The sequence below is a fragment of the Vipera berus genome (genome assembly GCF_964194415.1).
Source record: "Vipera berus genome assembly, chromosome: 3".
Classification (NCBI taxonomy): domain Eukaryota; kingdom Metazoa; phylum Chordata; class Lepidosauria; order Squamata; family Viperidae; genus Vipera; species Vipera berus.
In genome coordinates this window covers 142,833,302-142,886,991 of record NC_138204.1, presented here as the reverse complement: position 1 = coordinate 142,886,991, position 53,690 = coordinate 142,833,302, and the positions used below count along the sequence as shown (strand labels likewise).

At 39.8% G+C, this 53,690-nt stretch overlaps 1 protein-coding gene across 1 annotated transcript; it reads right to left on the bottom strand.

The window, feature by feature from the left end:
- Positions 1-2,508: 2,508 nt before the first annotated feature.
- MYLK4 (myosin light chain kinase family member 4) lies at positions 2,509-48,142 on the bottom strand (the record flags this gene model as incomplete). The annotated part of the gene is made up of 14 exons (XM_081325581.1): positions 2,509-2,662; positions 7,838-7,904; positions 9,023-9,101; positions 10,347-10,499; positions 17,085-17,213; positions 18,291-18,361; positions 21,420-21,561; positions 22,975-23,084; positions 24,958-25,051; positions 25,868-25,973; positions 28,709-28,983; positions 32,062-32,482; positions 35,741-35,936; positions 47,885-48,142. 13 exons carry the CDS (start codon positions 48,140-48,142, stop codon positions 7,875-7,877), a joined length of 2,064 nt encoding a protein of 687 aa, XP_081181707.1. The 3' UTR covers positions 2,509-2,662; positions 7,838-7,874.
- Between the last annotated feature and the right edge of the window lie 5,548 nt (positions 48,143-53,690).

The window sequence follows — 53,690 nt, the reverse complement described above, 5'->3', positions numbered from 1 at the left end:
GGGCAACCCTACGCCAGGCAAGAAACCAGCAGTAGAAACAGGGAAACTCCAAACCCCAACGAAGGAAGGGCTCAACAATACTATCAAAGCGGCCAACTAAACCCCAGCATTACACAAGCCCCTGGAACAACACACACACACACACACAACAATCCACCACCTCCACAGCAACCAGGGGGAACAGGTGACAGCACACCACCACCAGTCGGAACAGTCCTAAGACGGTCAAGCAGGGCCCACAAGGCTCCAAGCTATCTCTCGGACTATGTGCATTCCTAAGGGGGGAGGAAGTGGAAATGTCAAAGAAACTAATTGAAGGTAACAAATTGTATATAGTTAATAAATTGTATATAGTTGGAGAGAGGGGATAACCCCTCACTATGGGGGAAGGGGTGTAATGTATGCGACTAAAAGCATACACAGGATGTCAGCACAGCAGGGGGCTGGACAGCTCCAGGCTATAACCGCTTTTGGCGGGAAAGCCTGCTTGCAAACAAAAGCCTGACAGCCCGAAGCATGATCAGCTCTGGCGGGAAGCCAGGGTTTAAATCTATTGGTCACCTGCACTGGCGGGAAGCCCAGGTTTGAATCCATTGGATGGTATTCACCTGGGCAGGTATAAAGAGATGCCAGGTAACCCCTTTTCCCCAGCCTTGTTCCTGACCCCAATAAAGAAGTTAATACCCAGTTGAGTGTCCGTCCCGGTGTGCGACCACGCGACTTAACACCAAGCATCCCTCTATTGGGGTAATGCCATATCTTTCCATTTTTATCAATACAGTAATCTTACTGCAATTTCACTGTACAGAAATAACATTCCATAACTTTTGTCCATCAATCCCCCTCAAAAAAAACCCCTCTGGTTTCAATTGTATATTAATCTTGAAAATCCTCTGAATCAATGTATGGGTTTGGATCCAGAATTTTCTAGCTTTTTTACACGCCCACTAAACATGATAAAATGTCCCCTCCTGTTCATGCTTCCAACATAAATTTGAAGGATAGATAGATAGATAGATAGATAGATAGATAGATAGATAGATAGATAGATAGATAGATAGATGTGTGTGTGAGAGAGAAAAAAAATTAGAAATATATCTCAATGGTACATACACATGGCACATCACTTTATAAACATTCTTTTTAAGATTATAACATAAGGTAAATTTCAGCTACATATTTCCCCATTATTCCATCTGGGTATTATACCCAACATTTTTGCCCACTTTGTCATAAGTCTCTCATTTCTTTACTTCTGTTTCAAATTTTCATAAACACTTCTATGTTTTAACAATTGTTTTACTAAACTAATTTGGGTGAAATTCTGTTTCAGACTCAGTCTTACAATGTCCCAAACTATTAATTCTTTTATCTCCTTGAAATCTTTCTTGATCACTGTAAAGAAAAGAACCACTGACAATTGCAGCATATCCCTGTGCCACCAGTTCTTCACTTGATTTAGTTTACAGCTTCCCTGACAAAATTCTAGTATCTCACAATAAGTTAGCCTTATTGTGTTCGCCTATTATTTCTTGTCTTTGTTGAGAGCCACAAAGCCGTTGGCAGGCACAATCTGGGTTTGTAAGCTAGTATAATTATTGAGATGATGGGCTGAGCAGAGACATCCAGTATATGCAACAATACGTCATATGCAGCACGATGTCATTTCACGAAGGATGCTGATCATGTTCCTTCACTTGCATGATGATATCATGAAGCACATGTCATATTTAGTTCCTTTTGCCCGTCCCACTCCACCCGACTCCTCCACCTCATGCCCCATCCTACCTTTGCAAACAAAGCTAAAGCTGAGATGCAGCTTGTTGCCTAAGGTCACGAGGGGAGTTTCTAGCTATTCACAACTCCTATTTGTAAACTCTCAACCCTTCACTGCACCAAATTTCAGAAGCTAGGAGACTCCATTTGTTTTTAACCTACGGCAATTTTAAATAGGAACATTCAAAGGCTCCGAAAAAGATTCACAAGCTAGCAAATTCAAACAAAATGAAAGAAAAACCTGCATGCGAGACCCATCCTTGCCAAATGCACCATTTTTAAAGTTCCTACTTTAAACAATATTACAGTACTACTATATGTTAGCAACCGGCGTGAAGAAGACATTCCAGGGAACATCTTATTATGACAACAGCAGAGTCAGTCTGTGTTTGCAGGGAAAAGAGATGCCATGTCTTAACCATTACACATCACACATAATTTTACCCCAATTTTTTCACCTAACAGCTTTTTTTTCAATGCAGTAGTTTTGAAAGCAGCCATCACAAAATCAAGGTCAACCTCTGTTGCTGAGCTGAGCAGGAATCTGATCATCTCGCCGTACTTTCAACAACTGACTCTGGGAACACCAGAAATATCATGCTGACTGTAAGCAAAGATACCAATCTCAAGCACAAATTAGTACTGTCTTCAAATGGCGCTCTTTCCTGGAAACGCCAATTGCCACTGAAGACTGAAAGAAAGCAGGGGAAGAAGAAGAGAGTAGCTCAGCATTACTGGGATGTAAATCCTGCAGCTCAAGTGGTTGTTGGTCCACTTAGTAAAAACCTCAAGTCATCTCGGGGAGTAGGAGAGGAAGGTGAAGCCTCAGAACCACTCATCTGGGTTTCCAAACATCACAAAAGCAGTGATTACACAGCAACTTCTCCTGCAAAAGAAACAGAATTAAGCCACAGGTTAAATCCACAATATATACTTCCAAAAGCATTACAGATGCATCAAAAGGTTACACTGAATCATAGCTTAGTGTTGAATATTCATAGGGTGTTTACAAGGTGTGGTTAAAAAAAAAAGGCAAGATAGCAGCCATAACTATGATCGTTGTTAAGTCCAGTGCAAAGTGTTTTGCAAATCATAATAAAATAATGCAATGATATTTTGGGCATTCCCTGAACAGAGCTGATTCGTCTGATAGGTGACCATTTACTACTATACTTCACCTTCTACCATACTTGAGAGCAGCAGACTAATTTAAGATGTAGCACAGAGGTCCCCAACCTTTTGGGCACCAGGGACCGGTTCTGTGGAGAGAGGTTTTTCCATGGACCAGAGGGGTGGGTGGTTTTGTATTCTGCCTGCATCTTGCGGATGGGGGCTTGCTTGTTTGTGCCGACCAGTTGCTGGCATGCCACGGCCTGGTACTGGTCCACAGACTGGGGGTTGGGGACTCCTGACGTAGCACAAACACTGCTGTACACTTAATCTTGTCTTTCAATATCTTTTCTTGCTCTCTGCTTCTCAGCATTTTCCATCTGAGAGAATCACCGCTCCCTTCTTTACAGCTGGAGACTTCTGCCTTGATATAAACACCATCATTCTATTATTGGGAAGTGGAGCATGGGGAATGAGATATTGGAGCTCTAGTGGAAAACGTTATGTGACAACTAGGAGCCACCTCAGTGGTGGAAGAAAGACCAGTCAAAGTCTAAACTGTAAGAAAGGAAAAATATGTTTCATGAATGTCTATGAAGATTCTCAGTCATCCAGGTCATAGTTATCCCAAAGATGCTTTTTCACGAGGCAACTGGACTTTCTTGTTTTTCTTTCCTTTGCTATTGAGTCAGTGTGACTGCTTACCTAGACAAGTCTCTGGAGTTCAGATGGTGAATTCACCATCTTTCAGTGCCTAGCCTGATGCCTTAATCACAACACCAAGTTGGCTCTATAATAATCCATTTGGTGGACTGTATCATTGTAAAAAGCAAGGAGAGTTTGCTTTTTGTATGAAACCCTTTGTGTACATTGCAAGTTAGCTTAGGAGTAAAGCAAACTACATGGTTTCTTCCTGTCTGGGATATTTTCCTTCCTCTTTTTAATAAAAGGTAAAGGTTCCCCCACACATGCGTGCTAGTCGTTTCCAACTCTAGGGGCCGGTGCTCATCTCCGTTTCAAATTTTTTCCCCCTACCAGTTGCTCTTCCTTATAGTTGAGCAATGCTATGGAGTGAGGGATACAGACTATCTACACTGTCCCTGCCATCACATTTTTCCTAGTCCTTGACCTGTGTATATGTTGGAGGAAAAGCTGGAAGGGAGCCGGGGCTTCTGCCTAGTTTAGAATCTGAATGGTCAGAATCCAAAATTGCATATGGAAACTCTCAGTCTTACAGCGGTCAAAATGTTTGTGTGGTTTTTCATAAACAGGCAGCCAGACCGTTCACTTTTGCTAGAAGCTGATCACTTTCCTCAAGCTCATCAATGTTTCAATATGAAAGGATTGTGCGGGAAGGACGTATCCTCTGTCTTATCCCATTGAGGCCAGCAGTTTCATCAGCCAGAAAAACTGCATTCGATTTTACCCTATATATTCTTTTTTTTTTTTTTACAAAGAAAGCCTAGTTCTAAAACGTCCTCTGATGTGATGGTCTTTTAAAAACCATGAATGAATTAGCAGTCAACATCACCAAGCAAAACAAAGGAGACATTGAGTGCATATTATATTACAACATTTCTGTTTAATTTTGCTCTCGGCCTGCCAAGAGACCTGTGTGTTCTGCCTAATGCTGGAATCAGATCTGAGGAACTGCTAGGTTTTGGGGGTTTTTTTTGCATTTTTCCCCTAAAACACATGCAAGCGAGTTACTATTGTTTCTTTGTTCCAATACTTCTGTGCGTGATTTGAAATCTCTTTTGCACTCTTTACAATCTAATCTAAACTAGATTATATCTAATTAAATCAGAGTAATTTGCTTTGGCCAATTCATCATGGACTCAGCAGTTAAGAACAATAAGAAGCTTGAGTATTTTACTTGTCCCAGGAGATACTTTAACCTCTGGCGTCACTTGGCTTTTCTTCCCCAGTACAAGAAAATGCCTTTACATGATACTGACAGTTGTTTCGGTTGTAATTCATTGTGGGATCAGGATTTAAATAGGCTACTTCACTAAGCTAAGTCGCATTTACACAAAACAGCACTGTATGGCTCAAGACTATTGCCGCAGCTCTCCAGCCCCAATATGGATTTGCAAAGATGATATTCTCTCTGCAGGAACCTAGACCCATGATTCCCATATACCCCAAAGAAAATCTGGCATAGTGTCCAAATAGGAGGGCAATAGGAAGGGGGAAAAGTCAACAACGTAGCAATCCTCAACAGCAGCTAAGAAGGAAAGTCCCACCAACCAACCACCTTCTACTTCAGCTACAGCATCTGGCAGGACTTAGGTAAACCGTGGATTCTTCTTCCTTTCAGTTAGTTCCATTCAAGCAGCACCAAAGATCAAGGTCCGGTAAAAATAAGAATCCTTTGCCTTATCCCTGTCTGGATCAAGCAATCGTGGTTCCTCCCACCAATTTGACTCAATGCATGTCTGAAGCGGTTAGGAACAATGTGGTTTCGGTGGCTTAGACATAGAAACATGCAGTGCAACTTACAGGAACCCACTGTGAACGAGGAGCCTTGAAACTCTGCAGAGGCGTCTTTACAAAGAAATACTTGAATGACAAACCATTCAATTACATTTGTAGTCCCACAAGGCGGACTCATATTACCGCATGGCCTGTTCAGAATTAGCCTCTGAATGAAAAAGTGGCTTGCATTCTTCTTCTTCTTATTTTTCCTCCCTGTCTCATAGTTAATATTCAAGGTGTTTAAAAACAATAAGCAGTTCTGAAAAAGTGGGAATTCTCAGCCTTGGCAGAACCGTGCCTTTGAACTAGTTCCGAGGTGCTTTAAAAGAATATATACTGCTCAAAAAAATAAAGGGAACACTTAAAGAACACAATGTACTGTATTTAATAGTAGGATGTCTTATTTTGTGTTCCCTTTATTTTTTTGAGCAGTATATATTTTTTGTATTAATTTATCAAACATTTGTTTTTAAAAAAACACACAGACATTTTGCCTCTCTGCTGTCCTTCGACTGTACTGGAGCTGCAGTTCCCCGGATTTCCAGCCAGAGGTCCATCAACCACGCTGGCTGGGAATTCTGGGAGTTATGGTCCCAAGGCTTCTTGGCAGTGTAGAGCCACTCATGGGATCTCTCTTTTAACGGAAAGGGGAAAAGTTCTCATGGGGAAGTCATTCAAATTGAAGCTCCTGATTTTAGACACGGACTGATTGGCATTATAGCTATGAGTCTGGGGGTGATCTTTTTGAGGGAAATCCCATCACAATCACATAGAGAGAGAGGCGAGGCAATTTTTAAAGCTTACACGACAAATATTAGATACGTCTGCTGTTTCAAAGTTTTTTTTTAAAAAAATCCAAGCTACTAGTTATAGAGACTATTTGGCTTAATATACAGTGTTGCAGGGTAATACAAAAAGGAGAAAGCAATCTGTGATAATGCAGATTCCAAAGAATTTAAACTTTTCTTGAACAGTAAGATTTGAGACCTTAGGACAGACATGTCAAACACAAGGCCCGGGGGCCAGATCCGGCCCGTGAAGTGGTTTCATGCGGCCTGCAAAGCCATCCTGGAAACAGTGAGGGAACGGCCCCCACTGCCTTGGCCCTGGCCCAGAGACCCTCCTCCTGCCAGAGACCCTCAGATCTGTCCCACTCCTGCCCAGGCCCCCATAGGCACCCTTGATGCAAACGATGTAGAGCTGGCCATGCCCACTCAGTAGGCCATATGCACTTTAGCCATGCCCACCCAGTAGGCCACACCCACCCAGGCCACACCCACCCAGCCCCTTGAGGGCAACCGCAATGCTGATGCGGCCCTCAATGAAATTGAGTTTGACACCCCTGCCTTAGGATTTCCATAGCGTTCCTGGAAATAGGTGTGCAGTATCTACTGAGATCTCAAATTGCTAAGCAGGATTTCCTGCTTAGGTTTTTCAACATCCAGCCCAACCCCCAAGTAGCTAGGGGCACACGAAAAAAAATAAAATGATGGGCATAAAAGTCCCACAGATTTGTAATATGCTTATATATTATATAATTCAACTTGTGGCAGTATTTGGGACAAATTTCACCCACCCACCCCTTCCCTTATGCAGAGTATGTGTGCCTTTTCTTGTGAGTAAGCCTCCCTGTCTTCCATCAGTCTTTCTTTTTAAAAGGATTTTATTGAATTTTATAGGGTTAGGGATAAAATAGCATCGGGTTAGGGATTAGGGTTTAGGGTGGGGTTGGGATCAGGATTGGGGTTGGGATTAGAACAGGGTTGGGATCAACATTGGGGTTATCCCCCAATAACACTTTCATTCTTTAGCAAACAGGCTATTGTCCGGGTACATATGTTCAATTAACAATAGTGAATATAGTAATAGATAACTGTAGAGAATGTAAAAAACGATAATCAAAAACAGTATCAGTTAATCAATACATGTCATTCTTCTTACTAATATAATTCAAAATATATATTACTAATTACTAATATATATTCAAAATAACATATCACATTCATTTCTCACTAGTTCGTTTGTTTTCCTAACCATTGCTAAAAATTATCCCATGTTCTATAATAAACTGAATCTTCTTTCTCTTTAATCTCTAACGTGTTCCATCAGAATTGTTTGTAAACATACATGTTCATATGAACAACTCTAACCTGAGCATCACGAATCATTTAGCAATGTTAAGAGAAGGCTGATCTAATGCTGTGTCCTTCTGGTATTTACGGAAAGCCAGTGCACACGCGGGAGCGTGAGAAAATGACGCTAGATAATTGCAGTTAGTGGATTCAGTTTGCAACTGTTCATTACATAGTTCCAATGTTTCTTTTGGCCACTGTGATGGCAGGAAGGAATAGCTTAGATTTACCATGCTGCCATAACTGGCAGTGGGAGTATCTGAGACGACCTCCACGTGGTGGCCACAAAATATGTGCTTGCCAGTAATACATAGATAGATACATATAAACTTAATACCAACCTTTCAGTTCTGAGAGATGTTATGGAACACCAGGTGCTTAAGATGGAGAAGAACATTTGTTCTTCTTCTACGAGAGCAAAAAAAAAGATAAAATAAATCACAAGACCTGTCATATAATAATGCGTTTCAAACTGCAATTGCCAGTGTGTTCTTATTGCTTTCAGTTGAGCTGGGGAAAATGCAAATCCTATAACAGAGTGGGTGTATTTATTGAGGCACTGGCTATCTTTATATAGCGAGAAATCGACACATTTGCGCCTTCCTAGGGGAAGAGCGTTCTCTGTGGGCGCACCTGCCCTCTGGCATGATTTACCCGTGGAACTTAGGACCACCCCCGATCTGCGTTCGTTTCGCCGGGACCTGAAAACCTGGTTTTTCGATCTATCAGGCCTGGACTGAAGGGGTTTTAGCTTTTTAAATGTTGTTTTAATTGGGCTTAATTAATTTAATGTATTTTAATTCTATATTATTTTTATATTGTATTTTATGCTGCCCTGTAAACCGCCCTGAGTCCTTCGGGAATAGGGTGGTATAGAAATTTAATTAAATAAATAAAATAAATAAATAAAATCCACTATACAAATAGTATCTTGAATCAGGAGATCAGATGGTTGTGACATTTTACAAGTGCACAATTACCTCAGTCCTTCCTCTTGAAAAAAAGAAAAGTGATCAGGTAGGCAAGGAATTTGCATGCAAATGGCCTTTCTAAAGAAGTACAGGCAAGTTTAAGAAGTACATAAAAAGTCTAAAATTGTATAGGGTTTATTGCTTGTCCAAGGGGTTGGACTAGAAGACCTCCAAGGTCCCTTCTAACTCTGTTATTCTGTTACAGGCAAGATAACTAACCAGATTATCTGACCGTATGACCAGGGCTGCATTCATATTTCAAATTACATACCTGCATGTACCTGCAAGTACTCTATCAACATTTTTTGCAAGAAATTGCTCACAATTATAATTTACAGGGCCAAAGATAATAACACCATTTTAGTGACAATGAATATCTTCAATAGTGTCCCCCACCCATCCCCCAACACCCCCCCCCCTGCAATAATCTGGTCATCAAATAGTAGAAATGAATAGGAGATTCATTTATAATGACCAGCCTAATTAATAATCACTTCTTCCTACAAAGAGCTTAAGAGATAAATGCAAATAACAATTTTGATCAGATCTACAGACCTTAGCTTCCAGTTTGCAATGGAGTGTTTGGTTGGACAACCAAGGATGTTTTAAAGCTGCACCTGCACTAATTCTCCAGCTAAATAGGAAAGAACAAGGTTATTGGGTGATATGTATACAGGAACTTTTAATATCAGAAAGATTTAAGTCTGATATTTGCTTGTATGTTTGTGTTTTAAGATGAGGGTCTGATGCAGCAACAGACAGCTTTAGCCTGAGATTTGAATTTGGGGGGGGAAAAAGCAAAACATACTTTCAGAAACGGTGTTCTTAAGCTTATCATTTATGGCAAAAATTTAGGTTCATTATTCAAGTTCTTCATTAGTAAGCTGGCCAATTTCATTCTGAATAAAAACTAAACATACAAGTCTTCATTTCAGGATATGTATGTAATTTAAAGTGTCCATCTAGACCAGGGGTCTTCAAATATGGCCCTTTTATGACTTGTGGACTTCAACTCCCAGAATTCCTCAGCCAGGCACCCTGGATAAGGAATTCTGGGAGTTGAAGTCCATAAGTCATAAAGAGCCAAGTTTGAAGACCCCTAATCTAGGCTAATTTTCATTCATACAAATTTTCATCCATCTTCTGGTTCCTATACAATCCCATTTGGCTCCAGAATTTCCACTGCTAAGTAAGACAATTGTTAAATGAGACATGCCTAATTTCACAACCTTTTTGCTAAGTGAATCACAGAGTCATTAAGCAAATCCTGGTTCCCCCATTGACTTTGCTTGTCAGAAGTCAGCTGGGAAGATTGCAACTTGTGATCACATGACCTCAAGATGCTGTAACCATTGTAAATACATGGCAAATGCCTGAATTTTGATCCTTGACTCTGGGAATGCCGCGATAGTTGCAAGTCTAAGGATCAGTTGTAAGTCACTTTTTTCAGTGCCGTTATATCTTCAAATGGACACTAAGGAACTGATTGTAAGTTAAGGACCACTTGTACATCCCTAATGAGTGATTTGTGCAATTTCTTTTCCCTAGAACTTTGCAGATTTTATGGTGTTCCTATTGGGCCAATTCAGTCACCATCATGACTAACATCAGTCACCACCAAGCCTTCAGGATTATTAATTTTAAAAAAAACTGAGTAATACTATGTAACTAGTATCTAACTATTAATATGCACCTTATACTAACCTGTTAATAAAATGCAGTTTTCATTTTTGGCATATCATGAATTTGTTTTAGTTCTTGTACATTTAGTAGTAATGTAATTCTGTCAAACATGATTATTATTTTTGTGTATCAGTGTGTAGCAATGGAATTGAGCAGACAACGTATTAAAAGCAAAACATTATAGGTGTGTAATTACCATTTTTCTTTGATAAGAAGCTTAGAGATGAAATCTTTGGCTTCTTCAGACACATTTTCAAATTCTCCGTCTTCAAAGTCCCACCTACAAGCCAGGATGTTATTCAAAGTCTCATTATCATCATCACCCAGAAAAGGAGATAATCCAGTAACCCTATAGGAAGGGAAAAAAACAAACAAACCATGGTCATTAAGCATAACATAACATTTTTGAACAGAGAAGGACCCTGGACGGTATACAATAAAAACATTAAAATATAAAAACAGCATATAAGAATTATTTTTTTAAAAAGGAATAGAATCTAAAAGGAGGCAAGGTTGATTGAACTCTGCTTAAGAAAAGTAGATAAAAGGTGAAGGGTTAGGGTTCTTAGAGTGCCAATCAGCCCCACAGCTGCCGTGCCTTTCTGGGTTCCCCACGTGAAGCTTCAGAGCCATGTTTTAACTCCTTTTCAGAAGGCCAGGATAGGGGGAGGCCTGCCTCACTACACTCTCTCTCTCTCTCTCTCTCTCTCTCTCTCTCTCTCTCTCTCTCTCTCTCTCTGAGAGAGAGAGAGAGAGAGAGAGAGAGAGAGAGAGAGAGAGAGAGAGAGAGAGAGAGAGAGAGAGAGAGAGAGAGAGAGAGAAAGAGAAGTCCTTACCACCCCCTGGCTCCAACAGAAAACAAGTAGTAGAGTTCACAGGTGGCTGGCTTTAATAATGGAATGTTCTGGCATGCGTTTATTCACAGGAACAACAAACAAAGTTAGCCTGGGAGCAATCTCCTCCCAGTGCCTTACATATACGTTTCCCAACTGGCTCCACCCCCCACCCACCTAACCAACATCCGGTGTGTGAAGTAATATGAGCAGCAATGCAGAATGCCCTACAGGCTTCCATCTCTTTGCTCTGCTAAGCTGTTCGTCGGGACACGCTGCAGGCACCTGGCTCCCTGGTATGTCACTGCACCAATCAGCTGCTCGTTGGGATGCGCGGCAGGCTTCCAGCTCCTTGATGCCTCCCTGCACCGAACAGCGGTCCGGCCGGCTGGTCGTGGATCCGCTCAACTGTTTAGCAACCGCGTGTTCTACCAGTCCAGGTAAGGGGAGGAGGGCAAGGCCGTCGCTGGCCTCCTCCCAGGCATTGTCTGTGTCCCCCTCCCCCTCCCTTCAATGTCGAGCCCACAGGGCTGGACAGTGTGTGGGAATATTCCACAAGGAGGGGGCGACAGCAGAGAAAGTTGTCTTCCTGGACCCTGTCAGTCAGAATAATTTAACTGATGGGGTCTGCAACATGCTTTCCCTATGTGACAGGGTTTCAGGAATCTTCTCCAACACCAACATTCAAAAGCATAATTTTGTACTGCTTCTACTTCTAACTTTTTGCTTCTTAGAAAGCAGGGGGTGTCAAATTGCCGGCCTGTGGGCCAGTTTAGACCTGTACCAATCGGGTTTCAGGCCCGGCATTGGTCGCTCTGGTGAATGATCTCTGGAGATATTCCTCTGTCCTAGTCCTATTAGACCTCTCTGCGGCTTTCGATACCATCGACCATGGTATCCTGCTGCGGTGTCTCAGGGGATTGGGAGTGGGAGGCACAGTTTTTCAGTGGTTCTCCTCCTATCTCCTGGGACGTTCGCAGTCGGTGTTGGCAGGGGGGCAGAGGTCGACCTCAAGGTCTCTTGTTTGTGGAGTTCCTCAGGGGTCGGTCCTCTCACCTCTCCTGTTCAACATCTACATGAAACCGCTGGGTGAGATCATGCGTGGTTTTGGAGTTGGGTATCATCAGTATGCTGATAATATCCAGCTTTTCATTTCGACCCCAAACCACCCCAGTGATGCCCTCGACGTGATGTCCCATTGCCTGGAAGCGGTTCGGGTCTGGATGGGGAGGAAAAGACTTCAACTCAACCCCGACAAGACTGAGTGGCTGTGCATACCGGTATCCCATGATATTCAGAATATTCCATCTCTTTCCATGGGGGGTGAGCTATTACCCCCCGTAGATAGGGCTCGCAACTTGGGAGTCCTCCTAGATTCGCGGCTTACTTTGGAAGACCATATAGTGGCTGTGACTAGGGGGGCCTTCGCCCAGGTTCGCCTGGTGCACCAGTTGCAGCCCTATCTAGACCGGGATGCCCTGTGTATGGTCACTCATGTGCTCGTGACCTCTCGTTTGGACTACTGCAACGCTCTCTACATGGGGCTTCCCTTGAGGACCACTCGGAGGCTCCAACTGGTACAGAATGCAGCCGCGAGAGTTGTGTTGGGAGTCTCCCGATACTCCCATGTCACACCTCTGCTCCGCGAGCTGCATTGGCTGCCAGTTGTCTTCCGAGTGAGATTCAAGGTTTTGGTAATGGTTTTCAAGGCCCTACATGGCATGGGTCCGGAGTACCTCGGGGATCACCTGCTGCCGTCGTCAACTTCCCTCTGCCCTGTGCGTTCCCACAGAGAGGGTCTCCTCAGGGTGCCACTGATCAGAGAATGTTGTCTGGTGGCCCCCAGGGGGAGGGCCTTCTCTCTGGGCGCCCCGGACTTATGGAATCGGTTGCCGGTTGAGCTCCGGACGGCGCCCGACCTTCGCTCCTTCCGACGTGATCTGAAGACCTATTTATTTGAACAAGCCGGCCTGGCCTGATGGGGGATGTGTTGGGGTTTTTATTGTGGTTTTTTACATTATTATTTATTGTTTTAGCTTGGGCTTTGTATTTAATTCTTTTTTTTTAACTTTTGTACCTTGTATTTTATATGTGCCCTGTTCACCGCCCTGAGTCCTTCGGGAGAAGGGCGGTATACAAATATAGTAAACTATAACTATAACTAGTTGCATCATGCGGAGACCGCGTCCATCCCAGCTCTGGCAATGTGAAAAAAAAGTCTCGATACATCACAACACGTCACGTGACATGGCGAGTTTGACACCCATGTTATCAAGTGTCACAGGGAATGTGATAGCTTGCGTGACTATGATGGTTGTAAGTATAGATATATCATGGCATCTGAACATGTTTTCCAGGGTCTTCATTCCTATTCCATCAAATGCTAGTTTGCAGTGTATTTCTTGAGTGTTGATTTATTTTACGGTTGATAGTAGATGCTTAAAAGTCATAAACTATCACCGTATCTTCGTTTCAATTCTAACCCTCTGCGGTCTCTGCTGTCATTAGTTTGTTCTTCTTTCTATTTAATCTTAGTCACATTTTTTTCACCCTGCTCCTTGCCTTTCATTACTAGAGGCTCGAGATCTTTGCATTTTCAGCTGTTACTGTAAGGTCATCAACACAGCACTAAAGGCTGTGATTTTAGGATTTCTGCCTTCAACATCGCCATTTTTCCCCTCTCTTCTGCTCTTTATTTAATTTATTTAATTTATTTATTTAATTGAATTTCTATACCGCCCTTCTCCCGAAGGACTCAGGGCGGTGTACAGGGCAATAAAAGCACTACATACAAAAGTTAAAAGTAATATTAAATTAAGTTAAGCCCTAACAATAAATAATTAAAAATACCCCAAACCCTTAAACCAGGCCGGCCTTTTCAAATAAATAGATTTTCAGATCACGGCGGAAAGAGCAAAGGTCGGGAGCCATCCGGAGCTCAACCGGTAATTAATTCCAAAGGGCTGGTGCGCCCACAGAGAATGCTCTCCCCCTGGGGGCCGCAAGCCAACACTCTCTGATCGAGGGCACCCTGAGGAGGCCCTCTCTGTGGGAGCGCACAGGACAAAGGGAAGATGACGCCAGCAGCAGGTGCTCCTGTAAGTAATCCGGACCCATGCCATTTAGGGCTTTATAGGTCATCACCAGCACCTTGAATCTCACCCGGAGGGCAACTGGAAGCCAATGCAGCTTGCGGAGAAGAGGTGTTACATGGGAGTATCGGGAGACCCCCATCACAACTCATGCGGCCGCATTATGCACCAGCTGTAGCCTTCGAGTGGTCCTCAAGGGCAGCCCCATGTACAGAGCATTGCAGTAGTCTATACGAGAGGTCACGAGCGCATGAGTGACTGTACGCAGGGCATCCGGGTCCAGATAGGGTCTCAACTGGCGCACCAGGTGAACCTGGGCAAAAGCCCCCCTGGTCACAGCTCCTACATGGTCTTCCAAACTGAGCTGTGAGTCCAGGAGGACACCCAAGTTGCGAGCCCTATCTACGGGGGGTAACATCTCACCCCCCATGGTTAAAGATGGAATGGACCGAATTTCCCGAGATGCCGAAATGTACAACCACTCGGTCTTGTCGGGATTGAGCCGAAGCCTGTTCCTTCCCATCCAGACCGAACCGCCTCTAGGCAACGGGACATCACATCAAGGGCATCACTGGGGTGGTTTGGGGTAGAGATGAAAAGCTGGGTATCATCAGCGTACTGATGATACCCCACCCCGAAACCACGAATGATGTCACCCAGCGGCTTCATATAGATGTTGAACAGGAGAGGCGAGAGGACCGACCCCTGAGGAACTCCACAAATGAGAGGCCTCGAGGCCGACCACTGCCCTCCTGTCAGCACCGACTGCGAACATCCTAGGAGGTAGGAGGAGAATCACTGGAGAACAGTGCCCCCCACTCCCAACCCCCTGAGATGCCGCAGTAAGATACCATGGTCAATGGTATCGAAAGCCGCTGAGAGGTCTAATAGGACTAGGACAGAGGAACAACCCCTGTCCCGAGCCCGCCAGAGATCATTCACCAGCGCGACTAATGCCGTCTCTGTGCTGTACCCAGGCCTAAAGCCCGATTGGTACAGGTCCAGATAATCAGCTTCCTCCAGGAACAGAGGGAGCTGATGCGCCACCACGCTCTCAACAACCTTCGCAAGAAAGTGAAGGTTGGAGACCAGACGATAGTTATTCAAAATAGCCGGGTCCAGGGCAGGCTTCTTGAGGAGGGACCTCACCACCGCCTCCTTCAGGGCAGCAGGAAAGCTACCCTCACTCAAAGAAGCAGTTATCACTGCCTGGAGCCAGCCTCGTGTCCCCTCCCGAGCCGCATAGACCAGCCAGGAGGGGCACGGGTCCAATAAACACGTGGTGGAGCTCAGCTTCCCCATGATCCTGTCCACATCTTCCAGAGTCACAGGGTCGAACTCTTCCCAGATAACATCACCAAGACCGCTCGTGTCACCTCCGTCAGACTCTGCCCAGTCGGAGTCCAGACCGGCCTGAATCCGAGCGATTTTGTCCGCCAGATGTTGGCTAAACTCCTTGGCACGACCCAGCAAGGGCTCCTCCCTCACCTCCTGATTGAGGAGGGAGCGGGTCACCGTGAACAGGGCGACCGGGCGATTAGCTGCGGACGCGGTGAGGGCAGCAAAGTTATTAGACTTTGCCGCCCTCATCGCCGCGAGATAAGACCTTGTAGAGGACCTTAGTTGCAATCGGTCGGATTCAGACCGGCTGGATCTCCAATAGCTCTCTAGGCCCCATCTCCAACGCTTCATCTCCGGGAGCTCCACGGAAAACCATGGAGCCCACTGGGATCTGCGCCGGGTCAGGGGCTGCATGGGTACAACAGTCAAGCTTCATAAGCTAACATCTTTGTATACTGTTTTGTGATATTTGAGTTAGTCAAAGAAGTTCACCATGATTTTTGGAACTTGACACAAAAAGAAACCTAAGGATATTCCAGATGAGAATTAGATAGATAGATTAGTTAGATAACCTTTATTGTCATTTTTTTTTACTGCGGGCACAATGGCACACATTAAAAATCAAATTTAGTTGCTTGCTCTCAATGTGTAAACATGCATAACACACATTTAAACATACTATATACAGCATATGTCTAGACCTACACCTATACATATAAGTAACATATAAATATTAATCACTATCCAACTTGAATACATAACGGAAGGAGGAAGCATTAGAGTTCACAAGGTTAATACTGTATGGAACAAAGCTGTGACTGAACCTTGATGTTCTGCCTCGGATACAAAGGAAGCATCCTCCCAGAAGGTAACAAGGAAAACAGGTCATGAAGAGGATGTGTAGTGTCCCAGACAATCTTACAGACCCTGCTCAAGCAACACTTATATGCTATGTCCTGGATGGAAGGGAGGGAACTGCCAATAATCTGTTCAACCATCCTCACCACACTCTGCACCGCCTTCCTATCTGAAGCGGTGATGCTTCCAAACCAGACTGTAATGCAATATGACAGGAAGCTTTCAATCTTCCCTCTGTAGAAAGTGGTAAGGACAGGGGAAGGAAGATGTGTTTTTCTCATCAGTCACAAAGTATTATGCCATCAATCTTTTCTACCTAACAGATTCTCTAGCATGGGGAATAATGGAAGGTGTTCTCAGAACATCTTACCCTCCTTGCTGGAGTAAGGTCATCTCCAACCCTAGTTACTTTCCATAAGGGCTTAAAGTCCTGGCTCTTCCAGTTGACTTGAGGCTCCAACGGAGGGGTTTCACAGTGATTGATTAACAACAGATCCCACCCCTTCTCTTCTCTTCATACTTCCCTCTGTCCCCATCTTTTTAGCTAGCTTGATTTTTTTTATATAGTATTGTACTTATATTATTTGATTTTATACAGTTTTATATTTTAATATTGTAAGCTGCCTAGAGTTACAGTGTGTTAAGATGGGCGGCCAATAAATTTTAAAAATAAATAAAGAAAATTGCCATTATCGTTATCTGTCCTCATCCAATAAAATTCCATGTCCCAATAAAATTATGTGACTGCACAATAAAAATTTCATCTGGAAGCACTCGCAATCCTAATATTTAGAATTTAGTTCAACTTACAACATGTAGGCAATGACACCAATGCTCCACATATCAGTAGGAAAAGATACAAAATCATAGTTCACAACTTCAGGAGCAAGAAATTCTGGAGTGCCAAAGTTGACCTTAAGTTTTTCCCTTGGTTTGTATCTATAGAAACAAAACAGACAAAAATCCATGGAAAACAGTAGCAGCAAATAAGACTTTTATAGCACATAATAATACTTCAACAATTTTTCTAGCTAGGAATTATAACTTTCCTAGTAGTCACCATCAGGGGGTATTAAGGTGGGGAAGATTTCTTTAGGATTTCAAGTATCTAAGAGGGAGAATTTGATCAGGTTATTTAGCAGATGTTTTTATTGATGGGAGAAGTTGGAGGGAAGGATAACTTGGTTGATAATACCAAAGGCTGCTGAGAAGTCCAGGAGGCTCAGAATGGTTGCACCATCCTGATCCTCCCATAAGTCATAAACCAATGTTGTTTCAGTGCTGTGCTATGTTCTGAACCCAGATTGAAAAGGTCTAGAAAATTCGCTTCATCCAGGGTTCTTTGTAACTGCGAGCGAAACATGTTCTCAACAACCTTCCCTCAAAGAGAAGGTTGGAGACTGGACAAAAGTTCTCCAATACTGTTGGGCAGTGCTTTTTTTGTAAAAGAAAAAGGTGCCGGAACTCACACATGTCATACAACCTGCCTTGCCTACCCTACAAGGTTCCATCCAAAAAAGGTGCCGGAACCCCGTTCTGAGCGTTCTATGAGGAAAAAAGCCCTGCTGTTGGGTCTAAGGATGGCCTCTTGAGAAGGGCTTATGATTTAAGTTATGATGTTAAATAAGTGCCATTCGAAAGTGGTGAAGGCTTTCAGAATGAAAGGCTCACTTTGATGACTTTTACCCATGATTTTGGCCTCATTTGAACATGTCACTGTTTATTCTACCAGCCTCCTTCCCCCTCCAATAAGAACAAAAATTCACTGGCTAATTCTTTTGTTGTTTAAAAAAATGACAGAAGAAACATACAGAACTTTTCTGTGAAGATTTCAGGTCCACGTTCTGCAGTATCTAAACTAGAGCAATGTTATCCAAGGTCAGCCCTCTTCTCTTTAAACTAAAGACACTTCCCTTCTTATTTAACCTGGTTTGTCCCAAAAACATGGCATCCAACTGAAATAGATTTCAATTTGAGAAAATGAGAGCTGCTGACTATTTGATTAAAACAACATACCTTCTTGCCAGCCCAAAGTCAATAATCTTTATTTGAAATGCCGCTCGATTCACACACATGATATTCTCAGGCTGTCAGAAGAAATAAAAGTGCACATTTATGAGAAACGGTGAATGAAATGCTCTAGGATCTGGTGTTAAAAATACACCAGAGCTTAAAAATACGCATCTGGATGCTGTTGTTTTATAGCAGGTTAGGCTTTGTGGATAAATCAAACTATAATCATGTGGTATTTGAGGCTGGGAACACTCCACCAGAGCAGCAATTCCCTTGTGGTGGAATTTCTGTTTGACAGAATGCAGAAATTTGAGATAAAGAATTCATTAGTGAACTTTCAGAAAGGAAATGAAAGCACTTTGGCTGGTTTCAGGACATCAGGGAGTGTAATTTGCAGCCCATTGTGTGCTGATATTGGGGTATTTCAGAAAACATTGCTTTAATACTTTTCTGCGCAGTTGAACTTCTTAGTTTATTCTTCAACAAACCAAATATGACGGATTAACACCAGGTAAACTTGTGAACTGCGCAGAAATTAATTATTAACTAATATTAGCTATTATAGGCGATAAGAACTATTGTAGATAAAGAGCTAACTTATTCAAATACTGGTTCCATTGGTTCTGCTTCATAAATTAATGTTGGACTCAAACTTTGAAATGTTACTTACAAGTTTAGCTAGACAACAGTTTCCTTTGTGATGCCAGCCTTCAAACAATAACCCCTCCCTTGGAGTTCCTTCCCCTCCCCCCAAATTTACAAATATTTACAGAAAAATAAGTCATGAACATCTATATCACAGAAATACTCCAAAGTAAATTCTGGGCTGAATCCCCAAACCAGATAAGATACAGATTTAACCAGATTTTCACTCAGTTACACTCATAGAACTAAATATTCCAACATCTGATAAAAATACATAACTAGATAATGTAGCAAATTGGTATTTCAATTAAGCAATTTGGTAATTAAAAACGACTTTATCCAATGAAATAAGAATCAACAAAAAGGAAAAATTGATATTGTCCCTCTTTAAATCCAGACTTGGTGATTTTTGCAGAGAGGTTTGGCAGGAACAAAAATTAGATTTTTCTTTGGCCACAGGCAACTGAGTTTTTCCTAATGGTTTTAGTGTTGTAGAAGTGAAAATAGAGTGACGTTCAAGTAACATAATATGCATTTACTCTCACCAAGTTATTCAATTATTTGGGATCACATTCAGCAAGCTAAGTAGCCAAATACATGGCTCTGATTTAGAGACAACCAAGGCACTGGATGCCTAAATAAATAAATGTTTACAATGCAACAAGGCCCAATAGCTTCTCTTCCTAGAGGAAGATAACTTCAGGGACAGTTCTTGATTCAATGGAGAATATGGTTTGACATCTGCTACGGCCTCACCATCAAATGTATGCCTCGTAAATTCCCATTGTTTATAGAAAGTTGATAGAACTTTTGTCTGATACTACCACCAGCAGCAGAGTTCTTCAGGTTTTGGGGTTCTATAATTCCCCCAAAAGGGGATGCGGTGGCTCAGTGGGTTAGGAAGCTGAGCCTGTCGATCAGAAGGTCGGCAGTTTGGCGGGTCGAATCCCGAGTGCCGCGTAGCAGAGTGAGTGCCTGTTACTTGTCCCAGCTTCTGCCAACCTAGCAGTTCGAAAGCACGTAAAAATGCAAGTAGAAAAATAGGGACCACTATGGTAACAGCGTTCCATGCGCCTCTGGCATCTAGTCATGCCAGCCACATGACCACGGAGACGTCCTCGGACAAGCGCTGACTCTTCGGCTTTGAAACGGAGATGAGCACTGGCCCCTAGAAACGACTAGCACGCATGTGCGGGGGAACCTTTACCTTTACCTTTAATCTCCCAAAGGATTCGAAATGTCATTAGAACATCATTAAAAAGGCGCGCAACAAAGAATGTTCTTCCTGAATCAACTCAGGAAGTTCTAGTTCAGACTGCCCCAGGAAATGTTGATACAGTTCTACAGAGAAATTATTGGGTCCGTCATTTGTATTTCTATAACTGTCTGACTTGGTACAGCAACCAAACAGGACAAGTACAGATACCAACAAATAGTTAGGAGTGTGGAAAAAAAACAGTTGCAACCAGCCTGACTTCCATACAAAATCTGCATATACTGTGGGTCAGAAGGAGGGTTGAGAAAATATCTACAGATCCCCTCACATCCTGGACATAAATTGTTTCAACTCCTCAGGATGCCGCTGTAGGGCATTGCATGCCAAAACAACTAGACGCAGGATAGTTTATTCCCTCAGTGCCATCACTCTACTGAACACCTAATTCTCACAGAACTGTCTTACATCTAAGTATAATACCCATGTTGCATGGCTATCGTATTATGGTTGCCCTTATCATCTTCAATACTACCCGTCTTACTGGTATCATTGTTACGATTATTATTACTCTGTTGCTTTGCATGTACACTGAGAGCTTCTGCACTGGAGACAGGTCCCTTGTGGATCTAATCACATGGCCAAATAAAATATTCTGTCCTATCATTCATCTATCCATCCACTTAATCTCTTGCCTTAAGAATTTAGGCCACGATAGGAATAGTTATTTTCTTAGTATTAGCAACTATCCTTTTCCGCTGTCCGGAGAGCTACCACACCAAGAAAAGGAAGGAATACTGCAGAGCAGAGAGAAGATTCAAGTTGCCTAACATTTGAACTTCACTTTGCTTTTCAGCACTATGGCACGCTGAAAGACAGTGTAGTACAATCACAGCAAACAGGAGACAGAAAAGTTGTTCCCCAGTGCAATTGATCTTACGGCAGGATGGATCATTTTAACTGCTTTCTTGTGGCCCTTGGACCTTCTTCTAATTCACTGAAATGTGGTGGATTACTGCTAAAACAATAGTCCTCAGCCTGAGTAGATGTTCTAACCATTGCCTACAAGTTCTAAGGATAAAGGACAATCTGGGTTCTAAAATTCTATCCCCACTCCTAATATGCTTTTATTATCTGAAATTTGAGTCTATTCATGATACTCAGTGCTCCAAATCAAAAAGGGTCATCAACTGGTATCATAATACTGAATTCTAAGATGTTCAGTCTAGTATATACTTTTTTTTTGCATAGGAAGTACAACAAATGCACCGCACCTTCAGGTCCAAATGGAGAATATACATTTGATGCATGTACTGAATCCCTTCACAGATTTGTTTTATGAATAAGATGGCTTCCATCTCTGTCAAGTTGGAGTTCTCATCAAGAATCCGATCAAACAGTTCCCCTCCTTCCACACTGAAAAGAGAGACAGATAGACTTAATTCGTAATTCAGTCTGCTGAAAATTTCACATTCAAGAACAATATTCTCCAACCTGGCATGCTCCACATGTCCATACTATCTAGGATTATAAGAAAACACTGGAATTGGGAAGGCTGGTCAGAAATGTTTGTTTCCCATGTGACTATGTACATGCAGACATAGACTCTCATAAATTGGCTACGTACAAAACAAACTGCAATGAATCTTTCAGGATTTGGTTATTACCTGATGTAGAATATACTTTTTGATCGTAATTCCAAAACAAACTGTCAACAGCTTTATTTTTATTGAAGGTGGAGTATTTCAAGGAGTGAATGTCAAGAGATTTGCAATAAGCTAAATGTACAGTTTTCAGTGAGTAAACAATTACTGGAGATCATAGATGTGCAGAAATCTAAGTATGGCATTTATTCTCCAAATGGTGAGGTCTACCTTAGAACTCTTCAGGCAGAGAGAGAGAGAGAGAGAGTTTAAGAACAGTATGATCCTCTAGTGCACTATATACTGATAGTGCACTAGAGGATCATACTACTGATATACTTCAGTAGTAAAGCACATGCTTTACATGCAAAAGTTGAATCCCTGATATATCTAAGCACCTTTCACTGAAAATGTTGCCAATCTAGTTCATACTTCCAACATCACCCTCCCCTTGTCAGGTTGCATGTAAAAATTCAAACACCCCAATCAAATTGTAGTGTTTCAAAACATCCATATTCAAACAGAAGTGGATCCAACCTCTACATGGTTTCCAATTTTGAATCTGTAAATACCTGCACTGAATAGCAATAAGCAATAGCACTTAAACTTATATACCGCTTCACACTGCTTTATAGCCCGCTGTGAGCAGTTTATAGAGTCAGCATATTGCCCCCAACAGTCTGGGCCCTCATTTTACCGACCTCAGAAGGATGGAAGGCTGAGTCAACCTTGAGCTGGTGAGACTCAGACTGCTGAATTGCTGGCAGCCAGCAATCAGCAGAAGTAGCCTGCAGTTCTGCATTCTAATCACTGCACCACCGCGACTCAGAAGTAGTAAGTATGGATAATATTGATCCTAATAAAAAAATTGCCTAAGTGTGAATGTAGAATATTTTTTTTTCTTTCCAAAACTTAACTTCTGTTCTGTCACTATGTAATCTCTATAAACCTGTTCCAGGTTAAGTATATTAGAGGAAAGTGGAAGATATACTGTAGGATGGAACTGAATAAGCTGTGTAAACTATAGATGTTGTCTACATTCTCTATACACCCATAAAAGATAACAACAGTTGCTGTGTTTAGCACATTGTTGACTGAATGGAGAATGAGGAGAATCTCATTAATTGCTTTGGCTGCAGACATAGTTAAGAAAGAAAAGCAGAACAAACATCTAATTGATACATACTATTCCATAATAAGGACAAGATCATTTTTTGATTCAAAAGCATCATACAGCTTAATGATGTTCATGTGGGTCAATTGATTCATTATAGTAATCTCATTTTTCACTTCATCCTGCAAAGAAAAAAAAGAAAGAATATTGTTACATTTGAGGAGAATGTAGCAAAAATCTTAATGCCATCTTTAGTATTGTTGATTTTCCTGTCTCCATATATTAGTTAAACTCTTAAAGCTCCCTTTTCCAATGTAATGACATCCCAAAGTGCTGAACCTCAGCTGGTGGAAATATGCACCCCCGATATTCGAGTGGCAACAAAATTTATACTTTGCCCAAGTCTAAGAATTCAAGAGCAACTGCATTTGAAGAAGAAGCCATGACTATCATTCTTTAGGTCTCTATTCAGATAGGCATTGCCTCTGCTTTGTCTGCTAAGCTAGATGGACTTTGAACTACTAAGGCATCTTTCTAAAAAAAAGAAAGAAAGAAACCTGCTTTATATTGTTGATCAAGTGAACTGTCTATAATGGTTAAACTAGCAAGCTGAACACTGATGCTGTTCCAGAACAAGATCAGAGAAAGCAGTTGAGGTGTGGAAGGATGAGGAAAAAAATATCTTAAGGTCTTTACATGAAAGAGTAGGAGAGAAAGGTATAAGAATTAAATCCTGGGTCTTGCTTGCTTAAAGAGATTGTTATGTACTGGGCTTGTGGTACCTTACCACGTGCGTTGCTGGAGAACTAACGGTTCTCCAGCAACCCAGACAGGACGTCTCCGGTCCTGCAATTGGTCAACTTTGGGAGGCAAGCATGGGTTTAATCCGATTGGTTGCTACCAGAGGGTCTGGCTATATATTGTGGTGGGGTGCACCCAAGTTCTTAGTACAGTTCCAGCTTAATAAAATAATGAGTTTCTCTGTACTCAACCGCGTGTCTTCATTCCTGCTCATCAGAGCCCATGACATAATAGAGATGATGATGATGAGGGAGAGAGAGAGAGAGAGAGAGAGAGAGAGAGAGAGAGAGAGAGAGAGAGAGAGAGAGAGAGAGAGAGAGAGAGAGAGAGAGAGAGAGAGAGAGAGAGAGAGAGAGAGAGAGAGAGAGAGAGAGAGAGAGAGAGAGAGAGAGATATTCTGTGTTTTGCAGCAGGCTGATCTCCAGAGCATATGCAGTTTCTTTTTTGTCTAAAATGCGATGACATATCTAGGAGAAGAATCAATCTTTTGGGCTTCTGTTATTCCCTAGTTCCTAAGAATAGGATTAAGTTTCCAGAATAATGGAGAATTACAATTTGGGCTGACCTAAGTTCTGATAGTCTCTTTCAGCTTGAATTAACTCCTAGAAATCTCATGGGGACATTTGTTTTTGTTTTTTTCTTGACAACAATGTAGATTTGGCTTGCCATTGCTGCTAAGTTTTTGTTTTTTACTACTTAAATCTAGTTTATAGCATGGTATTCCTATGTGGTTTCCCACCCAAGTACACAATATGTTTGACTTTCTATTCCAAAGCAGAGCATTGAGGCACTTTGCAATGAACCTTTGCAAGAGCTGAGAAAGTGGAATAAGATTTTCTTCCTAAAATAATAATGTGAAAGAAATTACAACACTCTCCCTTGATTTGTGGCCTCTGCTTTATAGATCACCTAAATTGATGTTGGGAGGCAGGGGGGGGGGGAGAGATTAAAGTGAAGATTTCAAAGGCTGCTCTTCATACAAATAGCTAAGATCTTTATATCACACAAAAAGCATATGAGTCCATCTGCAAAAGTTTGTCCAGGTGAAGCCAACTCAGTAGATAACAAAGCCTACACATTGCTATAAGGCAGGGGTCTTCAAACCCAGCCCTTTTATGACTCATGGACTTCAACTCCCAGAATTCCTAGGCCAGCGTGCCTGCCTGAGGAATTCTGGGCATTGAAGTCCATGAGTCATAATAGGGCCGAGTTTGAAAACCCCCTGCAATAAGATGTTATTCAAAGCCCACTTACCTTTTCCTTTACACTCCTGGCTTTTATAATTTTGGCTGCTAATTTGAGACCTGTCTCTTTTTCTTCACATTTATGTACCTGGCCAAACCGTCCACTAGAGAAAGAAAAAGAAAAAAAGCATAATTGAATTCAGCCCTCAGGTGACTTTTCATTTCATTTCTTTTGAAGTTAGGACAGTCCTAGGATTAGGAGAATCACTTGCCCTGATCCTACAAGGCTGATCTTATATACTTGTTAAAAGATTACAATAAAAGTTTTAGGACAGGGGTCTTCAAACTTGGGCCTTTTATGACTTGTGGACTTCAGCTCCCAGAATTCCTCATCCAGTGTGCCTAGCTGAGGAATTCTGGGAGTTGAAGTCCACAAATCATAGAAAGGCCAAGTTTGAAGACCCCTGATTTAGGAGATCAACATGATTGGTCCTATTTCCAGAAGAGAAACAAAAAAAATGACAATATCCAGGCTTTTGGCTGGTCCCTGCAGTAAACAGGGCATTGGACAAAATAGAGCTTTAAGACTAGCAGACTTTTTGATGTTCTCAGCCTTACTTCTCGTGAAAGTGTCATGCTTTGAGGTAGAATTTAGAACACTCATTCATTTTTAGGACAGGTTAGGATAGACTATTTATTTGTATTGGGAATCAATTTGTTTGATTGGTAATAGCAAGGATTTCTTGAACTGGAAGACACCAAAATAACTCAGCTCCAGAAACCATCAACTCTCTGTTCAGTCTTCCATTTAAAATACGTAAGCCATTGCTATTCTGGACTAGGGTGGTTAGCTTATTGCTTCATCCAAATAAAACTACTACTTGATCTGTACTGTAGTAATCTAGGACAGTATCGAGGGGTTGGTCTGATTCCTTTAAGAGATTCTGCACTGAATGAACTATAATTGTGGCTCAACTTACCCTCCCAAAACTTCATTCTTGAAGATGTGATAGAAGCTACTAATCCCAGCTCCTTTTGCTCTGATGATCCTGTGATCAAAAGGAGCAGGCATTGATGGTACTTTATCTGTAAATGATAAACACAAAATGCCACATTCAATGTGAACTAATGAAATGAGAGACATATATAGTTATGTGGGTATGCATGCCTTTGAGTTAGATTTTGTCTGCTGGCAACTGCCTGGACAAATCCCTGCAGTTTTATTAACAAGATTTCAGAAGTAGTTTGCTATTGCCTACGTCCTAGAGCTGAGAGAGAGTGACTGGCCCAAGGTTTCTGCCTAAGTTGGGTTTCTGCCTAAAGTGGGATTAGAACTCACAGTCTGTTGGATTCTGTCCTGCTGTCTCAAATTATTTTTCAGTTTTTGTTCAGGTGTTAAATGTAACGAGCAACTTCAAACCACTATTTCCCCTTGTTTGGGTTCTTAGTCCTGTGCACTGTTGCAGGATGGCAGCTTTTGCTTTGAGTGTGCAAAAGATTTTTGTGAACATTGTTTTCTGGAAATCTCAAGATCTGGCTTGGGACAGGATTCCACAAATTCTAACATGGGTTGATTCTGATTTGGTAGGTCCTAAAAGAACTTTGGAACAGTTTGAAAATTTGAAAAACATTATGCTGGTGACATAGAAATGCAGGCTTTTAAATACAGGCTACCTATTCAGCTTAATAAAGTCAACCTTAATTGTATCCAAGAAGCACGAACAAAGAAGTGAAATTATAAACTGACATCTTAGGCACCAGAAGAGAAGTCAAAAGGGATTGGATACTTTCAGTCAGTAAAATCATACTTTTTATTCCTAAGGACATGAAAAACAAGATGAAACAGCTTTGCTTTTATAGTTAGGAAGAGCATAGTAAGAATTGTACTTTGCTACAATGTAATAAATGATAACATCAACCAGACTTCAAGGGCAATCCCTTAATATGACAGTCTTTTAAGTTTATGCTCTGACCTCCAAGGTAGGAAAATAGGAGCTTGATGAGTTTTATTATCAACTTCAGTTTGAAATCAAGCGCTCCTGGTGACTGGCGACGGGAATGTCAATACTGGAAATGTTAAAAAGGAAAATGTAGTTGGATGGTATGGCTTAGGAAACCAAAATGAAACAGGAAAGCGATGTATCAGTTTCTGCCACTCCAATGAAATCTTCATAGCTAGCACTGTTCAAACAATAAAAATGATGCCTCTGTAAATGGATATCACCAGATAAAGTATAGAAATCAAATTGACAATATGATTGCTAAAAGGAGGCAGAGGAGCTGAATTATAGCATCATAAACATAGCCAGGCACAAATCATGTGGAACAAATCATGAACTGCTCATGAGCTAGTTTATTTATTTATCTAATAGATTTTTTTATCTCGCCCTTTATTACTTTATAAGTAAGGTAGTGAACATTCTTAATACTGCTCTTCCTATTTTCCCCACAACAATAATATTGTGGGGTGGTTTGGGCTGAGAGAGACTGACTGGCCCAAAGCCACCCAGTTCCAAGTCAACCTAAAACAGACAAAGAAGCCAGTAAGTTTCTACAGTAGGATCTTGTACATATACCCGCCATTTTCAAGGAGAATATCAGAAATCACACTGAAATACTGAGCCTCAATGATTAAAAAACTAGAGGAATTATGAATGAACTTGAAGAAATTGTTCACAATGAATGTGAAAAGAGGCTGCAAAAAAAAAAGGAAGAGAAGGAAGCAAACTGGGAGAATTCAGAAGAAACTCTGGAAATTGCCAAGAAAAGACAAGCAAAGTCAAAGAAGACAAAAATCTCAGGAAGAAACTTAATAAAGAGTTTCAGAGAGCACTTGATGGAGGAGCCATGAAAGTCTTGGAAAAAGATACTAAAACGCCATGAGTCCCTATACCTACAACCATGACAACTGAGAAACTTAATGGAAATGAAAGTTGGGTTTTAAAGAAGCAGGTTTGGAAAAATATTGATATTTCTGAACTTTTGGTGTTGAAGAAAACTGCTGAGGATACTGCGGACAGCCAAGAGCAGAAATCAATGGATCATCAAGCAAATCAATCTAGAGTTCTCACTCAAGGCACAAATGACCAGATTCAAATTATCCTAATTCAGATTCATTATCTGAAGGCCCAGCTTTCTGCAAAAGGCTGCAGTGCTGGGAAAGATGGAAGGAAAGAGAAGAGGACAAACAATAAGGAAGACAGATTCAGTTTGGGAAACATGCAAGAATAGGTTAGCTCAGTGGCGTAGCGTGGGGGGTGCAGGGGGGGCGCGCTCGCACTCGCAGCTCTCTGCCCCGCCTGGCTCACTCACTCTCACTGCAGTGCTGGCTGTGCGAATCCGATCCGAGCCGCCGGGTCGCCGCCCACTGTGGAGGGGGGGTGCCAGGCGTGCGGTGCGGTTAGGGGGCGCAAATTACTTGCCTTGCCCTGGGTGCTGACAACCCACGCTACGCCACTGGGTTAGCTATAAATTGTCATGGAGCAAATCTAGCGATAGGAGCTGAAACAACTTGGTGGCACATTTAAGTAAAATTTAATTTAATATTAAAATAACTTGCTTCTTTTTCTGTATGTCTAGCAAAGCCCAAACCTTATAAACTGGCAATCAAATAAACCCATAAAAAAGTTAATGACAAGGATAGACAAAAGAACAGGTAGCACGACAATTTGTTTGCTTTCAAATGGGATTTTCAACTGGTATAGCTAACAATCCAGGTGTTATTCTTCTGTTAACAGAACAATTTAGGCAATGAAATACAAATGCATTCATTTTGCTTGCAATTAGTATATATTTTATATATTTTTAAAGCTGAGTTGTACCAATTATCAAATTATCCCCCTTTGAAGGTTCTTGCTTCACTTTGAACTTGTTGGCAGCTGTCGATTTAGATGGGAATATTTTTCCAGGTAAGGCAAGTTCGGTTGTTTTTGGCTTAGCTGCTTCTTTTGGTTTAAGTCCACCACTGGCCTTTGCTACATCCACTCTGCTCTTTTTGTTGATATCTTTGGGAAAACGTCCCTCATTCACATGACGCTTGCTGCTGAGGGTTTGCTCATCTTTCAGAAGAAATAAAGCTTTTTCATTTTCTTTATGCCTAGATGAGAAATTGTAAATTATTCCAGTGTCATCTTTGGAACATTGTAGAGAAATATAAACAACCCAAATTATCAGAAGTATTTGTTTTTAGAGCTCATGGTTGATCAATGAATACATGTATTATTTTATTTTATTTTATTTTATTTTATTTTATTTTATTTTATTTTATTTTATTTTATTATTTTATTTTATTTTATTTTATTTTATTATTTTATTTTATTTTATTTTATTTTATTTTATTTTATTATTTTATTTTATTATTTATTTTATTATTTTATTTTATTTTATTTTATTTTATTTTATTTTATTTTATTTTATTATTTTATTTTATTTTATTTTATTTTATTTTATTTTATTTTATTATTTTATTTTATTTTATTTTATTTTATTTTATTATTTTATTTTATTTTATTTTATTTTATTTTATTTTATTTTATTTTATTTTATTATTTTATTCAATTTAGGAAGCTGCCCATTTCACGTATTTGATTCTGAGTGGCTTACAAGACTGAAACACAAACAGTGCCGGAAGTAAAAAAAATAATCCTGCAATCTATACAATACAACCAAGGGGAGAAAATAGTCAATTTAGGTTAACAATAACAGTTTTATGAGTTTTGCGCCACCATTACAGTATCTGATCCCTAGGCCACATGGGCAAAGCCAGGTCTTCAGGCCTTTTTTGGAAGGCCAGCAAGGTTGCAGCCAGTCTGACCTCTGGGAGAAAAGATGTTGCATATGGTGGGTGCAGCAAAGAGATAAAGGCTCCCCTCTTGGCTCCAGTCAGATGGCATTTCCTTGTAGATGGAAGCCATATCATGACTCTTCTGTTACTCATGATGGGACAAGTAAATGTAATTGGGGAGAGTCAGTCCCTCACATAGCCTGGCCTCATATCATGTGAGAATTTGTAGGTTATCCAACACCTTGAGCTGAACCTGGAAGCAGAGTGGTAGCAGTTTGCAGATCAGAGGTATAACATGCGCAGAACTATCCGTGCACATAATTACCCATGCTGCTGCATTTGCACTACCGAAGCTTTCCAGTGTTCTTCAAGGGCAGCTCCGTTTAGAGCACATTGCAGCAATCTATACAGGAGGTAACCAGGACATGAATGACTGAGTAGAAAGCCTCATTTATGTGGGAAAACTGTATACAGGTGGTCTTCAGTTAACCACCACTGGTTCAGTAGCTGCTTGGAGTTATGAGAGCATGGAACAGGGGGTACTCATCACTAGCCCTTGCACACTTGGCAACTGGCTTGCACTTACAACACTTGCGGCATCTCACATCCCGTGATTCCCATTTGCGATGGTTTCCCACAAGAAAATGGGAAAGCTGGAAGGGATGGTCAGAATTCACTTGGATAAGTTCCCCTCCTCCAGCCTTCCTGCATTCACATGACCTTGCACTATTCATCCCCTGGCCGTCCTGCATTTAATTTATTTATTAAATTTATATGCTGCTGATATCAGTGTTGAAGCAACTCTGGGCAGCATTTAAATGTATATTCCTATCCCCCAGACTTTGTGCGCTCTTATGTGACCTACACTGGGCCTCCCAAGATGTTCCCCTGGCCTCCCCAACTCTCCTATGGCACTTCTGGATTCCTTATCTGAAGCTCTCTGTTTCCTGCTTAATGACCCACACGTCCAATGGCAACCAGGACTGCCAGGATTGTGGTTGCTAAGAGTTGCGATCATATATCATCACACAGTACATCACTTAGAGATGGCAATCCCAATCTCAATTGCTGTCATAACCTGAAGACTAACTGTGTACATTTTCACTGGTAATATAAATGGCAGAGTGTTAGAACAGGAATAAGTCTTGTGAGAATATAAGAAAAATCTCCTCCCGGCTAAATTGGAAACCTTAGGCAGCAAAGTTCTTACCATTACCTCACAAGCTTCCACAATATATTGGGCTCCTCATTATATGTGTGCACAATCTATTATGGATTCCATCTAACTTAGAGAATATTTTCAAGGAAGATGGTCTTGGTTGAACAGAACCATTCTATTTCCCTCCAAAAACTTAAAGTATGGTATGTAGTTCTTCCCTCCTCTAGAATTCAACACCTATCGAGCAATTGTTATTACTGGATTTCATTATGGACAGGAACATTAAGTCTTTCTATCAATTTCATTAGTAACACGTCAACATTTCCATAAGACTGTTTTCTTTGTTGTCCAAAAGTTCTAAATTAACCTAATCCAACAGGAAGTTTTCTTATGCAAGTTTTGTCTTTCTGGTTTCAATGAGATTGCAAAATAAATAAATAAATAAATAAATAAAAATTCTTGTACAATAAAAGCCAAGACTTGAGAGGATTATAAGTAATGTAAGACAAACATTTGGACCAAATATTCTACAGTATGTTGAACAAGTTTTGTATTATCAACAATTAGAAAAAAGTGAAAGTTGGATATTGCGTTCTTTTTAACACAGAATATCAAGACCAGAAGGCCAACACTACAAAAAAGTGTTTGTAGAGGCCTAATAGTCCAAGTCTTGTTTAATGCAGGAAATTCAAAATAAGAACATTCTAGTCAGATGGCTAAACTGTTTCTGCTTCACAGCTTTTATTGAGGGTATATCTATAATTACATCAAGGAATTAATTCCTTTGTCGAACTATCCCCAAATTCCATACATTTCTCTTAATTCTGAGCCAAAATTTATCTTTCTATAAGTTACTCTTTGAGTAACTTTGCCTTTGTCCATCTGATAATACTTCAGAGCTACTAGGTCCATCCCCCTCAATCTTCTCTTCCCATGTTGGAAATAGTGTTGTTGTTTTTAATGCCTATTAAATATTATATAGTTTTTATCCTTGTATGGATTATCTTTAATCTAATGATCTAAAGTGATAGCCTCTCTCTCTCTCTCTCTCTCTCTCTCTCTCTCTCTCTCTCTCTGTGTGTGTGTGTGTGTGTGTGTGTGTGTGTGTGTGTGTGTTTGTGTGTGTGTGTGTGTGTATGTGTATTACAAATCCAGCTTCTACAGTTCAATAAGCACTGCATGATGCTATATGAATAAATCTAAAGGGAGATAGTGTGGTATTGAAAACATACTTGATATCTGGATCTTCTACTGATTTTTTTCTTTGAGATATTTTTTCTGGTACTTCTGCTTTTTCATCCCTGGGAATATCTTTTCTTTTATCATCTTCTCCCACATTCTCTGGACTTTCTTGAGATCCATCATGCTTCTTCACAAATCCTAGAGCATCACCTTCTGTATCTGGGTTATTCTGACTTTGGTTGGCTTCATTTGCATTCAGCTCCACTGGACTCTTTCCTGAGGTCTTCTGAACAGAACTTTTCCAACTGTTATTATTACTTCTCTCTGCACACACTTTAGACTCATAAGAATCAAGAGATTTGGGGGAATTTCTCTGAACAAGAAAAATGTTTGCCTTCTCTGTATTCTCTCTGTTGAGTTTATGGACCTTTTCCGTATGAGAATATAATTCTGACTTCTCATCAGAGCCATCTAGAACCAAGGAAAAAAAAATCAACGATTTCAGTGAAAAGAATAGTTATGTAACACCATTCAGTTACTCACACTGCAGAAACCTGCTTCTCTCTTTTGAAAGTTTAGGGTCTTTCCAGCTTCTGAAGTGAAGCTTTCAACCACTAAGAGTCTAAATATATTATAAAGAATATATTCTTCTCATTCAAGGCTGTCTCTAGTTGGATTCTGACCACTGCTATTCATTGGTCTTCTGTCAAAACATTTCCCTTCATTTTCCACGTGTGAAAGCATCACTTCCACGTAGCATAGAAATGCAGCCCAAATGTTACAGAGAAGTAGGGAAGAATATATATATATCCAATTATATATATATATATATATATAATTTTATTTATTTAAATTTATTGGTCACCTCCCTCCAATGGACTCTAACAGTTAATATACATTTAATTTGTTCATCTCCATTCAGAGAACATATTTTCAGACATTTGTCTGATATTTCTGGCCATTTTAAAAAATAAAATGATATATTGTCAGCTGAATTAACTGTATCCTTTGTTCTACTGAACAAGCCCTATTGTAACTCAAATCAAAACTTCTGTCCACTGTGAGCAACACAACTTCTCCAAACTTTGGCAAACAAGTTATGGCAACAGACAATCAAGGGGATGCAGCGTTTCTAATACTGGTAAGTAACATGGCTAATCTAGTTGGAGGAGTGAGATTATGCGATGCTGGCACTAGAAAAATGCAACTAGCTGTTCTAGAGGGGTAGACTTGGCACAAGTCCAATGGGCAAAAAGCCAAGGTTAAGAAACTTTATCCCAGAATGCCCTGGGGTGAAAAACCCTTTTTTCCATTTGATAAATCATACTCTCCCTGTCTAGGGCACAAAGCTGCAAAAACAATACCACTCGTGTTAGTTTTGAGAGAAAGAAAGAGATATCTAACCTGAGGAATCTGGCATTTTTTTCTTTTTTATGGATTTTGTTCCCTTTGCAGTAAGATACGACTTTTCCTATGGGAAAAACAAGCAAGCAGGTCAAGGTTTCATAACATATTTCCTTTGTAAAATGTTGCATTTCCTTGTTCTACGCACAGATTTTCCATGACTGCCAATCAAAATCGAACTTTGACAGCATCTGTAATTATTTCCCCTTTCTGTCACTGTTTATGAAATTCTTTCACCTGAATTTTGCAATTACACAATATACTTCCCTGAACTGTCCAGGGTTCCCTTAAAGAAGGAATTCAGAATCCAGGCCCTGCTGCTAAATAATGTTTATTTCTTGGAAAGGTCCATGCTGACTTGCTTGTATTTTATAGTTTTGTATTAATTTTATTGAATAGGGCTGTAGTATTTAATATTTTTAATTTTTGTACATTGTATTTTATTGCATTGCCCTGTACACCGCCTTGAGTCCTTCGGGAGAAGGGCGGTATATAAATTAAATTAAATCAATTAAATAAATAAATAAGCTGTTGTGGATAAAAATATACTTAAGGATCCTAATATCTTTAATATTTGGCCATCCTGAAGGCAAAATTTAAATCTGAAACACTTAGTGAAATGTTACATCTTCTCTCCTTCTGTCTTTGCTAGCTAGATACAATATAGAACATATTTACATTTTCTAATGAAACTAAGGTGAGTGAAATTCTATGCAAATCTACTGAAGATAAAAACATGAAATGATAGTGAATTTTGCTTATTGAAATAAAGCCAGTTAACTTTTAAACCAGTTAATCTAATAGTCTATCTTAGGGATTTACAAAAATACAAATTCTTCCGAAGAGGTGTGCCTTTCCAGACATATCTTTCTCTTTTTTTTACATGGATATTTAATTGGTATGTATTATACATTTATCCTAACAAAACCTAATTAAAAAAATGAACACATATGTACTGCAACAGAAATGGTTTTCCAACAACTATATTTTGAATTGCATTTCCAAAACCATAAAAAACAAAGACATTTGGCTTTTTTTCTCAGCTGAGTGCCATTATTTAGCTTTGGATATGAATACTGAGAGAAAATTTCCCCAAAACAGGCAAAGCATGAACAATGGGATATATATATATATTCATATTAAAAATTACAATTTGGAACCTACTTCCGAAGAAACTCAGGTGGCAATGCAAGTTTTGCAAGGAAGATAATAAGTAACCTGTCTTTTTCAAAGCAATGTCGGTCATATTCTAATTATTTCACCCATGTTATCACTTCCAACACAGCCCTTTACACACAGATGCCAACTGTACGAAGCACGTTTCCAACGCTAACAAATATGCCTTCACCTGCTCCTTGAGAATAGTCAATATTTTATCTAGTTGGCCAATGAGATAGCACTAAAAATGGCATTACCTGCCTCTACCTACCCTTTGTTTTTATTTCACTGCATTTTGTGAGCATGTTTTAAAAATACCTGAGAACATTTAAAATTGAGGCTGGTTGCAAGGTGGAATAAGGAGTTTCAGGAATCTAAGGAGTGAATGAATCAGGAGGTATTGCTGTCTCTTTTTAGGACAATTGTTTTCAATAATTCACATGTAAATTATACCATATGAGAATGTTCGGTATTTACTGTGACCATTTATCCACTGCTAAACTTACCCCTGTTGATAAGTTCTTCTATCCAACTATTGTAGAGCTGAGTATAACAATAACCAGCCCATTGCTGGGATATTTGTTAATCGCTATTAGCAGTTCTTTTTTGGGGTCAAATTCAACTCCCGTTGCTATCGCAAATGTTTCCACATCCATGTTTCTTGGCAACTATACAGAAGTGGTTTTGGAAAGTTCTCACCAAAATTTTGTTTAATTCTTCAAAATAATCCATCTGGCTGGGCATTTTCACTGATACAGTCCAATAAAGTAGCTTCCCTTCTTTTTTCATTTTTTATTGTTCCTTTTGACGTGGCACACAATAGAGAACACTGGGGTCTAAAGGTGATCTTTTCTGCAGAGTTTTAGAGTAACAGCCTCTAATAATGCAACATCTAAAATGCAAGAGATAGTCACATCTTAAATGTAAGAGATTGTCATAGTTCTTTGAAACTAATTAACATTCCCATTCTTTAAAATAAAAACAGGACTGATCTAAAAACATTTTCACCCAGAATTTGTTATCATTTAAAGAATGAAGGTGATTTGAAATTAATAGGGAGCTTCTAACTTTAATTGACACTCATAACTGGATCATCATTTCAGAGACCTTACTTAAACAGACAAACAGAATCGCCACAGTGGGAGTGGGAGACTTTCGAATTCCTACCAGCTTCCCCTACCAGGAAAGTCGCCGTAGGCATCACAGTGGTGTACCAATTTGGCAGCATTGAAACAGCCACAATTTTGCCAAGTTTCAATGCCACAGAAGCTAATATAGACCCTGGATTTGGATACATACTGTCAGCCCACTTGAAGTATATTGATTCAAAAACTGTTGCCCTAAGATTCATCATTTCACCCAACTGAAGATTACAAACAATCAGACAGACACAAGAGTTTTAATAGTATATACGGTAGATTATAAAGTCACAACAGGCTTTAAACAAAAAAACAACCTGGCAAAATGCTGACTGGTTATCAGTGAATTTATAGTTTGGGAATTACTTTTTCTGTAGTCTTCAGTGCTTGAGTGACATCTAGAGGATGATTTTATGAATATATTGTTCCCCCAAAACTACACCATTAACTAATGGGGGAAGGGAGACGTCATGCCTGGATTAATCCCAGACAGTTCTTTCATATAAGCATTCCACTTTCAAAAATAGCCAGCCAGAGACTTCTGAGCTAATCGTCTCCTATCACTTGGCCTTCCGCTATTTTGTTATTTCAGGTAAACTGGCCATAATGATGGCTGATAAATATTAAGTCACTATGCAGTTTAAGCTAAAATTGCTGACTGGAACTAAAAGACTCCAAGATATAAATGGTACCTTCACCGTTTTGTATGGAAATGCACAAAAAATTAAAAAGGAAACCACTTACAATTAAAAGCCCTCTCCTTGAACCTTACAACATTTTATTTAAGAATCCCTGAGGACTGAATGGTAGAAATTTACTAGTTTAATATGAACAAATAAAAAAAAGTTAAAACAAATTAATCTGAAAACAAATTAGATAAATAATCAATTTAAAACCTGCTAGGCACAGATATTAGAATAGCAGTAATAAAATTAATTATAAGCCAACATTTCAGCAGGAATAGAAAATTTAAATTAAAAATTATCCTCAGTAAACATGCATAAATCCAAGTTGCAAATGTTTCTAGCTGTAGCATCCCTACAAATGCTGAATAAGGGAAAATCCACTTCCAAGTTAGACAAGATAAAATTGAGCTTTATATAATCATGGTATCTACCCCACTGAAAGAATGATTAAAACAGCATAACACATGGAAAATATTACTTGCAAAGACGTTAACTGTGATTTTCCAATATAAAAGGGACCACAAATGTGAAAGTGTGCATAATTATGTTAAAGAGCTATTTAAAACTACTTTTAAAAAAGATTTCCATGACTGAGTAGTGGATGAATTCATCAGAGAGGTATTATGACTGTTTCCCATATATACATAAAAAATAATTTTTGTCTGAAAATATTTTCAAGAGGTGTCTAAATAGTTTGTGTCCCAAGTATTTCCCCCTCCCACAACATCCCCTCCACAGCGGTCAAGCAATATGATAAATCATGGAGGTTCAAAATACCACTGTACAACTCGATGAGAAACAGGGGATTATTTTTGGTAATGACTCTAGAATTCCTTCTCAGGGAATCTTCATTTAAACTCCTTTTTGCCATCTTTTCAGAGATAGTAAAACCATTCTGCTTTAGCAGCTAATCATGTTTAATAGCTTTTGACATGTAATTAATTGCATGTAATGAGGGGGAGCATATTCATTGGGCGGAGAATGGAATGGCATATTTCAGAATATAGACCCAGGCTTTATCTTTTAATGTTTAAATAGGCAGTTTAGGCTTATACCTTACTAACCAGCCAATAAACCTTTGTGCTATTTTGTATGATTCTGATTAAGAGCGTGGATTTGTCCCAGACTACTGCTGTATCAAGGAAAAAGCTAAGCTAGAATTCCATTTTTCCCCCTGAGCCTTCATTTTTACACCAGAAAGATCTGCTTTTCTATTGAGATCCATGGTGCAGTTTCTGAATGTTTCCCTTCACTCTTAATACCCATCCTTGGATCCTTCAGGCTAGAGTGCACATTCTCTCATAGGGCTCCCATCTTCCACAGCTAGCATGCCCTGCTATTACAGAAGAGGTCATTGAAAGCTGGGCGAGGCTGCTGTACAAAATATTTGCTTTCAATGACCACTTTCTCTCAGGTGTCCCGATCTGGCAACTGTGAAGCAGGTTCCTTTCAAAGGGGAACCAGCATTGGGCCATGATAAACAGGATCTTCTTTTTGTAAGTCCTTTGGCTGTTCTTTCTGGAGCATAATATTTGCCTGAATTCTTGTGAGAGCAAAGTGTTCTCAAAGTAACCAAGGCAGCAAAGCTACCTTTAAATTTCATGCCATTTTCTTTCCCATCCACCATAGCCTGACCTGATGGTTGGACACGATTACTTGAGTAAACATGCTCTGGAAAAGGCAGGAGTTAGAGATCGAGGCAGCTTTAGACATAAATTATCATACCATGAGCAGAAATTGGAGATTCCATCCGAAATTCACCAGGAGATTTTATGAACATCTGACTTCTTTTTTTAGAGGCATTTGAATCACCTCTTTATGCACCAAGTCTAATCTGACAGTGTTATAATATTCAACTTCCTTCTTCTTTTTTAATTCACATATTGAAACTCTGACTTTTTTTTATCCCTACTGCCAGAAGATCTACAATGAACGTTTTTACGAAGGTTTAATCATAAAATTCTTTCCAACATTCTGTCCAACAAGGTGCAGTTCATTGGTGAGAAAAGTAAGGCAAGAAAAACCAAATGCACAGGCATAGAATAGGCAGTGCTGGCTTAACAGTGGCAACCATGAAAGAATATTGGTTTCCTAGTGGACCACCACTTAAATATAAGCCAGCAGTGGGCTGCAGCCACCTAAAAAAAGCTAATGAAAATCCTAGGCTGCATCAACTGGGCGATAGCATCAAGATCACAAGAAGTGATAGTACCACTCTATACTGCACTAATGAGGCCACACTTGGAATACTGTATCCAGTTCTGGTCACACAATTCAAAAAATATGTTGAGATCCTGGAAAGAGTGCAAAGAAGAGTAACAAAAAATGATAAAGGGTCTGGAAGCTAAACCATATAATGAATGGCTAAGGAAACTAGGTATGTCTAGCCTAATGAAGAAAAGGATTGGGGTGACATGATAGGTGTCTTCCGGTACTTGAGGGGCTATCACAGAGAAGAGGGCTCAACATATTCTCCAAAGCACCTGAGGGCAGGACATGAAGCAATGGGTGGAAGCTTGTTAAGGCAGATCCAACTGGAACTAAGGGGAAACTTCCTGACAGTGAGAACAATTAATCAGTGGAACAGCTTGCCTCCCAGATTTGTGGATACTCCATTGCTGGAGGTTTTCAAGAAAAGATTGACAGCCATTTGTCCAGGATGCTATAATGTCACCTGCTTTGGGCAAGAGGTTGAACTAGTTGACCTCCAAAATATCTTCCAGCCCTGTGATTCTGCAATTACTTGGTCTTTGGTCCTTTATGATTCCATCAGATTGACTCAACCATCAAAATGAAATTTTCTATGACTTCAGCTCATCTGCATTTATTAGGCTGTCTGTTTGCATGTGTACAGTATATGTGTATTTACAACAACTATACTGTCTCCAATGAAATAAGTACCTCAAAGTGCCCTCAGAGAATTATTGGAGTGTGACATTCAGCTATTGTAGCAATCCATTAATAACTGCAATAATAATTACTAACTACACTGACTGTTGTGATTGAGTAATTATTTCAGACTGTTTAATATATAAATCTCAACCAATCTAATACCATGGCTGTTGATATACAAGTACTTTCATGATGCATTCATGTCTTCCCAGTAACCCAGTAACCAAGCCATATACAATTATAATAAAGAGGTATTATTTGAGATATGAATTTTGTAACAGTTGCTAAAGTCCATCATTCCTCTTTCTGGTGTTTCTGCCTATATTCTTCTGCATTTATACTGCTAAAATTTACTCTTGTTTATATCGATAGAGGGACGCGGTGGCTCAGTGGGTTAGGACGCTGAGTTGTCGATTAGAAGGTCGGCAGTTTGGCAGGTCGAATCCGCATAACAGAGTGAGCGGCTGTTACTCGTCCCAGCTTCTGCCAACCTAGCAGTTTGAAAGCACGTAAAAATGCAGGTAGAAAAATAGGGACCACCACGCTGGGAAGGTAACATCATTCCGTGCGCCTTTGGCGTCTAGTCATGCTGGCCACATGACCACGGAGACCTCCTCGGACAAGCGCTGGCTCTTCGGCTTTGAAACGGAGATGAGCACCGGCCCCTAGAGTTGGAAACGACTAGCACACATGTGCAGGGGAACCTTTACCTTATATCGATAGAGGCCCAGGAGTAATATACACTAAAGACAATGATAGGATGATAAGATTTAACAGGACCTCTTAAGAGGCTCATAGAATGTCCTTGACTGTCTCTACATATTAGCATTATGTAAACCAAATCAGTCCTGTGACTATTATGAATAAGGACTTTATGGCACTATATCTCATAGTAAGCAAAAAGGCATTGCAAAAGTATCCCAGATTGCATGAATTGTGCTTGGATAAGCACAATATTGTGTTTGGATATTGTGCAAGCGCCATCCTTGGATAAAGCTAAACACATTTTGCCCTTTTATGTCTTGCATAGTCAATGCTCATGTTTCAATCCAGAATCAATAGACCATCCTTGCTGAGAATTGTCATGGCATCAAAGCCATGCATGTTGTTAAACACAGTCATTTTTTTCCTCATTCACTAAATTTATTTCCCATCTGGGATTTGAGGGCAATATTGATGAGAAGAACAGTCTCACTTCATTTTATCCTCATAATAGCCTTGTGGGATTAATTGGGCTAAAAAAGAGTGGCTGGCCCGTGGTCATCTACTGACAGCCAGGGTTCAATGAAGACTTCAACGTGGATTTCTCTAGATCTAGTATAACATCTTATACAACGTTGGCTCTGAATTCAATGAACTGTCAATCGAAAAAGACCAGAGAGATTCAAATACTTTAAGGAAATTTTGTGAAGCTCCTCTTCCAATCTTAGTTTTTTTTTAGTTCATGAATCAGCAACATGGAGCTCAAAACCACCTCCCTTTGCATCCAGGCAGCATGTTCTGGGCCCTCAAAGTAATTAAAAATTAAGTTAAAATGCCTTTTGAAATGGCTGACATAATTTTCTTATCTCAGGATGGCTTGAAAAGATTCTGTTATCCCATCAAGGTAGACCAGATCAGGAAAAAGACTTCAAGCAAAGTCTAGAACTACACTTTACTGAGAGCAGTGATATAACCCGGCAGGTTTCTTTGTCCCTTCACCTCCCCCAGGGGAGGTGGGTCAGGGGGTCAGGGAGGAGGTTAATCTAAGTCTCTTTGTGACACTCTCCCACCTCCCTGGACTTAATGTATATTTCTTCCATACTTGGTGTTTCCTCTGGATTTCTTCTCTAAGATCAACTTTATAACTCTCTACACCTCACATTCTCATTTTAACCATTCAAATTAAAGGATCCTAAGAGAGAACATTTGTAATAGTAGACCAAGTGCAACTGGCACCAACACTGTAATTCAGAGGACTCCAACCTTTCCGGGATCGAGGACTGAAGGAAAGGAGAGCAGCTTCAAAATTGGTGCAGGTGACATAACAGGGCCACACACACTGGCGTGGCACTAGCAACCCCATTTGCACATGCAGCATGCGCTGGCACCGTGCGCATGTGTGAACGGCCACACACACCCACGTTGGCTAGCGGCCCATTTGCACATGCATGAACAGGCCGCACAAACCACCACAGCTAGCGGCGTATGCACAAACGGACTGTGGACAGCCACCCCAGGCTAGCATCCCCGTTCGTGCCAATGCGCATGCACAAATGGGGCTGCGGGTGCTAGCGCAAGTGGGGAAAATGTGCACACATGTGTGCGCACACCAGCCAGCTCCTTCCGTGACCTGCTGGCCAAGAACCCACAGCCCAATCCCGGGCCGTTGACCATAGGTTGGGGATCCCACTGTAATTATTTTGAGAGCAGGTTAAAGCAGTCCTTTATTTGCTCAGACACTTTAAACAGGGAGGCTGTTATGCTATTTTATTGTCTTGCATTATTTTTGTCTTTAAATTGCATGTCTATGGTGTACCACTCTGGAATCCCTCTGGGTAATGAACGATTTAGGGGGGGAAAAAGCCAAAGAACTGTTAAGCTACTAAAAGTGTCAATGCTGAAAGAATATTGAACAATCACTTCTAAGTGGAGCACCCACCAGGGAAAAAAGAAACGAAAGACGTCCATATATCTTTCTCCAGCCTTACCACATCCAGTAAAAGATGCAATCTAAACTTCACCCAAATTAAAAACTGCGTCCATGATTTTTCCTCTTTTAAAAGTTTCAAGGATGCTTTTGTTCATTTCGAATCATCAAGCAGTCTCTCTGAATATACGGTGAGCACAAAAATATAAGTAATATTGAGAGGTGACAGGTATCTAACTGCAACTCAGTTTGGAGCATGTCTCCAAATGTTCAGTAGTTACATTGGGAAACCGCTGTTGTTGTTTTTTTGTTTTTTTCTCCCTGTGAAGTGGATGATGAGATTCTAATTGCCAATTGTACTCTGAACAATAGTAAATACCAGGCCTTAACTTGACAGTCTCTGCAAAAGAAGCAGACAAGCCCAGCTGGGAAGCATTAGAGAGAAACTTTCACTTATTATTTAAGAACTGAATTATAACCTGGTTTTGCTTAACGTTATACAGATGCAAGTTTAGTAAACCCAGCTGTAGTTTATTGGATGGAGCCAATGATTCCCCCCCCTTTTTTAAGAATAGCTAAAATGGCCCTGGATTCTATTAAAATGCATTTTTATTGCCTATATTAAGCTTTAACTGTGTTTCATGTTCGCGCAGATCTTTCCCTTTTATATGGATAACTGGAGCGATTAACAATAACATGCCAGAACAAATGCAATAATATCCGAAACAACAAATCAGATACAATAAGAAAAGTTACCCAAGAGCAATCCTGCAAGTGTCTATCCTCCATGCTGATAGGAACTGTCCCTTTTTTCCCCATATTGATAATCTATGTTTCTCTATCTTTTATTTCAAGAAAACAGAAGCAATGGGTGTATGGAACCCGTATCTAGATCACCATAATAGAGGTGATGAAAACCAATAAATTGAAACTTGCAAAACTTGATAAATAGTTCATTTGCTTAGATGAATAGTACTAAAGAAAAGAAAACAACTAATGTCTCTATTCAGAGGTCCCCATCCTTTGCGGCTTGGCAGCCCGACTGGAAGAAGAACTGGCCCACCTGAGCGGCAGGCTGGTGTTCACATGTGTGCATGTAGACAGCCCTTAGTTGAGTGGTAGGCTGGCACACATGCACGCATGCAGCATGACCCATGTGAGCAGTGGGCTAGCATTATTTATTTATTTATTTATTTATTTATTTATTTATTTATTTATTTATTTATTTATTTATTATTGGATTTATATACCGCCCTTCTCCCATAGGACTCAGGGCGGTTCACAAGGTTTTTTAAAAACAGTACAGCAAATTACAAAAATTAAAAACAATTAAAATGATTACATTAACCTTGAAATAAAAAACCCAATTACAATTAAAATACAATTAAAACCCCAGTTAATACTCTCAGTCCAGGCCAGAAAGCTCAAAGAGCCAGGTCTTCAGGTCCCGGCGGAATGAGCAAAGGTCAGGGGCAGTCCTAAGCTCTACAGGCAGCTGGTTCCAAAGGGCCGGCGCACCCACAGAGAAGGCCCTCCAGCCCGCTGCTCATGCAAGCCAAGCTGCACGTGTGCATGCCCAATTCCAAATAGTCCATGGCCCAGTAGCAGGGGACCCCTGCTTTACTTCACTAACTCCAACTTCCACCCATTCTAGTCAGTATGGCCAGTATCAAAAAAGATGAGAGTTGTCATGCAGTAAGATCTATATAATTTGAAAGAAGTTCTACTAAGGTTTTTGCATCAGAAAATCAGAAGGCAACTATCACCCATCCTAGAATATCCCATTTGATTTTGTTGCGTGATGTTGGATCAAGCACTTAGAGCAAAGGTCCCCGAGCTTTGGGGCACCAGGGACCAGTTCCATGGAGAGAGGTTTTTCTGCGGACCTGAGGGGGCGTGGTTTTGTGTGTTGCCTGCATCCCATGGATGGGGCTTTGCTTGTTTGTGTGGACTGGTTGCTGTCATGCTGCGGCCCAGTACTGGTCCAAGGACCAGGGGTTGGGGACCCCTGGCTTAGAAAAACCATTTATCGTGCTCTTCCACTTTTGCATATTTGTAAATGAATGGGAAATGAATCAGTCTCATTTCTCAGAAATGGCTTAGAATAGCATTGGCCGATAACTAGTGACTGGAAAGCATGGAAATAATTTGCCACAGCTGAAGAAAACTGAATTTTCCAGTGGGGAATTCAGCATAGAATGTATTGCCTAACAACTGTGTGCTCAATGTTCCTAAAATTTAACTAGATGCTGGGACAAATGCAATATTGCTCCAACCCTACAAAAGTTCATCTGAGGTTTAAACACTACTCAAATTTAGGGGGACTGCCTGGGCCTGGACAACTTACACTTTGAACCATCAGCACTTTCTTATCTCTTCTGGCACAGGTTTGAGCCTGATCCCACAGAGACGGAAAGCATCCTGGTTTCCCTGGAAATCTAACATAGAAAATTGCTCAGTCCTCTCAACAATATCCAAATCATAATTGTATTATTCTTGCTTACGGCTTCATAATTTGAGCAGACATTTTTTCCTTGATATTTGCCAGTCTTGGTGTTAAAGGAGGCAGGAGAACTGGCAGTGGATATGAGTCTTCCATACCTGCAAAGATTGAAGCTTATTTTGCTTTGAATTTACTGGCTCAAGCTGTGGTATTAATACGTCGTTATTTTCTTAATACTTTAGAAGTAAGAAGTAATGCACATGCCTTTGAAAGCATGTGCATTAAAATTCTTAATGTCTTACTCCAAATTAAAAAGAAAGCTGATATTTATCTAGAAAAATCCATGTCATGATTTTTTAAAAAATCATATTCTAGAGTAATTGTGCTTTCAATCACAAGCATAAACCATTGGCTAAAAAATGATTATATATAAATGACCCGGATTAAGAGAGGAACGGGGTAAATCTAAATCAGGGTAGGGAGAGCATAGCTAAAATCTGCTGGTCCTACCAGCTGTTCATTTAAAGAAATCTAGACTGACACTATGAAAAGATAAATATATTATATGCAAGAACACATTGTCCCTAAACTAAATGTGTATTTTAGCTAGCTTACATAAACATCACCTGGAGGGGAGATACATTCTTATATGTCATTCAGAGAAATGCAAAAAATGCAGAGACAATATTCTTATGCAGATTCACAGACTGAATCTTAGGATGCCCCTTCAGTTTATATCAATGGCATCTTATTGATATAAACTGAAGGGGCTTCACTACAACTCCCAACTATCTTCTCAGAAGAGTTAGGTTTTCTCAATGATGCCACTTAAAATGGGTACCAAGAGAATATGTGCAATAGGTTACTGGATGGTGGAAAGGAAAAAGAAATGGGGAATAAGAAAGATCAACCATTCGGCAGATCTGGAGGCCCAAATAAATTATATTGAACACATAGTATACAGTCCCCCAATTACTTTTGATTTACTTCAAAGTAAACAGATGAGGACTTGGAATAAAAGTGAAAACATTGGTGGGGTTTGGAATTCAAAAGAAGTTGGACTTGGTTTGTTTGTGGCTATGCAAAGACTCTAGGGCAGACATGTCAAACTCGCGATGTCACGTGACGTCGAGCGACGTATCAGAGTTTTTTCCCCATTGCCGGCAATGGGGTGGGTGCGGTTTTGTTGCGATGTGTCCGGCCCGCGGGCTGGCAGTTTGACACCCCTGCTCTAGGGTGATTCCTGTTTTGACTCTGCCCCCAGATTCTGCCATTCCTCTTAAACATCCATTACTCAGTAAAAAAAAATCCAAAATCTTTTCTATTTTATCCCCCCCCTCCAGTTTTTAGATTTTGACTGCAAACAAAAGTTCAACCCTAATGGAGGAAATCCTTACCTTTAATTGCCATACAAGAAGAAAATAGCTAGAAAATGATTTATTTATATTTTTAATTTAAAAGATTTATAAAGATGACCCTCTCACAACTTGTGACTCAAGGCAGTGTAAAAAACAAACAAAAAAAGGATCAATACAATAAAAAAAAAATCTTAATCCCAAAACATAATTGAGGCTGGTTGTAAAAATATGCACATGTACCACAGAATGTGCTCAAGAGTGACTGTGGCCTAATGATCAGGAAAAGAGCCAGGTCTTTACACTCAACAAAAAACCAATAGGTTCGCTATCTCCAAACGTATTAAGGGTGAATTTCTTATACTGTATGTTAAAGTTGGCTAATGTATTGCCCTTGGGTGCCAGGATTCTTGAGATATATGTGTAGAGTTCTGTGGCTCCCCAACAACTTCTTAAATACTTTTTAAAAATGATTAACAACTTACAAAATCTGCCAAATCCCACTAATTGTTGGTGTTCTTGCATACACTCCTTTTAGTTTCAGATGAGAATGTGCTATCATGAGATTATTACAATGTTACAAGATTTCAAGCCATTGCGGGAGGGAAAATAATGAAGAAAAATAATGAGGATAGCTATTTTGTGAGAATGAGCAAGGACGCCTGATGTCCATAAAAGTTATGCAACACTGCCATACTTGTTTTTCCACAATTAGTGATCAGAGTTTTACTCACATACCCAGAGGAAGAAAGATATCTTGTTATCTATTGTTCATTGCACAAAATTATGTGTTTAAAGATGGATGGCTGTATGATTTTTTTTAAAAGAAATAAATATATTTAAATCACATCAAGGTCATTTGACTCCATTGGTAAGAAATAGTGAATAGTTTGTAATAGATTCTCATGTTAAATAAATTAAATGGTGGAGGCAAGATGAAAACAGTACCAGAAAATAAATATTGCCATTGCATTTTTGTACCAGAACTGAATGAAGTAAGAGTGGTCTACATACTAAACATGGGAAATCCAATTTTTGGGGGGAGTGGGGAACAGGGAGTGTGGAAGATACTGATGGAGATTTCTTTGAAGTTCACTAATTTTGTTTTATTTTTAATCTCATATCAAGTGAACGTTTCTAGGTCTTTGTAGAACCTAAAAAACAATGGGATGTGAGTAGAGAAATGCATTCACTGCCTCATGGCCCAATTCACAAGTAAAACTGTATCATAAGTCGAGTGTTAGGTTAAGTCTAAGCAGTTCAAACATTAGGTTCACATGTTCTCTCTTCCTCTACTTCCCTATTTTATGACCTTTCTTGCCACAGTTGTTAAGTGAATCACTGCAGTTCTTTAGTTAGTAATATGGTTGTTAAGTGAATCTGGCTTCCCCATTTTGTTTGCTTGGCAGAAGATTGCAAAAGGTGATCACATGACTCTGGGATACTGCAACTGCCATAAATATGAACCAGTTGCAAAGCATCCAAATTTTGATCACGTGACCAAATGGATGATGCAACAGTTGTAAGTGGGGAAGATGGTCATAAGTCACTTTTTTCAGTGCTGTTGTAACTTTGAATGGTTACTTATATAGAGTGTCATTCTTTTACAAACTGTGTAACTTATAAACAAATTAGAAATACCAAGGGACTGGAAAAAGAAAGTGAGCGTTTTGACGATTACAAGAATTTAATAAAATATAATACATAAAAGCTCAATTATTTTATTTTTTAAATTTTACTGCTGTCTTTTATTTGCTTGTAAGCTTTGATAATTTGGCATAAAATCTGGAATGGGATAGTTTACATTATTTTTCAGTTTGGAGTAAAAGCCCTATACAGTAATATTCCAAGAGCTTGAAAAGTAGCATTTGGTTAGAATTTGACTAATTACACCACACTGAATTTAAAAGAGTTTTGTTGCCAAAGGCAAGGGGAAAAGGATTTTTTCTTTAATTAAGGTTTCTAGAATGAACAGCAGTTAACTGAATATTTAGATGCATGCGCCATTATCACCTTGTTTGCACTATTAACTCTGCTTCTAATTTTACGTACTCTCAAAATACTCTCAAAAGTAAAGCTAGATTATTTCCTATCGTTAGCAAGCAAGCAACCTTCACAAGATACAAACACGAATAGGGCCCTAGCAGCAATGTAACCCTGGACTTACCTTTTCGCTCCATTTGCTGAACAATGTTTCATTTTTTCCGGAGAACATCTGCATTCTGAAACAACTTTCTGACCTATCTTTTTTCAAATTGCCACCATCTCTAAGGAGCTTATCAGGGACTTCTTTCCTGCATAGGGGATCAGTGACTGTAGAAGTCTTTAATTCCCCTTCCAAAGAACCAACATGTTGCTGAACCTCTAGGATCACTTGTTCAACTCCTTCTAATCTTTGTTTACGTTGTTCAGCATTCGTCGGCATTTCAGAAAACTTCTTTTTATTGTCTGTGCATACCAGCTTCCTATCAGAGCTCATTAAATTTTTTGGATGGGGCAGCAGGTGATGTCTTGCCAGGTTCTTCCATTTTCCTTCGAGAGGTCGATATTTCTTTCCATAGATCAGATTTCTTGTGAAACACAACCTAACCTCTGCAGAACATTGTCAGCAACGCACAAACTTCCTGACTGAAGGAAGCCGCCTTCAGGCCCAACACACATTTATTTTCAGGAGAGCAGAAATTTGTCCTTAATAAAGAGAGTAGAAAAAGGTCCCTCTTCATGAGACATGCCGATTCTGTAAAGGGTTAGGATCAAACATTTTGGCCAAGGATTTTACTACAGATAAAGAAGACTTCTTTCTGCCGGTGGTAGCCATTACATCTATTTACATCAAGGCACAGAAGCTAAATGAAAAGAGCTGCCTCCAGAAGCTTTCTCAAAGACAGCCATCCAGTGTAACAGATCAAGTTCAATCTATGAAAAGACGATGCCATGACTTGGAGAGACGATCTGAGAAGTTATAAAAAAACACCTATTTTTTTTAATATTCCGGAGAAAGTATCACAATGTCCAGGCAGACATTTGCCAACCTGAGTAGAATTGCAGACAGTGACCATCAGTTCTTTGGGAAGTCAGAAGAATTATTTGCACTTGTGGAATCCAACTTCACAAAGGCTGTTAGACATTTGAGAAGGGAAGGACACTTTAGCAACTATTTATGACCAATATGCGCCTAGTATCCAACTTGATCAGTGATATGAGCCAAATGAGCACCTCTATAAGGGAAGCTAAATTTGGGTGCTTGACATTTTAACAGCTTAATACTAATTGTTTCAAGTGCCAGCTGCTTTATGGGGAAAAAATCCTTGGAACGCAGAGAATTTATTTCAAAGCATGTTGTAACACAAATAGTTCCTAAAATTTAGAAGCTATTTGCACAGAAGCTGAACTAGAGATCCCTTTGTCCACACACTGCTATTTATTCTGTTACTTATTTTATATCCTGCCTGTTCAAGGCATCGAGCAAAAATAAAAACGGTACAAAAGAACTGCATCATATCAAGGTTACGGGTATGACAGATATTATGAATAAATACAAGTGATAATAGCTATTAGAAAAATTGATGGCTGGTGTTTGATCTTTCTTCTGCAATATGCAGCTGACATTCTTGTATATCAGTTTAAAAAACTTGCCTATGTCCTATAGATATAAAAACATAGAAATGTTATAATCAGGCTCCAGTCCAAAACACTGAATCCCTTGAAATATCTATACTACTGTTATGTGACCTAATTTCCCCACTGATTAGGAGAGTCGTCTGATATTGAATTGAATAGTACAGTCATTATATATTGTCCTGAGGCTCCAATGGGGAAGTGTCATGATGAAAGTGGTTGATAGATTAACCCCTCACCACTCATCACACTCCCTCCCCCTTCATCTTTTAGTTATAGATGATAATTTGTATTTTTGCATGTGTGTGTGTGTGTGTGTGTGATCATCATTTTAGCCATTGTCTATCCACTGCAGCCTCTTTTATATGTTTCCAACCAATACGGTCCTGAGCTTTCCCCTTTGCCTCTGTCTCTGTCTCTCTCTTTCTCTCTCTCTCTCTCTCTCTCCGTGTGTGTATGCGTGTGTATACAACACACACACACCACACACACACTTAGATTTTGCTGACAAAGAGTTAAAGGGAGACTAGTATAGCTATTTCGAGCTATTTCGCTCTCATCAGCTAGCCATACCCTTCTGAGATTCGAACCTGGACAGCTTGCATGTTAGGCAACTGTATTAACCTCTAGGCCACAGGTTGTCCTCACTTCAATCAGCTGAACCAGGGGGGTGGGTGGGATACATAGTGTTTTCCGGTGAAACCGGTCTAATAGAACAAAAATAATCATAGCAATAGACCAAGGTGTTCTATTAGACCGCTTTCACCGGAAAACACTTACTATATATATAATTTGTACAGTCTTATTCTTTTAAACACTGAAAACCACCCAGACTCACCTCGTGATGAGATGGGCAACAAACATTTTTAATAAAATAAATATATAAATATGCATACCTTTCTTATTATAGATGTGGAATGTACACACGTATGCTCATACCTGTGGGAATCATTACAGGTAGTCCTCAACCTATGACCACAATTGAGCCCAAAATTTCTGTTGCTAAGCAAGACAGTTGTTAAGTGAATTTTTGCTCCATTTTACAACCTTTCTTGCCACAGCTGTTAAGTGAATCATTTAAGTTGTTAAGATAGTAACATAGGTATTAAGAAATCTGGCTTTCCCATTGACTTTGTTCTTGAGAAGGTCACAAAAAGGACACTGCAAACCTCATAAATATGAGTCAGTTGCCAAGTGTTTGAATTTTGATTACACGACCATGGAGATGCTGCAGTCACCATTGTGTTACCATTGTAACTTCAAACAGTTCCTAAATGAACTGTTGTAAGGTCTAGCTGTAAACGTAGAAGACAATTAGCTTATAATTTCAATACAGATATAACTTCATTGAAAAATGATACCAGTTATTTATTCTGTGCTATTAGTTAATTTTGGGAAAAACCCAATTGTGAACTTTTCTGCAACATCACAAAAGAATACTGCAAGGTTGGACCCCTTTGTACTTTCCTTTGTTTTTAGGTAGGAAGAGCCGCGACTTTGAATGGAGCATCTCATGCCCTTCCAGATGTCTGAAACAACTGGTGACAAATGCCAAAAATGCAATATAAAATCAAGAATCTTTGGGGAAAATAAAAGTAAATATAAAGTAAAAGTAAAAAATTAAAGTCTTGGTAGGAGATAAATAAAAAACACACTGCTCGTTGTCAACTTCAGGCCAATGTATTTCAAGGATGTAAAGGAACCTTACAAGGGCATAAGATGGTAAATAGTTTCAGCTGAAATGCCAGAATTAGCCCAAATAGGTACATTGCTTTTTTTCCCCCATATGCGATGGATGGTCCAACCTGTATTGGAACAATTGTTAGGAAATCAAGTGAAACTGTGGTATCAAAACTTGGATCTGCTACAGTTTTTATAGGCGTATTCTAGAAAGACAACATTTCATGGCTGAATGTACACAACATTGGCAACAGTGACTATTTGTATAACTGCCAAATGTTGCCATATAAAAACACTCTATGCCTTAATGAAAACAGAATCTTTTTGACAGTAAATTGATGATAACAAATTAATAATTTTGGAAATGACCTTTGATACTTCATTTTTTTATTAGTCCACTAGTCTTTCCACCAGTTTCCACTCTGAACAGCCATTCCAAAAAGGAATGCAGATAGTCCTCACTTATTGACCACTCATTCAGTGACTGTTTAAAGTTATGACAATACTGAAAAATGAGATTTATGACTGCTCCTCAGAGTTACAGCAATATAACTTACAGTTACTGTATATATTAGTGTCAAATCTCAGGAACAAATGGTCTGCAAATGTTTCAGGGCAAAAGCTATGGAGTTTTGTTTATAAAAAAGAGCAATGGTCATTTTTTAAATTTTACTTCCAAATGCAATTACACCCTGACTTTTATTTAAAAGAAAGCATTATATATAACTAGTGTTTGTATTATTACCTAAAAAATCTAATTCTATAAAACCTCTTTGGGTTTGCTCTCTGAGATAGTTGTATGACTGATATCAGTGAGAAAGGGTTATTCAAAATTCTAACACAGTCACCACCATAACCATCACCCGACATAAACATTTCTGAATACCTGAGACCAAAGTTGTGGATATAAGGAAGACTTAAGAATAGCCAAGAAGTCTCTATGGGCTATGTCTATAAGGTGGGTATGTCCAGGTTTCTAAGTCAGGACACAACTTGAATACTGAGGCATATTTCTCTTGGTGATATAAGCATGTGATATATAGCATCTTTGCGAGGAGGAGCTTTATGATAGGCTAACATTAAAAAAGCACATGGCATCAATTGTGGTTTTTAAACCATGCATAAAACCAGAATCCCTAATGTGGCTATGAAAGTTTCAGCATTCTAGAAGGCCTCTGGGGACTTTAAATGGGAGCCTGGGAGGCAATTTGCATCCCACAAAGTTTTAGCAATCCATTCTACAATAAATTAAATCAACTTATGCTGCTGACATAATTCAGTTGCCTGCTTCCTCCTGCACCTGATGAACTGTAGCCCACACACACATTGTCTGTGCAAAACAACGAATCCTACTGATGAAGCAAGCAGATGAAGCATGCCATCAAGAACCGTGCTCCCCGTCTCACAGAGCTTTAAGGAAACTAACTCTCAACACTTAGCTGAGCCCAAATACTTACTACAGTAATACATTCAGAATCCAGGTATTTTACTCCGTGGAAGGCAAGCTAAACAGCTGTCAGAAGGCAGGCTCTACCTGAAAAGTGCCGTATCTAGGCCTGACTGAACGATCAAGAACCATGAGGAGAGAAGCAGCTTAGAAGGTACTCACTTTATCTAACAGAAGACTTAGCACTGGGCAATTTACAGTACTTGTTGCTGCCTTCTGTGGGAGGGAAAGATATGTTGTACTCCTGTATATTACCTTAATTAGCACATATGGTTTCATAAATTAGCAGAGGTAAATCGGCACAAGCTGTTCCTATGTAAATATGGATCCTTCTTTCTCCTCCCCTCTTCCATTTGGTAGCGTGTGAGATGGGCAGCTACGTATATAAGTTTCTTACATAAATAAGTTATTTGAGTAGTCAGACTAACTCAAGACAAATTCCTAGTGGGGGAAAAAGATTTATGATCTCTTGACTGATTTTAGTCAAAATATGCATTGGGAAGTAGTCAGTGTTTTCCAAGGCCTTTCACTAGAATGATCTGGAGGATATCAAGATATATAGGAAAATAACCCTGGGGTAACAGCAATCCAGCGTCCAGCTGTCTATCTCACTCTAATGCATTTCCCAGGTATTTACCTTCCATGACACAAATTACTTGTTTGTTATAATCCTAGCATTTCACTGAATGCCATCATGAGTTTGTGCTGTAAGAAACAGCAAACTGGGCTACTTTTCTCAAAGCAACCTGATTTTTAAATTGCATTTTTTTGCATTGATTTGGCATCTCTCACCAGTTGCTTCAGAGGGCTTATTTGCTGAAGGCTCTAATGCTACACAGCTTAAATTTACGGTATCTGGAATTCAACATGACAAATGGGCTCAACTAGAAATATTCCTGCAATAAATATTAGTTCTGGACTTTTTTGACTTTATGCTGCTTACTGGGGCATGTCATCATTCACAAGTGCCTACTGTACTGCTATTGCATTTCATTACCAATAGACTACAAGTTATTGTATATTATAATGCTCCAAAGCGTAGCATTCTCGGTTTCCCAAATTGGTTAGACGATTTATTCTTTTTTTCAAAGCCTTTATAAATGCTGCCCCAAACCTACTAAAGTGGCGACACCTGTTTTGTATATTTTTATTTATTAAATTTATTTACCACTCATCTCACTACCAGGGGACTCTTTACTTTTAACTCTATTAAATTAGAGGTTATGTT